General features: G+C 39.6%; 1 protein-coding gene across 1 annotated transcript; it reads left to right on the top strand.

The window, feature by feature from the left end:
• Positions 1-20,465: 20,465 nt before the first annotated feature.
• Positions 20,466-67,013, top strand: LOC135106716 (trypsin-1-like). Its single transcript, XM_064015973.1, has 8 exons — positions 20,466-20,699; positions 38,652-38,790; positions 44,095-44,263; positions 46,172-46,265; positions 51,388-51,568; positions 51,854-51,999; positions 54,360-54,480; positions 66,907-67,013. Exons 1-8 carry the CDS (start codon positions 20,466-20,468, stop codon positions 67,011-67,013), a joined length of 1,191 nt encoding a protein of 396 aa, XP_063872043.1.
• The last annotated feature ends 5,076 nt before the right edge of the window (positions 67,014-72,089 follow it).

Genomic DNA, 72,089 nt, shown 5'->3' with positions numbered 1-72,089 from the left:
CTTCTTTTATGAAGTATTTAACTCGTATGACGAGACAAAAGCTGTTGATATTATCTACCTTGATTTCCAGAAAGCTTTCGACACTGTTTCCCATAAGAGACTCATCAGTAAAGTAAAAGCTCACGGCATTGCCGGAAACACCCTGAAATGGCTGAGAGACTGGCTCTCTGACAGAAAACAGAGTGTTGTGATTAATGGAAAAGAGTCAGAGTGGCATAAGGTAGATAGCGGCGTTCCTCAAGACTCTGTATTAGGACCAGTACTCTTCATAATGTACATAAATGATATTGATGAAGGGATAAACTGCAAAATAAGTAAATTTGCAGACGACACCAAAATAACAAGTAGAGTAACGTCTGTGTCATAATGGCAGGAACTGCAGTGTGACCTCAATAAACTAACAAGCTGGGCAGAAAAATGGCAGATGAGATTCAATATAGAAAAGTGCAAAGTTCTACATATCAGAAGCAACAATGTTCAGGCGAGATATGTAATGAATAACATGCCACTGTCAAGTGCTGATAAAGAAAAAGATCTTGGTGTCGTTGTGTCAAACGACCTAAAGCCGAGTCAACACTGCACAGAAACAGTAAAGACGGCAAATAAATTAGTAGGGTTCATTGGAAGAACCTTTGAATTTAAATCAGAAAAGGTTATTCTTGCCTTATATAACTCATTGTGCGCCCTCATCTAGAATACTGTGTAGAGTTCTGTTCCCCATACTACAAAAAAGACATTGAAAAACTAGAAAAGATACAGCGCAGAGTCACAAAGATGATTCCAAGATTGCGCAATAAGCCGTATGAGGAACGACTGGAAGAACTAAACCTATTTAGTTTAACAAAGCGCAGGATAAGAGGAGACCTAATTGAAGTGTTCAAAATTTTCAAAGGATATAGTAACATTGATGCACATAAATATTTTACCATTGATCATTCTAACCTAACAAGAAATAATGGATTGAAGATTATACCCAAACGTTTTAAATCCCATGAGGCAAAACATTTTTTCTTTAATCGTAGAGTAAATATATGGAATAAACTTCCTGCCGAAATTGTGAACAGCAATACTATTAAATAATTTAAAAATAAAATAGACAAATATTTAAAAGCAAATCCCCAACAAGCTCTCTTCTTGTCCGAATAATTACTAAATACACTAATAAACTCTTATTTTACATCAGTTTTAATATAACTTGTATTAACTTTCAGATAGGCGTATAGAGTTCACCATAGGGTGAATAGTAGAACTTCCTTTCATCCTCTCCTATGAAAATTTCCATGTCAGTTTTTCCATACTGCATGGTACTTTTCCCAACTATTTCCATGCCAGCGCAAGCTGGAGGGAGTGGTGGGTGGGGAGGAGCCTTCTGCTATGCTGTCCTGTCTCTCTTCCCTGTAGCTAGTTAGAAGTAGTTACCAAACAGCCTTGCAAGGACCAAAAGGTCTGTTGCTGTTTGGCTTTCCTTTGTATTCCTTTGTATTCCTCCTCCTCCTCCTCCTCCTCCTCCTCCTCCTCCTCCTCCTCCTCCTCCTCCTCCTGAAGATGAAGATATGAGGGCGAGATTGAGAGTGAGAGAGTGAGAGTTCAGTGGGTAGATGACAGATCTAGATAAAGGAAAATATCGGTAGAAAGAGAAAGAGAGAAGTTAAAATGTATTAAGAAAGGGAGAGATGAAAATGAGAGTGGTAGTGAGAGGGGAGTGAGGAAGTGATGGATTTGCATATATAAAAAAAAAAAAATTGAGACAGAGCCAAAAGGGAAACTGAAAGAGGAGTGAGAGAGAGAGAGAGAGAGAGAGAGAGAGAGAGAGAGAGAGAGAGAGAGAGAGAGAGAGAGAGAGAGAGAGAGAGAGAGAGAGAGAGAGAGAGAGAGAGATGGAAATGTGAGAGTGAAAATAAGAATGAAAGTAGGTTGTGTAGCTGCTGGCTATAGACGGAAAAACAATTAGGAGAGAGAGAGAGAGAGAGAGAGAGAGAGAGAGAGGGGGGGGTTATGGTTGTTGATGATGTTGTTGTTGTTGTTATTGTTTTTAGTATATGTAATGATAACAAATTATGTAATTAATAATAATAATAATAATAATAATAATAATAATAATAATAATAATAATAATAATAATAATAATAATAATAACTGATGATACAGTACCGTTAGTTTCAGTTGTAGTAGTAGTAGTAGTTGTTGGGTCCGAAACATAATGATACGTTGGTGGGTTTATTCGGGGTTCAATTGAGTTACTCAGATGTTCGGGGTTTTGGGGTTTCACACTGTGTATTTTTAATCTGTGTCGAAGCCAATGAAATAAATAGCAGGTGTGGTACACTTTAGTTCTGCTCCAGCTGTCTTAGGACTCACACGTTTTATTCCCTGTCCTACTCGCCTAATACACATTGCTAGCAAGGATGGCTCAGAGTATAACAGGTTATGGGCCCAGGAACAGACTGTATTTTGACGGTGATGAGCGCAAGTACGAGTTATGGGAAGTGAAGTTTTTGGGCTACATGCGGCTACAGAAATAGCATAATGTGATTGATCCTCCTGCATCAAGTACGACTGCTGCAGACGTTACCAAAAATGCCGAGGCATTTGCGGAGTTGATTCAGTTCCTGGATGACCGTAGTCTATCCCTTGTGATGCGTGATGCGAAGGACGATGGACGTGAGGCACTGAGGATTTTACGGGAACACTACTTATCGAAAGGTAAACCCAAGGTCATATCACTGTACACGGAGCTCACAACGTTGCTTAAGGGAGAAAACGAGAGTGTTACAGACTATGTGATTCGAGCCGAGACGGCGGCAACTGCACTTAAAACGTCTGGTGAAACTATTAGTGACAGCTTGTTGGTGGCAATGGTGCTTAAGGGTTTACCTACGGAATTCAAGCCATTTATGACTGTAATTACACAAAGAGAAAAGGCATTGACATTTGCTGAGTTCAAGGTGTCTCTCAGAAGTTTCGAGGAGACAGAAGTCGTGCGGCGACAAAAGTGACAGTGACAGAGTGATGAGGATAGAGTCTCGTAAATTCAGTGGTACGTGTTTCAAGTGCGGTCTTCAGGGTCACAAATCGGTCGACTGCCGTGTCTCTAGACCGAACCAGACTTTAAGAAGATGGTGTGAGAACTGCAGGAATAACTCCCACGATACGAAGTTTTGTTGGAAGAGTTCGGGGGGTAACAGTGGTAAAGACTCTGCCAGGAACGTAAAAGATTATAGTGATGATTATGACAGTCAGAGCCACAGTTTTGTGTTTAAAGTGGGGCTTCGGAGATCAGAGACTGAATCATGTGTTGTGGTTAACAAGTTAATGGTGGACTGTGGTGCAACTACTCATATAATCAATGACGACTCCAAATTTGTGTGTTTTGACAAGCAATTTGATCCTGAGAGACATTTTATTGAACTAGCTGATGGTAGTAGAACCAATAATCTGGTTAAAAAGAAGGGTGATGCCTGTGTTACCCTTGTAGACTCTTGTGGTAATGTTCATACAACAATTCTGGAAAATGCTCTCTATGTACCTTCCTTCAAGCAAGATATTTTCTCGGTTCAAGCTGCCACTGAGAAGGGTGCATCAATCGAGTTTAAACCAAATTCTGCAGAGTTAACATCTACAAACGGTACAAAGTTTGACATAGTTAAGCATGGTAGACTGTATTTCTTAAACAATACTGTGTGTTCAAATAGGGCGTCCTATACATTGAGACAGTGGCATGAAATTCTCGGTCATTGTAATGTGAGTGATATTTTGAAACTTGAAGGTGTAGTGAACGGGATGAAAATTAGTGACAAAAAGGACTTTGATTGTGGCATTTGTGTTAAAGGGAAAATGACTCGGTTTAGAAACAGACAAGCTGATGAGCGTTCAAAAGCTAAACTAGATATGGTACACTGTGACCTAGCTGGTCCCATTGATCCTGTTGCCAAGGACGGTTTTAAGTATGCACTCAGTTTTGTTGATGATTACTCCGGTCTTATCATGATATACTTCCTCAAATATAAGTGTGACACCTTACAGGCAACTAAGCATTTCATAGCAGACATTTCTCCCTATGGCTCAGTGAAATGTCTCAGAAGTGATGAAGGTACGGAATTTACTTCTAATGCATTCGCAGATTTACTCGTGGAAAATAAAATCAAGCATGAAATGTCTTCTCCCTACTCACCTCACCAAAATGGTACCGCTGAAAGAGGCTGGCGTACTCTTTTTGAAATGGCCAGATGTTTACTAATAGTCTGGTCTGCCAAAGTTTCTGTGGACGTATGCCGTTATGGCCTCTGCTTACATTAGAAACAGATGTTATAACCTTAGGATTAAGAAGACTCCATTCGAGGCTTTTGCAGGTAAAAAGCCAAATATTAGTAATATGCACATTTTTGGTTCTGTATGTTATGCCTATGTACAACAGAAGAAAAAACTTGATGCCAGAAGTGAGGATGGAATTTTTGTAGGCTATGATAAGTCTAGTCCAGCATACTGTAATGCCCGGGTATTATTGTTGTTTAGTCTAAGTTGCCTTTATTTCTTTCTGTGGGATTGAGTGTGTGACGTGCGTGTGTGTGTGTCAGCTGTGCCTGGTGTCTGGCAGTGGTGCATGGATGGCGGGAGAGAAGTCGCGTGACTGCAGTGACTGGGCAGTGTGTTGTTGGCCCCGCTCTGGATAACTTGTCTTTGCGTGTCCTCCGTGCCGAGTGCCTGTTGCGTGAGCCTGAAGAGTTTGACTGTCCCTGCCTGTGTCTGTAACTGCCTGTAACTAACGGAACTAGTAAAGGAAGAAAGTGTTGCCCACTGTTTGTCTACCCGCTCTGTCTGGCTGTGCGTGAATCACGTGGGACGTGGTACCCTTAGCATCTCTTGTCTAGCCTGCTGGTGTTCCCGAGTGCTGTCCTGACTGTCGGGGAATTGTGGGCGTCTACGGGAGTGCTGAGGTTTGTGCTTTCGTAACAATGGCGTCAGGAGTGGGATGCTAAGTGTGTGCTCGTACAGACCTACGTGACTCGAGTGGAGAAACCATGGCAGACAAGGTGGTAGACAAAATGGCGGGCGAGAGTGGTGCTGCTGACCAGTGTGAGGGACTGAGTGGGTCTAGTCACGACTCTAGTGATGCTGGTGACGAGAAGCCCACCCAGATGGACCTCCTCATGTCCCAACTGGCGAGTATGGCTCAGAAGCAGGAGGAAAGGCACGAGCAAACCGTGGCAACACAAGCTGCCCAAACTGAACGACTGATGGAAGCCCTGCAAAGCAGCCTAGGTTCTCTGAGGGCTGAAACGCAGGCGTATACTGATCGCTCGTGTGAGGCAGTGAAACAGGAGGTAAAAAGTGAACTCCAAGCCTTGCGGGAAGAGGTGGCAGACCTGCGTGAGGGCGCGAGTGTTTGGCGGCAGGGCGTGTGGCCGCCACGTGGCGTCTTGGCGGGAGGTGTACAGCTGCCCGCAACCCCCGCCTGGCCTCCCGTGACTAGCCCAGGACCTGAAGGGAGTGTGGCCTCAGCCCCACCTGCTGTTGGGGGCCTTGGATGGGGCCCTGTCGGGGAAGCAGGTCCTTGGGAAGCACCCGAGATGGCCGTTGGGGGCTGGCCGCCCACCCGGGACAGGAGGGGAGGGCTTAGCCTGCCCCCTACACCGCCGGGCTCACCTCCCCGTGCCGCCTCCCCGCCCCCGAGCCCTAAGGCAGCCCGCTCGTCACCTCGTCACGTGAGACGCAAGCCAGCGGAGTACGATGGTAAGGTCAGCTGGGAGTCTTACGTCGCCCAGTTCGATATGCTGGCCTTGGCCCAGGGCTGGGGGGAGGCAGAGAAGGCCCTGCAACTAGCGACAGCGCTGCGAGGCCCGGCGTTGGAAGTGCTGGGTCATCTCCCTGCCAGCCAGCGCACCTCATACGCAGCAGTGTCCGAAACTTTGCGGCGACGTTTCGGACACCGTCATCAGGCGGAGGTATACCGCGCCCAGCTTAAGAAGAGGACGCGAGAGAAGGACGAAACCCTTTCCCAGCTGGCGCAGGACGTAGAAGGGCTGGTGAGGAGGGCGTATCCAAGCGCGGCCGAGGACATGGTCGTTGTTCTGGCGCGCGACGCGTTCGTAGACGCCCTCCAGGACCACCAGCTCCAAATCTATGTGAAGCAGGCACACCCAGCTGACGTGCAGGTGGCGTTGGCACGGGCTATGGAGTTTGAGGCCTTCCTACAGACGACGACCAGCCTCTCTTCTCTTGCCCAGCCTCGCGGTGAGGTACGGGGCCGGAAGGCGAAGGTGAAGCACAAGGCGGCGTCACGGGAGGCGAGCCCGTCCGAGTTCGCCGGCCGCTGTTGGGGCTGCAGTGAGAGAGGCCATAGACGCAGCCAATGTCCGAGGGGACGAAGGACGCGCTCCCTCGATCGGCCTAACTCCAAAGCCTTCCAGACGTGCTGCGCCGCATGCGGCAAATCGGGCCACCGCTCCAGCGCCTCCCCCAAGCCCAAGGAGGTTGCTGAGGCGGGAAACAGCAGCGGGCTGGAGGAGGGGGCGACCTCACAGCCTGCCAAGGTGCCAATGCCCCGTGCTGTGTAAAGTGCCACCTCACCGTCAGCGCAGTGCAGGTACGAGGTGCGGTTGATGGAAGGCCTTGCTGCATGACCATTGACAGCGGGGCTGAGCGCACCATCGTGCAGCGGAGGCTGGTAAGTGCTGAGTGGCTCCCGTGCACCGTGGACAGGCTGTGTGGAGTAACGGGGGACTGCATGCCGTTGCAAGGCCCAGTAGACGTTCGAATAAGTGTCGGCAGCGCGGAGGTGAACCTGCCCGTGTATGTTGCCGAGCTGGAGGAAGAGTGTCTGCTGGGTTACGACTACCTGAAGAAGACCAGGGCCTGCGTAGACTTTGGACGGAAGGTGATAAAGGTATGTGGATACGATGTGCCTTTCCTTCCGGAGGTCGGCCGGTCGGAGGTAGTGACGACACGGCGGATGCAGTTGGCCCCGCGCTCTGAGTGTCGAGTACAGTGTCGACTCGCACGGCCGATGCAGAGCACGGAGGGCCTAGTGGAACCAGCCAGCGACTGTCGACTGGCTGACGGAGTGGCAGTCGGAAGGAGCCTCGTGCAAGCGGGGGAGAAGGTAGTCACTGTCTTACTGGCTAACTTCTCCGACGAGGCTCGCAACATACCCGCCGGGACAGCGGTGGGCGAGTGCGTGGAGGTGCAGCGTGCCGAGGCACCGCCGCAGGGTGAGCGGGCGGCCGAGGGAGCCCCGCTGCCGAGCTTCCTGGAGGATCTAGCGACCCGGAGCGCTGTCAATCTGACGGAGGCGCAGACGGAGCTCGTGTGTGACACCCTGGGCCGGTACGCCGATGTGTTCAGCCAGAGCGCCTCGGACTTGGGTCGCACGTCACTGGTGAAACACACGATCAACACTGGCACCCACGCACCGGTCAAGAGCCCACCCCGACGCATCGCACCAGCAAGGCGCGAAGAAATGCAGCGTGCAGTGAACGACCTGGCCACGCAAGGGGTAATCGAGCGATCAGACAGTCCTTGGTCGTCGGCGGTAGTCCTGGTAAAGAAGAAAGATGGAACGCAGAGCTTCTGTGTGGACTACCGGGCCCTGAACGACGTGACGGTGAAGGACTCTTACCCCCTGCCGAGGATAGACGACACGCTGGACGCTCTGGTCGGGGCCTGCTGGTTCAGTACACTTGACCTGAAGTCAGGGTACCACCAGGTGGAGATGGCGGAGGAGGACAAGCCTAAGATGGCCTTCTCTTTCGGGCAGGGCCTGTGGCAGTTTAACGTCATGCCATTTGGCCTCTGCAACGCCCCGGGCTGTTTTGAGCGGCTGATGGAGCGAGTGCTAGACGGCCTGCAGTGGAAAACGGCACTCGTATATCTGGACGACGTGATAGTCTTCGGGAGCACCTTCGAGCAGGAGCTGGGGAGGCTGGAGGAGGTTCTGCAGCGCCTGAGGAAGGCCAATCTCAAGCTTAGCCCCAAGAAGTGCCTCCTCTTCCAGCATGAGGTGCCGTTCCTGGGACATGTCGTCAGCAGTGGTGGCGTGCGCACCGACCCTGGCAAGGTGGCAGCGGTGGCTGACTGGCCCACTCCCTCCAACGTAGCTGAAGTGAGGAGCTACTTGGGCCTCTGCACGTATTACCGCCGTTTCGTGCCCAACTTTGCCACCTTAGCTGCTCCTCTTAACCGTCTCACCAAGAAGGGGGCGAGCTTCCGCTGGGATGAGGCATGTCAGGCGGCCTTTGACAGCTTGAAGGCGGCGCTTGTGGAGGCGCCCGTCTTGCCTTACCCTGACCCGAAGCTGCCCTACCTGCTTGACACCGACGCCAGTGCCGAGGGCGTCGGGGCTGTGCTGTCGCAGGTAAAGGACGGCAAGGAACACGTAGTGGCTTACTACAGCTGCAAGTTTAGTAAACCAGAGCGCAACTACTGTGTAACCAGGAAAGAGTTGTTGGCCGTAGTGAAAGCGTTCGAACACTTCCACCCCTACCTGTACGGCGCCGAGTTTACCGTCCGTACTGACCATGCCGCCCTGAAGTGGTTAAAGACGCTTAAGGGGCCGGAGGGACAGTTGGCGAGGTGGTTGGGGCGCATGGAGCAGTATAACTACCGGATCGTTCACCGCCCAGGACGCGTGCACAACAATGCTGACGCCCTGAGCCGACGCCCGTGTGAGGCTAGTTGCTCACACTGCACCGCCAGGGAGCCCAGCCCGTGTGAGGCCTCCTCACCTGGCGCTCCTGGGGTGTTGGACACAGTGTGCCGCCGTTTACGTGTGCCTGCAAACACCGCCGAGTGCAATGAGCGGTGGCGTGTGGCGCAGCGCAGTGACCCCGATCTAGCCCCCGTCGTGCGTTGGCTAGAAGCCAGCGACGAGCGCCCCAGCTGGCAGGTAGTGGCGGCTGAAAGCCCCGCCGCTAAGTGTTTGGTAAGCCAGTGGGAGACGCTATCAATTGACGAGAGCGGGGTGTTAGTGAAAAGGTGGGAGGCGGTAGGCGGGATGGGCAGAGACGCCTGGCTTGTGGTAGTGCCTCGTACTATGCGGCCGGAACTATTGAAGGAAGTGCACGCGGGTGTGACGAGTGGCCACGTAGGCGAAAAGCGTACCCTTCAACGCCTCCGCCAGCGGTTCTATTGGGGAGGAATGCGCAGTGACGTGACGGAATGGTGCCGGGCCTGTGACGTGTGCAGCGCTAAAAAGGGCCCAGCGCACCGTAACCGGGCGCCACTGCAGTTGTACAATGTAGGGGCACCGATGGAGCGGGTGGCAGTGGACATTGCCGGCCCGTTTCCCCTCACTCCCCGCGGGAACCGGTACATTTGTGTAGCCATGGATTATTTCACTAAGTGGCCAGAGGCGTATGCTATCCCCAATCATGAGGCAGAGACTGTGGCGAGTGTACTAGTCGACCAGTTCTTCTCTAGGTTTGGCGTGCCCGTCGACCTGCACTCCGATCAGGGCCGTGAATTTGAGTCTCGTGTATTCAGCGAGTGCTGTGACTTGATGGGGATTTATAAGACGCGTACCACCCCGCTTAACCCACAGTCTGACGGCATGGTTGAACGTTTCAATAGGACGCTAGTTCAACAGTTGGCCAAGTATTGTGGGGCGGGGCAGGAGGACTGGGACGTCAAGCTGCCGGCGATGCTGATGGCATACCGTTCCGCCGTCCATGAAGCCACCGATCACTCGCCCTCCCAGCTGATGTTTGGCCGGGAGCTCCGCCTTCCTATTGACCTGGCCACGGGGCGCCCTCCTGATGTTGACCTCCCCACAGTCACCTCTGGGTTCGCAGCCGCCCTGCAGGAGCGGTTCGCGGAGGTACACCACCGGGTGAGAGGCAAGTTGAGGGCAGCGAGTCAGGCCATGAAAGGTCTTTACGACCGGCGAGTGAGGGAGGCGAGTTACGCGGTAGGCGAGAAAGTGTGGCTGCATAATCCTCGCCGCCGGCGTGGCCTCTCTCCGAAACTCCAGAGCCCCTGGGAGGGGCCTTACACTGTCATCGCCGTGATCTCGGGGGTGACGTACAAAATCCAGCGTGGACGCCGTCGCCCTTCCATTGTGCGTGTGGACCGTCTGTGGCGCTATCACGGTCCTGGGCACTACACTTGGGGCTTCGGGGGAGGTGGCGGCGATGATGCCGATTCTGCTGCCGAGGAAATCGACGAGTCCCCGGAGACAGCTGTCACCACCCCCAGCGAGCCAGAGGAGGCCGAGGCTGAGGAGTCAGGGGTGGGCGACGGCCGCGACTCAGAGCCAGCAGAGGAACCTCAGCCCACTCGGCCGCGCAGGGACAGACGCCGCCCACGGCGTTATGATGATTTTGTGTTGATTGACTCTGAGGGAGAGATATAAGGAGAGGCAAGGTCGGGTCGACCTTTTTGTAAAGGAGGGGGTGATGTAACGCCCGGGTATTATTGTTGTTTAGTCTAAGTTGCCTTTATTTCTTTCTGTGGGATTGAGTGTGTGACGTGCGTGTGTGTGTGTCAGCTGTGCCTGGTGTCTGGCAGTGGTGCATGGATGGCGGGAGAGAAGTCGCGTGACTGCAGTGACTGGGCAGTGTGTTGTTGGCCCCGCACTGGATAACTTGTCTTTGCGTGTCCTCCGTGCCGAGTGCCTGTTGCGTGAGCCTGAAGAGTTTGACTGTCCCTGCCTGTGTCTGTAACTGCCTGTAACTAACGGAACTAGTAAAGGAAGAAAGTGTTGCCCACTGTTTGTCTACCCGCTCTGTCTGGCTGTGCGTGAATCACGTGGGACGTGGTACCCTTAGCATCTCTTGTCTAGCCTGCTGGTGTTCCCGAGTGCTGTCCTGACTGTCGGGGAATTGTGGGCGTCTACGGGAGTGCTGAGGTTTCTGCTTTCGTAACAATATGAATGTTATTTATACTGACGACCATCGTATTTATAAGGAACTCGATATTACCATTGATGAATATAAAGTTTTATTTATATGTATGAAAAATATCTTGCCTAGCGACGTATAGCAAATTTAGTGTTGCCATGTGCGTGTCTTTTTTACGAACGCTGATTGGCTGGGCATGTGTGACGTCAGAGCTTAGCCGGCATAAGGTATATATACTCCCGCGCATGACCCTATTTCACTTCATCCTTTCACCCTAACTACATCTTCCTTAGCTATACTAGCTAAACTCTTTTTCAGCCAACTGTCTATCCCCACAAAAAAAAAAACTCTTCCCAATCACTTTCTCTTTAGCTAGCTTTCTATTTCTCTTCACCCCCCTTTAAAAAAAAAACACTCGCACCATTCTCGCTTCAGAACTCGCTTTGGCAACACCTCTAGCACTAGGCTTTGTGCTTACACAGAAATGTATAGATACACGCTGTTCCAGCGTGCTCCCCTTCCCTATGGCCCCTCTTCACCTCCAGGGCGATTCACACACGCCACGCGTTCCCCTCACGGAATATCAGATTGGGATAGACCCCGTGACCGAGGGAACCGGTGTTTCTCGCCATAGAAGAGGGTGGTTTGGCCTTCCCTTTGCTTCTCCTGTTTTTCCACTCTCTTTTTCTCTTCCGCCTCTGTGTGAAGGGGCTGGAGATCCTAGAATGTCCCTAGAACGCTGAGGAAGCCCGTGATCGCTCGGGTCCAGCCTCAGTTGTGGGGTCAGGTTTCTAAGGAGGGCCTCTCATAACCTCTAAGGTTTTTAGTTTTTACGCAGGACGGGTCAACTGCGACGGTTTTTAGGAACCGGTTTGTCTACAGCAACCGTGAACTGCAAGGCAGGGTCTTCATCCCGGCATGAGGGAGCTCGCCCCTCCTCTCGGTAGTAAGAGTACGAGAAAAATCCACGTCTTCCACCAGGAAGAAACCGACTACAGAGACCCCTGTGCCATGCTACCCAAGAACAGACACCATGGAAATCGACAATCAGAAACACCAGCATTACGACAGTGAAGACAGCGACCTCCAGCCACCGGCCAAGAAAGAACAGCTTTATCAAGAAAACAAAAACTATGAAGACGAAAAAGGCTTCATCACCGTGACATGCCGACGAAGCAAGAAGGGAAACCAAGATAAAGACACAGAGCAACCAAAAGATCTTCCCAGGGAAACTGCAGCCACAGGGAACTTCCCGAAATTCATAAACCCACCGACAGAAAGTTCTATCTCTCCCCTGGACATAGCAGAGGCCATAAAAGAACAGCTGGGGGCAGGAAAACTCACGCTTAATTTTCTTTACTCGGTACAAGTCCTGATCACTCCTGACACCGGAAACACATGCACAGCTTGCTGCTCTGGAGGAAATCAAGAGGAAAAAATAACACTCCAATCAACCGAAGGAAAGACCACGGAAAAAAATTCTGGTGAGATATCCGCTTCTGATACCCATATCTCCCATTTTAAAAGATCACAAGGTCCTGAAAGCACCACGATGCACCATGGCCAATGGGAACCTACGAGCCAATTTGCCATAACAGTGGAAGGCCCACTGCCAGAGTTTCTGGAGCTAGGAAGCTAGGGCACCTTCTACATCAGACCTTTCAGCAAGGAACTTCTGAGATGCTTCAGATGTCAGAAATTTGGGCATCATCAGGCAAACTGCAATCAACCCATCAGAAACGGAGTATGCGCAGAACCGCACGAAACAGAGAAATGCATCAAGCGGTAAAAAGAGGGACAGGAAACCACTGCGAAATGCCCAAACTGCTCACAATATCACCACGCCTGGAACAAGAAATGCAACACCCCTCAAGAATTAGTTAAAACGCAGAAAGCAGCACAGGTGAACTGTATGATCAAGCACAGAGCTGCACTCATCACAAACCCGTCATTCAGCACAGGACCAGCCCTGGCAGCGACTTCCACCTGGGGAAGCACACAAAACTCACCAGCCCCACTTCCAGCAGCGGCCTTTCCAGCTCTAGGACAAGCAGCAGCCCTGCCTCGTTCAGGCAGCCGCCCAAGGCAGCGCATTGCAGCTCCGGCCGGCATCACCAACACCACAGATATCAAAAAACAGTGTGACACTCTCAATAACAGACCTGAAGGAAATGTTTCAAACCTTTGCCACAGCCATCGTCACCATGATGGGGAAAAACATTCCACAAGACGCATTAGAAAACATGTCGGAGCAAGTAGTGGCCAAACTGACTCCGCAAATACAGAAACAACCATCAACACGGCCGGAGACGTCCCACAGCCCAGCAGGCACCACACAGCAAACACTCCACCGCCAAGGAGAAACACCAGCGAGTGCCCAGATAGAAACGAAGATCACATTTTGATTCCAGATCAGGAAAACACGCTCGAAGTCCTGCAATGGAACATCAACGGCATCCGAGCCAAACAACACCAACTCATGGCAGACGCACGGGAGAACAGGAGAGACGTCATCCTCCTGCAAGAAACAAGACTCCCAGCAGACATCCCATCCACCTTCAGAGGATACACAGCCTATCATTTCCGTTCCATAGAGGGTGGAGCCTAGGGATGCTCCATCTTAGTGCGAGAATATCTTCCTACCACCAAAGTACAAAACCCCATCAACTGCAGTGAGAGTGTAGAAGCAATGGGCGTTACATTACACTTATATCATTGAAACATCACCATTTACAACATATACATTCCGCCTGCCAATCCCAGTCTGGATGCCAGCGAACTCCTTGCTCTATGTGCCACAACACCAACACTAATAGGAGGCTACCTAAACGCCCATCATGAGTCATTCAGCTCCAGGAAAAAAAAATAAAATAGAAACGGACATCACCTCGCAGAAATTATGACGAAGGTGCCAAAGGCAAGACTACTGAATACCGACGAGCCCACCCACATCGAAGGCGGCGTCCTTTTATCTTACGTGGACGTCACACCACTTTGCAAATCTAGCGACTTGGACTCGGTGTGATCATCTTGCTAGTGACCACTTTGCCATGACAATCAGCATCAGGCTACCATCAAGGGAAACAGTTCCCGAGCTGCCACGATGGAACCTAAAGAAGGCTAACTGGGACGAGTTCCATAGAATCTTGAAGCAACTTCTCACTGACATAATAACCCCACCCAGCTTACTTAAAGCTAAGCAACACGAAGTACGTGTAAAGTACGTGCCATCCACACAGCAGCGAACCTTAACATTACATTTAAAAAAAAGAAAACACCCAAAACACTACCACAAAGCCTGGTGGTACTATGATCCACGAGTCAAAAAAATATAATCGCAGAATAAACAGAGCTCGAAAGCTCACCAGAAAACAAAACACGGAAGAAACAAGAGAACTCCTACGAGCAGCCATAAGAACGGCAAGACAAGGCACAGAGCGAGTCAGAAACGAGAAATGGATAGAATGGTGCACATCCATGAATGCCCACACCTCACTCGGTGAATTGTGGAAAAAGATGAAAACAGCTCAGGGCAGGACACAAATGCACACACCCACCCATCCACACCCCGAAATAGAGACAGACAATCTAATCAACACTTATGAACAACGAGCAAGCAGCTATCAACTCCCAGCACCCACAAGGGCGAAGCTCCTCGAGCTACAACCCACCCATGAGGAAAGCACCAGAAGAGCCGAGGAAAGTCGTGCAAACACAGACACCCCCATCAGGGAAACTGAACTTGACAAAGCTTTCGCACCAAGAAGAGACACTGCAACAGGCACTGATCGCATAACATACTCGATGCTCAGAAATGCTGGCTCGGCCACTCACAAGCTCCTACTGCACATAGCCAACCAGTCTTATAACAAAAGCGAACTTCTACCCAACTGGAAAGAGGCCATCATCCACCCTGTCCCGAAGCCAAGAGAACCGAGAAAAAAACATGACCAATTCCTCTCCTCAGCTGCCTAGGAAAGACAACAGAGAAAATGGCTCTAGAAAGAATAAAATAAGCCACAGGTTCCTTCCACGACAACATGTATGCCTACATCCATGGTAAAGGAACCAGAGATTGCCTCCTCCAAAAGCTAGTAATCATTGCAGACAAGAAAGCTGTAGTCACCTTTCTTGATCTAGAGCAAGCCTTTGAACTCACCAACCCTACAACAATCCTCGACTCGTTAGTGGCAAAAGGCTTCAAAGGAAAGCTGCTGAAATGGGTTCAAAACTTCCTCTCAAACAGATCGGCGAAGGTAAAGTTCCAGGGACACTTCTCACAAACAAAACGCTTTCACAATGGCACTCCACAAGGTAGCATTCTAAGTCCGTTTCTATTCAACACCTCAATGGAGAACCTGGTCGTGCTGACTCTGCCATCCGGATCTCAAATCCTTTGCTATTGGATAGCATAACAGTTATCACGCTACGTCACAACTATCTCAGAGCTGCACAGACGACACTGAATGCTGTATCTGAGAAATGTCAGTCTCTGGGGCTCAAAATCAACAACACCAAGACCAAGTCCATCCTTTCCAGAAACAAACCACCAGAGCAACCTCTCCAACTCCTCGGCAGCAAGCTGCAATGGGCTCAATGTCATCAGTACCTAGGAGTATGCGTGGATAAAGACTTAAAACTCAATACACACATAGCCTCAATCACAGACCGCATGGAAAAGCGTCTCAAAACAATGAGGGCCTTATCTAACCTAGAGGCAGGAGCAAATGAAAAATAAAATTCAAATAATTCTATACACAAGCAATAAGGTCGGTGATAGATTATGCATCTCCATTTCTTGCCACAACAAAGTTGTCTCAAATGGAAAGTTACAGAAAATACAGAACAAAAGACAACGAATCATCCTCGGTGCTCCAAAATGGACAAAGATCTCCACGCTCCAAACTTAATCATAACTGCCTTCAATTCAGAGCAGATTAAATGCTCTATACATAACACTTTTTCACAAACATATATCAAGACCCAACAATACAACAGTCATCCCACGACTCCTCCAAGCAGTACGACAAAACCCAGCACTCTTCTTTGACAACAAGCGGATAAAAAGAGTGGCGAGATGCATCAAATCATTCCTGCACCACAACCCAGACGCCCACACCGTGACTACACATCAGTTCCACCTTGGATGGGAAAGCCGTAGACAATCACCACCACCAAACTGAATGCTAAAAAGAATGAGCTCAGCTCTGAACAGCTCACCACCGAAACACACCGAGCACTGTTAGCTATCCAGGCAAATGAGTCGCAGGAAATGTACTTCACCGACGGGTCGGTGGATACAACAACAAGGAAGAGCTGCCTCTGCCTTTTATATAACCACAAGGACAAATCGGCCCTCTTCCTACTGCCAGACAACACATCTCTGCGGGTCGAGTTGGTGGCCATAAAGCAAGCACTAACACACGCGGAAACGAGAAGGGGAGACGCTGTTATCTACACCGAGTCTTTAAGCTCCCTCCACTTTCTAAAACACCACACAAGACAAGACAACATATACTTCAACACATATATACATGCCACAGCTACACGAATACAACGACAAAACAGACGCATACACTTCAACTGGGTACCAAGTCACGCAAGGGTCAAAGGAAATGACGACGTAGACACAGTAACAAAAAATTCACAAAAAATAACACAGGTCACTACCCAGATACCTCTGAGCAGATCATTCATTGAAACTGACCTAAAAGCAACATTATTTAAGAATAGCACAACCGACCTACATAAAAACGTCAATGATGGGTCACTCAGCGCATATTGGTATACATTTGTCTCAGCACACAATCACACCCAGAACTCACACTTCCCAGATACATAAAAACATGACTACACAGACTCAGACTCGGATAGAAGTGCTTCTCGGAGCTAGAAGACGTAGAACAATTAATCTGCGCACACTGCAACATAGCAACAACAACACCACTAATATACTACATAGGAAACTGCCCAAGCACAGAAACATTTTTAAACGGAACACACAAAAACATAACACAAACAATAACAACACAGCCACAGAACAACTAATACACCTTGTAACCCAATATCCGCCCCAACGATAATGAATGTTACCACCATTCTCCGAAATCATAAAGAGGTACCGAACCAAACTACCTCAGACTGTACACAGGTGAGCGAGACTGTGGAGCGCGGGATCGGTGCCTCTATCAACAATCTTAAGAAAACTCTGACGCGCAGCTGTGGGCCGTCACCTTTGCAAGGTGACAATCTCAAACAACAACAACAACCCACTCGCGCCAATAACTGCAGAGACATCATTGAGGGGGGTGGGACCCGTGATAGTTGTCGTAGTAGTTACCTCCTCATGAAAATTCGATGAATACTCTAAAATAAATACATCTGTGATATACCTCGTTTCCTTGTCTACAAGACTGCGAATAAATATTCCATTTAAAATCTAACAGTCTTTCATGAAAACTTAAGAAAGTGTACCTTGTGTCATTTCAAGCAATAAAATTGTCAGGATTATTGAATACAAATTCACTGTTCTTATTTGCACAACAGCAGCCAAGCGGACCAAATGTGCACCAACATGGAGCTACATGCAACAAACAGACAAGGATGTGGTCCTCTGTTTGACTTGCAAAGATAAATTAAATTGCTGTGGAAGTACGACTTCCAATCTCATCAAGTACCTCCGCACGAGATATCCCCTTGAATATGCCGAGCTGAAGGAGGAAAATGATGCAGGACAGGATTTACCAAAATAGCCTAAAATGAGTTTACGACCAGCATTGATTAATACCATTACCAAAGCAACACCATACGGAAGAGACTCGAATAAGAAGAGATAAATAGATAATCTAGTTGTTAGAATGATTGGGGAAGATTTGTAGCCACTGTCAGTCGTAAAAGGCAAAGATTTTAGATGCCTTATCCATGGCCTTAACCCTCGATACGAACTTCCGAGTCGTAGGGAGATAAGTAGAACACTCTTGCCTGACCTATATGACCAAGAAAGAGAGAGACTACGAAAAGAGCTGGAGCAAGCCAAACATATCTCTCTGACCATTGACATCTGGACATCAAGGCAGACGAAAGGCTTCACTGTGACGGCCCATTTCATATCCCAAGAGTGGATTCTTCAATCTGCTGTCTTAGAAAGTGTGTGCATGACGAAAACCCCTCACGTCTCAGAGCTTTGCAGAAGAGTTAAAACTCAACTGCAGAAAAATGGAATATAATGGAAAAAATATGTTTCACTGCAACAGACAATGTTGCCAACATGAATGCAGTAATCAATGAACTGAATGAGCGTCAAGTACCATGCTTTGCTCATACACTTAATCTTGTCGTGCAGGACGCAATGGAGAACACTCGACGTACAGAGAGTAAAAGAAAAAAAAAAAAAGAGAAAAGTAACATTCTTCCACCACAACGTTAAAGCTTTGGATGAACTTATTCACCTGCAGGAACAACAAAGTCTCTCAGTCAAAAAAAATGATACAGGATGTTGATATCAGTTGGAATTCAATACATTACATGATGAAAAGATATCCTGAACACAGTGAACTCGACACCACCACTCTATGCTTGCTTGCCAAGAGCGACATGTGTCTGAATGAAGACGAGAATATGCTCCTTCAGAGCGCTGTCAGTGCACTGGAGCCCTCTGAAGAGGCTACCAAAGTAATGTCGACGGAAAAGGTCACTTCCCCTTCTAAAACATACCAATTATGAGAGGAATTCAAGACTATATAAATTCATAGAACGACATGGAAACCCCAACTAACTCTATTTCTCTCAGCAGGGAATTACAGTTGCAAATGGAAAGGAGATTCTCCAGGGTAGAAAAAAGTTCTTTTTGGCAGCATCCACCTTTTCATATCCTAGATTTATAAAGGTACCATTTGCCAACACATCAAATATAAAAAGAGTGGAAGAGAGATTGACAGGTCTGATGCGAAAGGAGGACCCTAACATCAGCCGAGGTATCCGAAACTGTCAAGAACACAACATAACCACATAAAAAGTCCCAGTGGAGTAGGTTTGACAGCAAAATTAAAAAGATGTCACATGTCATGACTCACCCATCCACAGGTCCGTACATTGAACTTATATGGTGGAAGGAACATCCCAGCCTCTTCCCTAAACTGCAGGAATTGGCAAAGAAATTTATGTGCACACCTGCATTATCTGTTCCATCATAGCGATTGTTCTCCAAGGCAGGTGAATTGATTTCACACAGGCCTAGCAGCCTTAAGGACAAGCAAAAACATTGATGTTCTTTTCCTTAAGCATCCTTAAGGAAAAGAACATCAATATGATTCTTTTCCTTAATAAGAATTTGTAAATACTGCACTGAGTTTCTTCCCTTACAACTGGCCTTATTTGTCTTTCAACATTTTCTGCTCCCAATGCAATGAAGGATTTCCTGTCTGTGATATTGTTTGTGATACTGCACTTTATTTTTCACCTTATTTCTAGATATATGATATGGAAATTGTATATTAACGAATTAATATTTGTGATAGTAGCTGTAATATGGAAACAATTCCATTATATTTAGTTTATTATCATTAAACCTGTTATATGGAAATAAATATATTATATGTAGTTTATTTCTAAACCTGTGATACGGATAATATTTTTTTTTTTTCATTAAAGAACACTCATTACAAAATCATATTAGATATTTATTTCTATGTTTGAGAATGGATATGATATCTATGTACATAAACAATACTGAATTAAAATTTACACTAAGGTAAATTTACTTCTTACCTATATCTATCTATCTATCTATCTATCTATCTATCTGTATATATATATATATATATATATATATATATATATATATATATATATATATATATATATATATATATATATATATATATATATATATATATATATATATATATATATATATATATATATATATATATATATATATATATATATATATATATATATATATATATATATATATATATATATATATATATATATATATATATATATATATATATATATATATATATATATATATATATATATATATATATATATATATATATATATATATATATATATATATATATATATATATATATATATATATATATATATATATATATATATATATATATATATATATATATATATATATATATATATATATATATATATATATATATATATATATATATATATATATATATATATATATATATATATATATATATATATATATATATATATATATATATATATATATATATATATATATATATATCTTAAATAGACCTAATATAATTTCCTTCCAGTGTGTAACCCAGTGTGTATTTTTTTCTCATGTGTTTGTCAGTGAAAAAATGAAATGAATAAAAGACATCGTTCTTAGAAAAAAATATATGTTTCAATTATAATTCCTGATAGCCACACTTGTACTAATAGACATATTTCGTCATATACCAACATGAATAATGTGTATTGCATACTCTAAACCAAGTATACCAAGAATATCACTAACTATAGAACTAACAAATTAATATTCATTATACAATACATAACAAAAAATAATTCTGTGAAATATAATAATAAAACATTAGAAGATAAAATATGAGGGTGAGATAAATCTGAGGAATGATGCAATCAGCCGCCGTGGACCCAAGCACTGACAGGAGAGCTTGGCCCCGAATACAGGCAAGGATCCGTGAGCTGGCTGGGACCCGAGTACTAGCAGAGATCCGCGATCGGCCCGTGACCCGATTACTATCCGGGATTCGATTACCGCCGGGATCCGAGCACCGGGAGGGATCCGCTAGCGGCCTAGGATTCGATTACCAGCCGGGACCTGAGTACCGCCGGGACACGAGTACCGTGAGGATCTCTCTCCCTCACTAGTCTCCTCGCGAGCTGCAGGTACCCGAATCCCAGGGATCCAGCAATCTCAAGTATGATCCACGAATCCTAAAATGCCGGATCCTGCTCAGCAGTAACGTTCACATGCACATGACCATCGCTTTACTGAGAAGGTCTTCAAAATATTACATAAAGCTGATGCACATAGTCATTAAATATTAGAAGTTATTCACATTAAACACTTAAAACCAAAATAAAATAAGCACTTATCATCATCCCAACCATACCATTTATAAACTCTGCTTCGAGCTTTCGTATCCAAGTTAGCAACCAATTTAACTCCCACACCGCCACTCCCTGTCGGTCTCCATCAGCAAGAACACACCATGCCTGTTCACTACACTACACCTTTATTTGTTCTAACTGTTTTTTGCCTAACATCGGCGTTTCCCAATATGTCTAACATCACTGTCTGTACATTTTTTTTTATATGTCTGTTTTTACTCACGTTCCTTTGCCCCTATTCGTTAGTATTTTTGTCTTTTATTTTTTCTAAATGTATTCTTTATTGGTATTCTAAATTGTATTTATGTCTCATATACTGAAGATGCCTTCTGTGAAGGTAGAGTGTTGCAAGTAATAAGTTAAGAGAGAAGCTCTGGATGTATCTCTGTTCACCTCATCTGTAGCTCGAAATTTATGTTATATATATATATATATATATATATATATATATATATATATATATATATATATATATATATATATATATATATATATATATATATATATATATATATATATATATATATATATATATATATATATATATATATATACGAGTATATATTATTATATTATTATATTATTATTATATATATATATATATATATATATATATATATATATATATATATATATATATATATATATATATATATATATATATATATATATATATATATATTATTTTTTTATAATATAAATAAAAATATAAATATAAATAAAAAAATGCCCACTGAAATGCCAGTCCCATAAAAGGGTCAAAGCAGTAGTCAAAAATTGATGAATAAGTGTCTTGAAACCTCCGTCTTGAAGGAATTCAAGTCATAGGCAGGTGGAAATACAGAAGCAGGCAGGGAGTTACAGAGTTTACCAGAGAAAGGGAAGAATGATTCAGAATACTGGTTAACTCTTGCGTTAGATAGATGGACAGAATAGGGGTGAGAGAAGAAGGTCTTGTGCAGCGAGGCCGCGAGAGGAGAGGAGGCATGCAGTTAGCGAGATCAGAAGAGCAGTTAGCATGAAAATAGCGGTAGAAGACAGCTAGAGATGCAACATTGCGGCGGTGAGAGAGAGGCTGAAGACAGTTAGACGAGAGGAGTTGATGATACGAAAAGCTTTTCATTCCACCCTGTCTAGAAGAGCAGTATGAGTGGAACTTCCCCAGACATGTGAAGCATACTCCATACATGGACGGATAAGGCTTTTGTACGGAGTTAACAGCTGGGGGGGGTGAGAAAAACTCGCGGAGACGTTTCAGAACGCCTAACTTCATTGAAAGTGTTTTAGCTAGAGATGAAATGTGAAGTTTCCAGTTCAAATTATAAGTAAAGGACAGACCGAGGATGTTCAGTGTAGAAGAGGGGGACAGTTGAGTGTCATTGAAGAAGAGGGGATAGTTGTCTGGAAAGTTGTGTCGAGTTGATGGATGGAGGAATTGAGTTTTTGAGGCATTGAACAATACCAAGTTTGCTCTGCCCCAATCAGAAATTTTAGATAGATCAGAAGTCAAGCGTTCTGTGGCTTCCCTGCGTGAAATGTTTACCTCCTGAAGGGTTGTACGTCTATGAAAAGACGTGGAAAAGTGCAGGGTGGTATCATCAGCATAGGAGTGGACAGGACAAGAAGTTTGGTTTAGAAGATCATTAATGAATAATAAGAAGAGAGTGGGTGACAGGACAGAATCCTGAGGAACACCACTGTTAATAGATTTAGGAGAAGAACAGTGACCGTCTACCACAGCAGTAATAGAACGGTCAGAAAGGAAACTTGAGATGAAGTTACAGAGAGAAGGATAGAAGCCGTAGGAGGGTAGTTTGGAAATCAAAGCTTTGTGCTAGACTCTATCAAAAGCTTTTGATATGTCCAAGGCAACAGCAAAAGTTTCACCAAAATCTCTAAAAGAGGATGACCAAGACTCAGTAAGGAAAGCCAGAAGATCACCAGTAGAGCTGCCTTGACGGAACCCGTAATGGCGATCAGATAGAAGGTTGTGAAGTGATAGATGTTTAAGAATCTTCCTGTTGAGGATAGATTCAAAACTTTAGATAAGCAGGAAATTAAAGCAATAGGACGGTAGTTTGAGGGATTAGAACGGTCACCCTTTTTAGGAACAGGTTGAATGTAGGCAAACTTCCAGCAAGAAGGAAAGGTAGATGTTGACAGACAGAGGTGAAAGAGTTCGACTTGGCAAGGTGCAAGCACGGAGGCACAGTTTCGGAGAACAATAGGAGGGTCCCCATCAGGTCCATAAGCCTTCCAAGGGTTTAGGCCAGCGAGGGGATGGAAAACATCATAACGATGAATTTTAATAGGTGGCATGAAATAGTCAGAGGGTGGAGGAGAGGGAGGAACAAGCCCAGAATCGTCCAGGGTAGAGTTTTTAGCAAAGGTCTGAGCGAAGAGTTCAGCTTTAGAAATAGATGTGATAGCAGTGGTGCCATCTGGTTGAAATAGAGGAGGGAAAGAAGAAAAAGCAAAGTTATTGGAGATATTTTTGGCTAGATGCCAGAAGTCACGAGGGGAGTTAGATCTTGAAAGGTTTTGACACTTTCTGTTAATGAAGGAGTTTTTGGCTAATTGGATATATATATATATATATATATATATATATATATATATATATATATATATATATATATATATATATATATATATATATATATATATATATATATATATATATATATATATATATATATATATATATATATATATATATATATATATATATATATATATATATATATATATATATATATATATATATATATAGATAGATATAGATAGAGATCTATCTCTCTCTCTCTCTCTCTCTTCCTGTTTCTCTTCATCTTTCTAATTTCTATCTCGCTGCAGGCATCAATATATATATATATATATATATATATATATATATATATATATATATATATATATATATATATATATATATATATATATATATATATATATATATATATATATATATATATATATATATATATATATATATATATATATATATATATATATATATATATATATATATATATATATATATATATATATATATATATATATATATATATATATATATATATATATATATATATATATCGTGTTACACAATAAATGTGTGTGTGTGTGTGCGTGTGTGTGTGTGTGTGTGTGTGTGTGTGTGTGTGTGTGTGTGTGTGTGTGTGTGTATGTATATATATATATATATATATATATATATATATATATATATATATATATATATATATATATATATATATATATATATATATATATATATATATATATATATATATATATATATATATATATATAGTCACAGGCTAGAGAGGTGGACATAAGAGGGGTGAGAGAAATAAGAAAGTCTTCTGCAGTGAGGCTGTGGGTGGAGGGGAGGCATTCAGATAACAATATCAAAAAAACAGTTAACGTGAAAATAACGGTAAAAGATAGGTAGAAATGCAATATTGCAGCGATAAAAGAGAGGCTGAAGACAGTCAGTTAGAGGAGAGGATTTGAAGAGAGGAAAGGCTTTTGATTCCACCCTGTCTATAAGAGCGGTATGAGTGAAACCCCCCCCATGATATGTGAAGCATACTCCATACATGGATAAGGCCTTGTGCAGAGTTAGGAGTTGTGGGTTGTAAAAAAAACTGACGGTGACGTCTCAGAACGTCTAACTTCATAAAAGCTCTTTTAGCTTTTAGCTTTTTAGTTCAAATTATCAGTAAAGAAAACGTTGAGGATATTCAGTGTAGAAGAAGGGGACAGTTAAGTCTCATTGAAGAAAAGGGAATAGTTCTCTGGAAGGTTGTCTCGAGTTGATAGTTGGAGAAATTGTGTTTTTGAGGCATTGAACAATACCAACTTTGTTCTACCCCAATCAGATATTTTTGGAAAATCAGAAGTCAGGCGTTCTGTGGTTTCCCTGCGTGAAATACTTGCTTCCTGAAGGGATGGACGTCTATGAAATGACGCGAAAAAATGCATTGTGATAGCATTAGCTTAGGAGTGGATAGGACAAGAAGTTTGGTTTAAAAGTTCATTGATGAATGATAAGAAGAGAGTGGGTGACAGGACATAATCCTGAGGAACACCACTATTAATAGATTTAGGAGAAAAACAGTGACCATCTACCATAAGAGCAATAGAACGGACAGAAATAAAGCTTGAGATGAAGTTACAGAGAGAAAGATGGAAGCCATAAGAGGGTAGTTTGAAAATCAAAGATTTGTGCCACACTCTATCGAAAGCTTTTAATATGCCTTAGACAACAGCAAAAGTTTCACCAAAATCTCTAAAAGACGATGACCAAGACGCAGGAAGGAAAGCCAGATCACTAGTAGAGCCGCCGTAACGGAATCCATACTGGTGATCAGACAGAGAAGGTTATGAAATAATAGATGTTAAAGAATCTTCCTGTTGAGGATAGATTCATAATTTGTAGATAGGCAGAAAATTAAAGGAATAGGATAGCAATTTCAAAGGTTAGAACGGTCTCCCTTTTCATGAATAGACTGAATGTAGGTAAACTTCCAACAAGAAAGAAAAGTAGATTTTGACAGAGTTGAAAGAGGTTAACTAAGTAAGGTGCGAGCACAGATGCACAGTTTTTTTTTAAGAGCAATAGTAGGGACCCCATCAGCTCAGTTTAAGGCCAGTGAGGGCATAGAAAACATCAATGCGAAGAATTTTAATAGGTAGCCTTGAATGGTACAAGGTAGAATTTTTAGCAAACGTTTGACCGAAGAGATCGGCTTTAGAGAGAGATGTGATAGCAGTGGTGCCATCTGTTTTTAAATAAAGGAGGGAAAGAAGAAAAGCAAACTTATTGGAGGTATTTTTGGCTAGATGCCAGAAATCACGAGGTAATTTAGATCTTGAATAATTTTGACACTTTCTATTAATGAAGTAGTTTTGGTCTAGTTAGAGAACAGCCTTGGTATTGTTCCGGGCAGAAATATAAAGTTCATGAGATTCTTGAGATAACGCATAAGTATCTTTTGTGGGCCACCTATGTACCATATATATCATGAGAACAGACTGTGTAAAATAAGGTTTAGGAAGAGAAAAAGAGTGAGGAATGTATACATTCATCCCAGACGGTCAGGTGTGTGTGGTAGGAAATTTTAATTTTAGAATATTGACTGGAGCCTGATAGGAGTTAACAATGAAGCAGAGGAAGTTCTTAAGGTAATTCAGGATAATTTTTTTTAAACAGGTAATCATAGAACCCACAAGGGGGAACAATATTCTAGAGTTAATTCATATTAACAGGGAGGAAGCAGTCAAGCAGGTAGAGGTTGGAGGACAGCTAGGTAACAGTGACAATTTGGAAATTAAGTACAAATTAAAATGGGGAGAAACTTTTAGAAACAAAAACTCTAGTAAAATTCCTGACTTTAGGAAAGCAAATTTTGAGGAATTAAAAAGGTACCTCCAAGGAGTTGACTGGCAACGGATGCAGGGTGAGGTCACGTCCGGGAAGGAGTTGAGAGAAATAAGGCAGGATGAGAGAGGTGAGGTGAGGTTTGAGGATGTAGGAAAAGAGGAGGGAAGATGAGTCCGGAGAGAGAGAGAGAGAGAGAGAGAGAGAGAGAGAGAGAGAGAGAGAGAGAGAGAGAGAGAGAGAGAGAGAGAGAGAGAGAGAGAGAGAGAGAGAGAGAGAGAGAGAGAGAGAGAGAGAGAGAGAGAGAGAGAGAGAGAGAGAGAGAGAGAGAGAGAGAGAGAGAGAGAGAGAGAGAGAGAGAGAGAGAGAGAGAGAGAGAGAGAGAGAGAGAGAGAGAGAGAGAGAGAGAGAGAGAGAGAGAGAGAGAGGTGAGTATGTTGGAGAGTCAGGTCATGCTGAAATGGGAGAGGTGAGGTCGAGGCGAATAGTTGAGGGAGTGGAGAGGATGGAAGGGACCGAGATGAGGGGATTAGGTGAAGTAAATGTAGATGAGATGTATAAATATTTCGTAGATAAATTGCATACAGGTCAGTTAGCAAACATCCCATATAGACCAATAAGACCACAGGAAAATGACCGTAAATGGATGACTGCTAGGTTAACACATTACATACACCGGAAGAGAAGTATATATAAGAAATTAAATTAAGGGCAGGTGAAGAAGTTTAACACCAAAATCAAATGAATTAGTTAGAACAGGCAGGAAAGCTAAGGGTAATTATGAATTAAAGATAGCTAGCCAGGCAAAGACGGACCCCACGAGATTTTATCAGGTATACAGGACGAAGAATAAGATACTATATGTCCATTAAATGCAGCGGATGGGGAGCTGGTTAGTTCTGGGGAAGAGATTAGTAAAATTCTGAATAAGTATTTTTTAACTTTCTTCACCCAAGATAACATGCAGGATATGCCAAACAGTGAACAGATGTTTAGAGCAGATGAGAATGAGAAGCTGACAGATATTTCCATAACTAAGGAGATAGTGGAACAAGAGATAGATAGGCTAAAAAAGTTCAAGGCACCTGGACCAGATGAAATATATCCCAGAGTACTTAAGGAATACAAAGAGGTTATTAGTGAGCAGTTAGTTTCTGTCTTTAGGAAATCACTTTAGTCAGGTGAAGTACCAGTAATGTGGAAGCAGGCTAATGTAGTACCCATCTTTAAGAAAGATGATAAAACTTAAGCGTCTAATTATAAGACCTTTCATCTTAGCTTTAATTATGGGTAAATTATTGCAGTCAATAATAGCGAGGAACATTAGGAAGCATTTAGACAAACATAAATCGATAAATCAGTCACAGCATATATGGCTTCACAAAGGGGAAGTCTTCCACTGACGAACATGTTAAGTTTTTACAGTAAAGTGTACGAGGCAGTATATAAAGGTGATAGTTATGATACCTTATATTTGTACTTTATTAAACATTTGACAAGGTAACACAGCAAAGGCTCCTGAGAGAGGTTAGGGCGCACGGGATAGATGAGATGTTAACCTAGATAAGGTCATAGCTAAGCGACAGGCGACAAAGAGTTGTAATAAACAGCTCAAAATCTGAGTGGGGTCTTGTAATTAGTGCGTGCCACAGGGATTAGTATTAGGGGTATTGTTGTATTTAATATATATTAATGACTTGGGTCGTGGAATTAGTAGCGATAGTAAATTTGCGGATAACACAAATATACGTAGATTAATTAGGTCAGAATCGAATGCCATCGCCTTGTAGGTAGATCTTTTTCTTTTTACTGGAGAGACACTGGCAAAGGGCAACAAAAAAAAAAAAAATCCCACTGAGATGCCAGTTCAGAAAACGGTCCAAAGCGGTAGTCACAAATTAACGGATAAGTGTCTTGAAACTTCCGTCTTGAAGGAATTCAAGTCATAGGAAGGTGGAAATACAGAAGCAGGCAGGGAGTTACAGAGTTTACCAGAAAAAGGGGTGAATGATTCAGAATACTGTTAACTCTTGTATTAGATAGGTGGACAACATAGGGGTGAGAGAAAGAAGAAAGTCTTGTGCATCGAGGATGCGGGAGTAGGCGAGGCATGCAGATCAGAAGAACAGTTAGTATGAAAATAACGGTAGAAGACAGCTAGAGATGCACCACTGCGGCAATGAGAGGGAGGCTGAAGACAGTGAGTTAGAGGAGAGGAGTTGATGAGAAGAAAAGCTTTTGATTCCACCCTGTCTAGAAAAACGGTATGAGTGGAAGCCCTGCAGATATGTGAAGCTTATTCCATACATGGACGGATAAGTCCCTTTTACATAGTTAATAGCCGGGGGGTTGAGGAAAAACTGGCGGAGACGTCTCAGAGCGCCTAAATTTCATATAAACTGTTTTAGCTAAAGATGCGACGAGAAGTTTCCAGTTCAGATTATAAGTAAACGACAGACCGTGGATGATCTTTGTAAAAAAAGGGGACAGTCGAGTGTCATTGAAGAAAAGAGGATAGTTGTCTGAAAGGTTGTGTCGAGTTGATAGATGGAGGATTTGAGTTTACTCTGTCCCAATCATAAATTTTACAAAAATCAGAAGTCATGCGTTCTGTACCTTCCCTGCGTGAAATGATTACTTCCTGAAGGGTTGGACGTCTATGAAATGACGTCGAAAAGTGCAGGGTGGTATCATCACCGTAGGAGTGGATAGAACAAGAAGTTTCGTTTAGAAGGTCATTGATGAATGACAAGAAGAGAGTGAGTGACAGGACAGAACCCTGAAGAACACCACTGTTAATAGATTTAGGAGAAGAACAGTGACCGTCTATCACAGCAGCAATAGAACGGACAGAAAGGAAACTTGAGATGAAGTTACAGAGAGAAGGAGAGAAGCCACAGGAGGATAATTTGAAAATTAAAGCTTTGTGCCAGACTCTATCAAAAGTTTTTTATTATGTCCAAGGCAACAGCAAAAGTTTCACCAAAATCTCTAAAAGAGGATAACCAAGACTCAGTAAGGAAAACCAGAAGATCACCAGTAAAGTGGTCCATATTGGCGATCAGATAGAAGGGTGTGAAGTGATAGATGTTTAAGAATCTTCCCGTTGAGGATAGATTCAAAAACTTTAGATAGGCAGGAAATTAAAGCAATAAGACTGTAGTTTGAGGGATTAGAACAGTCACCCTTTTTAGGACCAGGTTAAATGTTAGTAAACTTTCAGCAAGAAGGAAAGGTAGATGTTGACAGACAGAGCTGAAAGAATTTGACTAGGCAAGGCAACAGCACGGAGGCACAGTTTCGGAGAACAAAAGGAGGGCCGCCTTTAGGTCATTAAGCCTTCCAAGTGTTTAGGCCAGCGAAGACATGAAAGACATCATTGCGAAGAATTTTAATAGGTAGCATGAAGTAGTCAGATGGTGCAGAAGAAGGAGGAACAAGCCCAGAATCGCCCAAGGTAGAGTTTTTAGCAAAGGTTTGAGCGAAGAGTTCAGCTTTAGAAATAGATGTGATAGCAGTGGTGCCATCTCGTTGAAATAAAGGGGGTAAAGAAGAAGAAAGAGTAAAGTTATTGGAGATATTTTTGGATGCCAGAAGTCACGAGTTAGATCTTGAAAGATTTTGGTACTTTCTGTTAATGAAGGAGTTTTTGGCTAGTTGGAGAACAGACTTGGCATGGCTCCGGACAAAAATATAAAGTGCATGAGATTCTGGTGATAGAAGGCTTAAGTACGTTTTGTGGGCCACCTCTCTGCCATGTATAGCACGAAAACGAGCTGCGTTAAACCAAGGTTTGGAACGTTTAGATCGAGAAAAAAGAGTGAGGAATGTACGCCTCCATGCCAAACACTATTACCTCTGTTTCTGTTATGGGCTCGGCACACAAAGATGGGTCTCTGACAAGAAAGCAGTAGTCATTCTAATGATCCTGAGGACGGATTGGAGCGATAGGATAAGATACAGATATTATATTGTGATCAAAGGAGCCCAATGGAGAAGAGAGGGTGACAGCATAAGCAGGATTAGAAGTCAGGAAAAGGTCAAGATTGTTGGGCGTATCTCCAAGACGGCTAGGAATACGAGTAGGGTGTTGCACCAATTGCTCTAGATCGTGGAGGATAGCAATGTTGAAGGCTAGTTCACTACGATGGTCAATGAAGGGAGAGGAAAGTCAAAGCTGGTGGTACTCACATTGAAGTCTCCAAGAGTGCAAATCTCTGCAAAATGAAAGAGTCACAATGCGCTCCACTTTGGAAGTTAAGTGGTCAAAGAATTTCTTATCGTCAGAGTTAGGTGAGAAGTATACAGCACAGAAAAATTTAGTTTGAGAGTGACTCTGTAGTCGTAGCCAGATGGTGGAAAACGCGGAAGATTCAAGAGCGTGGACACGAGAGCAGGTTAAGTCAATGAGCACATAAACGCAACATCCAGCTTTGGACTGAGAATAAGGATAGAGAAAGTAGGAGGGAACAGAAAAGGTGCTACTGTCAGTTACCTCAGACACTTGAGGAAAAGAAGATGAAGTTTAGAAGAGGAGAAGCGGTGTTGTACAGATTTAAAATTAGATCTTAGACCGCGAATGTTGCAGAAGTCAATGAAGAAAAGTTAAGGGTGGTGTCAAGACACTGATGGTCATTGTCAGAAGGGCAGTCAGACCTTGGGTTAATTTGTGGTACCCTCCCCAGATAGGGGTTCCGAGGCTGGTGTATGAGTCGCTGTGATAATTTTGAAATTTTGAGTGAAGGGTGTGTTTTTTTTTTTTTTTTTTATGTAGGAAGGATACTGGCCAAGGGCAACAAAAATCTAATAAAAAAAAAATGCCCACTGAAATGCCAGTCCCATAAAAGAGTCAAAGCAGTGGTCAAAAATTGGTGGATAAGTGTCTTGAAACCTCCCTCTTGAAGGAATTCAAGTCGTAGGAAGGTGGAAATACAGAAGCAGGCAGGGAGTTCCAGAGTTTACCAGAGAAAGGGATGAATGATTGAGAATACTGGTTAACTCTTGCGTTAGAGAGGTGGACAGAATATGGGTGAGAGAAAGAAGAAAGTCTTGTGCAGCGAGGCCGCGGAAGGAGGGGAGGCATGCAGTTAGCAAGATCAGAAGAGCAGTTAGCATGAAAATAGCGGTAGAAGACAGCTAGATATGCAACATTGCGGCGGTGAGAGAGAGGCTGAAGACAGTCAGTTAGAGGAGAGGAGTTAATGAGACGAAAAGCTTTTGATTCCACCCTGTCTAGAAGAGCAGTATGAGTGGAACCCCCCCAGACATGTGAAGCATACTCCATACATGGACGGATAAGGCCCTTGTACAGAGTTAGCAGCTGGAGGAGTGAGAAAAACTGGCGGAGACGTCTCAGAACACCTAACTTCATAGAAGCTGTTTTAGCTAGAGATGAGATGTGAAGTTTCCAGTTCAGATTAAAAGTAAAGGACAGACCGAGGATGTTCAGTGTAGAAGAGGGGGACAGTTGAGTGTCATTGAAGAAGAGGGGATAGTTGTATGGAAGGTTCTGTCGAGTTGATAGATGGAGGAATTGAGTTTTTGAGGCATTGAACAATACCAAGTTTGCTCTGCCCCAATCAGAAATTTTAGAAAGATCAGAAGTCAGGCGTTCTGTGGCTTCCCTGCGTGATATGTTTACCTCCTGAAGGGTTGGACGTCTATGAAAAGACGTGGAAAAGTGCAGGGTGGTATCATCAGCGTAGGAGTGGATAGGAAAAGAAGTCTGGTTTAGAAGATCATTAATGAATAATAAGAAGAGAGTGGGTGACAGGACAGAACCCTGAGGAACACCACTGTTAATAGATTTAGGAGAAGAACAGTGACCGTCTACCACAGCAGCAATAGAACGGTCAGAAAGGAAACTTGAGATGAAGTTACAGAGAGAAGGATAGAAACGGTAGGAGGGTAGTTTGGAAATCAAAGCTTTGTGCCAGACTCTATCAAAGGCTTTGATATGTCCAAGGCAACAGCAAAAGTTTCACCAAAATCTCTAAAAGAGGATGACCAAGACTCAGTAAGGAAAGCCAGATCACCAGTAGAGCGGCCTTGACGGAACCCATACTGGTGATCAGATGGAAGGTTGTGAAGTGATAGATGTTTAAGAATCTTCCTGTTGAGGATAGATTCAAAAACTTTAGATAAGCAGGAAATTAAAGCAATAGGACGGTAGTTTGAGGGATTAGAGCGGTCACCCTTTTTAGGAACAGGTTGAATGTAGGCAAACTTCCAGCAAGAAGGAAAGGTAGATCTTGACAGACAGAGCTGAAAGAGTTTGACTAGGCAAGGTGCAAGCACGGAGGCACAGTTTCAGAGAACTATAGAAGGAACCCCATCAGGTCCATAAGCCTTCCGAGGGCTTAGGCCAGCGAGGGCATGGAAAACATCATTGCGAAGAATTTTAATAGGTGAGTAGTCAGTCATGAAGTAGTTAGAGGGTGGAGGAGAGGGAGGAACAAGCCCAGAATCGTCCAAGGTAGAGTTTTTAGCAAAGGTTTGAGCAAAGAGTTCAGCTTTAGAAATAGATGTGATAGCAGTGGTGCCATCTGGTTGAAGTAGAGGAGGGAAAGAAGAAGAAGCAAAGTTATTGGAGATATTTTTGGCTAGATGCCAGAAATCACGAGGGGAGTTAGATCTTGAAAGGTTTTGACATTTTCTGTTAATGAAGGAGTTTTTGGCTAGTTGGAGAACAGACTTGGCATGGTTCCGGGCAAAAATATAAAGTGCATGAGATTCTGGTGATGGAAGGCTTAAGTACCTTTTGTGGGCAACCTCTCTATCATGTATAGCACGAGAACAAGCTGTGTTAAACCAAGGTTTAGAAGGTTTAGGACGAGAAAAAGAGTGAGGAATGTACGCCTCCATGCCAGACACTATCACCTCTGTTATGCGCTCAGCACACAAAGACGGGTCTCTGACACGGAAGCAGTAGTCATTCCAAGGAAAATCAGCAAAATACCTCCTCAGGTCCCCCCAACTAGCAGAGGCAAAACGCCAGAGGCACCTTCGCTTAGGGGGATCCTGAGCAGGGATTGGAGTGATAGGACAAGATAAAGATATGAGATTGTGATCGGAGGAGACCAATGGAGAAGAAAGGGTGACAGCATAAGCAGAAGGATTAGAGGTCAGGAAAAGGTCAAGAATGTTGGGCGTATCTCCAAGACGGTCAGGAATACGAGTAGGGTGTTGCACCAATTGCTCTAGGTCATGGAGGATAGCAAAGTTGTAGGCTAGTTCACCAGGATGGTCAGTGAAGGGAGAGGAAAGCCAAAGCTGGTGGTGAACATTGAAGTCTCCAAGAATGGAGATCTCTGCAAAAGGGAAGAGGGTCAGAATGTGCTCCACTTTGGAAGTTAAGTAGTCAAAGAATTTTTTATAGTCAGAGGAGTTAGGAGAGATGTATACAGCACAGATAAATTTAGTATGAGAGTGACTCTGTAGTCGTAGCCAGATGGTGGAAAACTCGGAAGATTCAAGAGCGTGGGCACGAGAGCAGGTTAAGTCATTGCGCACATAAACGTAGCATCCAGCTTTGGATCGAAAATGAGGATAAAGAAAGTAGGAGGGAACAGAAAAGGGGCTACTGTCAGTTTCCTCAGACACCTGAGTTTCAGTGAGGAAAAGAAGATGAGGTTTAGAAGAGGAGAGGTGGTGTTCTACAGATTGAAAATTAGATCTTAGACCGCGAATGTTGCAGAAGTTAATGATGAAAAAGTTGAGGGGGGTGTCAAGACACTTAGGGTCGTCGATAGAAAGGCAGTCCGACCTGGGGACATTTATGGTCCCCTCCCCAGATGGGGACTCCGAGGCTGGTGTAGGAGTCGCCATGATGATTTTAAAATTTTTGGGTGAAGGGTGTGTGTGTTATTAGGTGCTTGTAGTTTTGTGAGGAGGAAGAGAGTTGTCTTTAGAGGGCAGGCTGTGACTGTCCCCTTGTAAGATTTAGATAGGATGAATGACGATAGATAGAATAGATAGACAGAATGGACGATAGATGGCAAATGTAATTTAATATCTACAAATACAAAGTACTTAATGTAGGTAGAGGAAACCCACACAGTAGATACACAATAAGCAACGAAACTCTGGTAGGTACAGGGTAGGAGAAAGGTTTAAGAATTATAGTTACCTCTGAACTCTGTCTAGGAAAACAATGCATAGAGGCCAGAAACAGGGCAAAAAGGGTATTAGGATTCTTTTTTAGGAGTGTTAAAAGTAGAAAGCTCGAAGTAATATTATAGTTATATTTGGCGCTGGTCAGACCTCATCTAGACTACGCTGTACAGTTCTGGTCCCCACATTACAGGAAAGGTATATGGCTATTAGAATCAGTACAGAGGAGAATGACTAAAAGGATATACGGGATGAGAAGCATTCCTTACGACGCAAGACTGAAGCTGTTAAATTTACATTCTTTAGAGAGACGTAGGTTAAGAGGGGATAGAAGTCTTTAAGTGGTTTATAACAAGGGGGATGTAAGCAAAATTCTTAGGATTAGCAACCACGATAGAACAAGAAATAACGGGTTCAAGCTTGAGAAAATTTAGGTTTAAAAAAGAAATATGAAGAAATTGGTTCTCAAATAGAGTGGTAGATGAGTGGAACGGACTCAGTAATCATGTTGTTAGTGCTAAGACATTAGGGAACTTGAAGAGAAGATGAGACAGGTTTATGGATGGGGATGATAGCTGGAAATAAGTAGGTATATTTTGATACAGGGAATGCCACATATAAGCCTGGTCGTTTCTTGCTACTTCTCTTATTTCTTATTGTCTTCTGTTCTAACACAGAGATGAACCTCTGGCACGGAAGCAGTAGTCAGTAAAATACCTAATCAGGTCCTGTTAACTAGCACAGGCAAAATGCCAGAAGCACCTCCACTTAGGGGGATTTTGAGGAGGGATTGGAACGATAAGACAAGATACATATATGAGATTGTTATCGGAAGAAACCAAAGGAGAACAGGGGGTGACATTATAAGCAGAAGGATTAGAGGCTAGGAAAAGGTCAAGAATGTTGAGCGTATCTCCTAGAATGATCAGTAGGTTGTTGTACCAATTGCTTTAGGTCATGGAGGATAGTAAATTTGAAGGGTGGGTGACCAAGATGGTGAGTGAAAGGAGAGGATATATATATATATATATATATATATATATATATATATATATATATATATATATATATATATATATATATATATATATATATATATATATATATATATATATATATATATATATATATATATATATATATATATATATATAATTGAAATACATTTATATTGTCTAAACCAAAACAAAATTCTTTTCACAAATCTGAATTTTTAATGTACAAACCTAACTCATTGATATATGAAAAGGACATCCATTTTATACATTAAAAAATGGGTATATAGCATAAAGGGAGTTATTTAAATATCAAAAGTATATTCACTTCACACTTGAATAGGAAGGTAAATTGAAAGACCAACTCATGGATATTTAAGTCCAGGGCAGCTGTCGTTCACTACCTTTCTTTGCCAACAGTGTCGTGGCAGCAGGTTTCACCTCCATAGACATACTTGTGGTACCGGCGCCATGCGCTTTACATTGCTGATTTTGGCGGTCTTCATGATGGTGAGTCACTTGCTATTTTTTTCGCTGAGTAATTATAGCGAAGACATCAGTCGAAAATATTACATAACGTATACTTAGATCTTTTCTGCCACACTATTAGTGTTATGCTTTTAAATTGCGATTTTAAAACATTGCAATTCTTCAGCTGTCTAATAACAGGAAATGTAATAATAGCAAACAGTGTCATTATGAATAACGCAAAATACTTGGCCATTGCTTCGTGACCCAACGTAAAATGAAAAGAACTGTATGATTAATCATCGGTATTACACATTTCTTACTTTAAAAAACATAGAACATAAGAAATATAGGAAGCTGCAAGAAGCCATCAGGGCTCCACGTGCTTATATCTTTATGAAAAGAATTTCTTCCATTAACGGCACCCTACATTGTAAATTTGAAGAACATCACAAAAATTTGTGTATCCACTTTATCTATCCACTTTATGGTTTCTGTAGTTCCATGAAAGCTGCATACAATTTTTCATCCTTTCCTAGACACTTGTTTATTGTAATTTTAATTACAAAATATGATCCACACAAACCTTTCCTTTTCCGCAACCTCCTTGTATCTCACTGAGCTTCACCTCACTCACTCTCATTAGTCTCAGTCAAAAGTCCCAGAGACTTTTTCTGGTACATTAAAGAAACTTATTCCTTTCTAACTAATAAACTCGCTTTTCAAACCTTTTATATATATATATATATATATATATATATATATATATATATATATATATATATATATATATATATATATATATATATATATATATATATATATATATATATATATATATATATATATATATATATATATATATATATATATATATATATATATATATATATATATATATATACATACATACATACATACATACATACATACATAGACAGAGAGATAAATAGAATAACTGCCTTCCTCCAGTCTAAATATTTAACGATTCTTCTCTCTATCCCAGTTCATACATTAAAAGCATCCAAAGCACTACAACATTCTCGCTATACTTTTTTTTTTGTTTCATTTCTACAGTTATTGTATGTATGCCCCTAGCTTTGCCACACTTTAACCCAGCTATCACTTTCTGAACCTCATCTTTACTAATTATTCGCTGCATATATGTTCCATCTCCACCTGCTTCTGTACCTACAGTGTGAATATTACTGCCTCCCTTACTGGTACGTCTTTTCCACACATCTTCCATGGTTCCATTATCTCCTTGCTACAAGATCTCCATCCTCTCTCTTTATTCTCGTACTTTCATTCTCCTCTACTCACTTCCTTCCAAAACAACTTATTCTCATAAAATCTTGCCATTTTATTAATGGTTATATTCCAAAACCAGTGCTATTTTTATCTTATTTTTTTCTGAACGTTTTGGTTTCCTATGCCACTTTTTTCTGCAACATTTTCTCGAAAGACGTGTTTCCCTCCCCCCTTTTAACAGCATTCGTAATCTTTTATTTCACCCATGAGTTTTTTTTTTTTTTCTACCCCATCACTTATGTTGCTGCTGTAGCTACTATATCCTTGAATACTTTAAAGGCCTCTACATTTAATTCCCTACCACCCTACCTTCTCTGAGTCTTTCATATGCCTTTTTTTTTTCTTATACCAATCTCTATAATCCTTCTTGGCTAACATTTCACTAGCCAATATCGTACTTACTTTTCTCTCTTTATCAATATTGCTATTATATTTCCATCTACCTTCCATTTTAACTTTAACTAATGAAAAATCACTCTCACAGAAATAACGTCAATCACATGTCTGTTTAATCTCTCATCATTTGTTACATAAATAATCAGACTCTTATGTAGAGCACGCTCATCTCTTCCATGAGTATATGTTAATCATTTTATTTTGGAAAAAAATGTCTTCACCAGAAACAACTGTCTTTCTGCACACACATACTTTCTGCAACCAGTTTAATTCTCCCTATCTATTTATCATGTTCCTACTACATCTGATACTTCACTGCTGCCAATGTTTTCATTCATATTTCTTACTAAAACTATTTCCTCTCCCTATTCTAAAATTTTCTCATTTCCTTTCTTCCTTTCTCACTTCTACTGTTAGAAGTGTACACACACAAATCCATACATTCTCATGTATCCCTGTTTTTCCGCTGCCCACTCTATCACAAATCGTAGCTGTGCATGTGTCTCTATACCTTTCCATACTGTTGGGGACTTACTTGGTGCACATCCTGCTTTTAATTTTCAATTATTTCTCTCATCAACAGTACACCACACAACTTTTCCTTTAACGCCCTCACCTCACCTCACTCTCATTTCCTTTAATGCAGCCAATCATTCCCGAACATTCCAAGCGTGTCTCGTCATCGTTAGTGTTCACACATCATTCAGTTTGCCAAAAGAGGCAGGCAAACCCGTACGAACAACATTGACATTTTTTTTTATCATTCAGATGTGTGTGCTAATATGTAATTATAAGTTATAACTAGTTAGCAAGACGTCATGCATATCTCCTTTCCCTTTGCAGTGCGGATGGGGTAACATCAACGGCCTCAACATCCCTTTCGAAGAGTAAGTAATTTTTTTCCTCAACATCCATGTCAGTTTGTATGAAAAAAGAAAAAAATAATAAGCTAGCGAAAGATGAATGTCGACACGTTCATTTATAATCAATACAAAATATAACTTTTCTGTGCTGCAGCTTAGTATTTATTTCATTTTATACACAAATAATCCATTCACCTTCGTATGTTCTAGTGACTCTCTTAGTTTCAGGGAGCTGTCGCCCTCCGAGACCAACCTCTCCGGTAGCGAAGGAGACTATATCGAACCAAAGGAAGGTGAGTCATAATTACACGTTCAGCATCTCTTGTAGCAATAGTAGTCACTTCCACTCAAAGGATTATGTTTTGTGCTCATTGATTTTGATATATTGGTCTCCTTTTTCAAGACTCATTAAAACTCAAAACAAATCAGAACTGTAAGACTTATGGATTAACACATATTATGAGACTTTGTGTGTGCAAGATAGGAGGTAGTAGACACCTGCCAAAACGATAATTACTTCATGGGGTCTGAAGCACTGGATCAGCTGGTGCTTAAAACTTACCATAACCCAACTGTGACCTCGCTGAACATTTCCTTTTTTCTCTCACAACACACAGGGGCAGTCACTGCCTACCTTCTAAACAGAACTCTCTTCCTTCATACAAAACTACATGGACTTAATTACATACACGCTTCACTCAAAATTATAAAGTAATATGGCGACTCCTTCACCGGACTAAGAGTCTCCATCTGGGGAGGGTTTCACAAATGTCTCCAGGTCGGATTGCTCTTCTGATATTAACGCTATGTGACTTGACACCCCTACCAACATTTTGTTGTTTAGCTTCTGCAAGATTCGCGGCTTTAGACTTAATTTTTAGTGTGTTGAACACCACCTCTGCTCTACTAAACCTCATTTTCTTTTTTTCTCACTAAAACACAGGTATTTCAGGCAACTAACAGTAAGCCCTTTTCTGTTCCCTCCTACTTATCTATTCTCATTTTCAATCCAAAGCTGCATGTTTCATCTATGTGACCAACGACTTAACTTGCTCTTCTGCCAGTGCTCTTGAATCTTTCGAGTATTCTTTAGAGTTTAGAGTATTTCTTTAGAGTCTTTTTTTTCCTAAAGTGGAGCACATTCTGACTACCTTCCCTTTTGCAAAGAAATCCATTCTTGGAGACTAGAATGTTCACCACCAACTTTGTCTCTCCTCTCCCTTCATTGATCATCCTGGTGAATTAACTATGTAATCCTCGACGACCTAGGGCAACTGGTGCAACATCCTACTCTTATTCCTGTCTTGGAGATACGCCCAACATTCTTGACCATTTATTAACGTCTAATCCTGCTACTTATTCTGTCACCCTGTCTTCTCCGTTGGGCTCGTCTGATCATTATCTCATATCTGTATCTTGTCCTGTTGCTACAATCCTTTCTCTGGATCCTACAAAGCGGAGATGCCTCTGGCGTTTTGCCTCTGCTAAATGGAAGAACCTGATAAGGTATTATGCTGATTTTCCTAGGAATGACAATTGTTCTTTTTCAGAGACCTGTCACTGTGTGCTAAACGCATAACAGAGGTAGTAATCCCTGGCATGGAGTTATACTTTCATTATTCTTTACCTCGAACTACACCTTCCAAATCTTAGTTTGACAGAAACTATTGCTGTGCTATACATGGTACAGAGATGGCCCACAAAAGGTTGGCCTTTCAATCACCTGAATCTCATGCGCTTTATATTTCGACCAGGAATCATGTCAAGTCTGTTCTCCAACTACCCAAAAATTTCGTTAATAATAGAATGTGTTAAAATCTTTCTATCTCCCCTCGTGACTTCTGGTACCTAGCCAAAAACATTTCAATTAACTTTGCTTCTCCATCTTTCCTTTCTTTATTTCATCCTGATGGCACCACTGCCATCTTATCTATTTCTAAAGCTAAAATATTCGCAGAAACCTTTACTAAAAATTATTCCTTGTTCCACCCTCTCTTCCACCTTCTAACTAATTTATGCTATGCATTAAAATCTTTCACAGTGATGTGGCCTAAGCTCTCGGAGGAATGAATTATGGACCTGAAGGGGTCTCTCATATCAAACCTTATCTTCTTTTCCTCACTGGTGTCTGAGGCTACTGATAGTACTCCCTTTTCTTTTCGATCCTGCTTTTTCTATCCTCATTCTAAATCCAAAGCTTGATGTTGCGTTTATGTGCGCAGTGACTTAACCTGCTCTGGTGCCCACGCACATGAGTCTTCTGAGTTTTCCACCATCTGGCTACGACTACAGAGTAACTCTCAAACTAGATTTATCTGTGCTGTATACCTCTCAAGTATTTCCTCTGACTATAAGAAATTCTTTGACTAATTAAGTTTCAAAGTGGAGCACATTCTGACTCTCTTCCCTTTTGCGGAGCTCTCCATTCTTGGAGACTTCAATGTTCACTACTAGCTATGGCTTTCTTCTCCCTTCATTGACCATCGTGGTGAACTTGCCTTCAGCTTTGCTATCCTCCACGACCTAGAGCAATTGGTACAACACCCTACTCGTCTAACTGAATATCTCGCGAGATATGCGCGACATTCTTGACCTTTTCCTAATCTATATTCTTCTGCTTACGATTACCTTCTCTTTTTCGTTGGTCTCCTCCTATCACAGTCTCATATCTTGTCCTATTGCTCTAAGCACGCCTTGGAATTCCCCTAAGCGGAGGTGCCTCTAACGTTTTGCTTGTGGTATTTGGGGGGGGGCCGGTCTGAGGAGGTATTTTGCTGATATTCCTCGGAATGACTATTCCTTCCGTGTCTAAGACTCATCTCTGTGGCCCGAGAGCATGATAGAGGTGACAGTGTCTGACATGGATACGTGCATTCCTCACTCTTTTTTCTCGACCTAAACCTCCCAAAACCTCAGTTTAACACAGCCTATTCTCACGCTATACATGACATATAGGTAGCCGATAAACGGTACTTGAGCCTTCTATCACCAAAATCTCATGCGCTTTACATCTCTGCACAGAACTATTCCAAGTCTGTTCTCCAGCTAACCGAAAAATCCTTCATTAATAGAAAGTGTCAAAATCTTTCAAGATCTCACTCCCCTCGTGACTTCTGGTATCTAGCCAAGAAATAAAAATAAATAATAAATAAAAATAAATAAATAAGAATAAATAAATAAATTAATAAATTAATTAATCAATTAATTAATTAATTAATTAAAGAAAAATATAATGAATCTCAAATAACTTTAATTTTTCTTCTTTTCCTAATTTATTTAAACTAGACTGCTATCACATCTATTGGTAAAACCGAACTCTTCGTTCAACTCTTATCTAAAAACCCTACCTTGGATGATTCAGGGCTTGTTCCAACCCCTCTTTCACCCTCTGACTACTTCATGCTACCTATTAAAATTCTTCACAATGGTGTTTTCCGTGTTGTCGCTGGCATAAACCCCCGGAAGGCTTGGGTCCCTTCTAATTTTTCTCCGGAACTGCGCCTCAGTGCTTGCACCTTGCCTAATCAGACTCTTTCAACTCTGTCAAAATCTACCTTTCCTTCTTGGTGGAAGTTTGCCTACATTCAGTGTATTCATAAAAAAGGTGCCCGTTCTAATTATTCAAACTACTGTCCTATTGCTTTAATGTCCTGCCTATCTAAAGATTTTTAATTTAACCTCAACAGGAAGATTCTTAAACATCTATCACTTTACAACGTTTTATCTGATCGCCAGTACTAGTTCGTCTCAGCTGCTCTACTGATGATCTGGCCTTTTTTAGAGATTTTGGTGAAACTTTTGCTATTGCCTTAGACATATCAAAAGATTCTGAAAGAGTCTGGCACAAAGCTTTGATTTCCAAATTACCCACCTACGGCTTCAATCCTTCTCTCTGTAAATTCATCTCAAGTTTCCATTCTGACCGTTCTATTTCTGTCGTGATAGACGGTCACTGTTCTTCTCCTAAATCTATTAACAGTGATGTTCCTCAGCGCTCAGTCCTGTCATCCTATCTTTTCCTATTGTTCACCAATGATCTTCTAAATGAAACTTCTTGTCCTATTCACTCCTAGACTTATGATACCACTCTGCACTTTTCCACATTTTTTTAGTATATGTGCAACTCTTGAACTATATATATATATATATATATATATATATATATATATATATATATATATATATATATATATATATATATATATATATATATATATATATATATATATATATATATATATACCGAATGACTAAAGCTTGTGCATTCCCGTTTCTCTATTATTGATGGAATGCACGTTTTTCGGGTTGCTTGGCAACGTTTAAGTTCAGGCTTTCCACACTCAAGCAATGACTTTCAACAATAGATTTTACAAAATATTTATTTTAAATATTTGCATTGTATTTATGACAGTAATTAACGTGTTTGCCGTAAACTTATGAACCAAAAGGCGTTGGTTGGTTTCGACAAGGCAGCACATGGCTTTCAGTATGAATTAAATTGCATTGTTGTGGTTTGATTGTTTTCTTCAGACCGTTCTTTAGGAAAATTACGTTGTAAATTATGTTGTAGAGGCTACCCCTGCAGTTCATGTTTTTTTTTTTTTTTTTTTTTTTTTTTTTTTTTTTTTTTTTTTTTTTACCTTTCTTTGTTTTCTATTTCAGCAGCAATCTCGAGACGATTCATGAAGAACGACGAGGGCACTCTATCGCAGAAGGCCAATTGTGGTAAGCTCAATGAATAACTCACATTAGAATGATCATTCTTCCAGTCTTTGCACAATTTAATATAATTGTAAAAAGAAGTAGTAGATGTACCAAATGATGCCAAGCATTTAGGCTATAACTACATTTCACTACTTTTATTATTAAAAAGAAAATCGCATAGCTGTGTTCGTGTGAAAATATCGGTAAAAAATATCAAGTGGTAAGAGAGAGGATAAGAGTCATTTAGAGAAGAGGAGCCGATAAGATGAAAATCTTTTGATTCCAGTGTATATATATATATATATATATATATATATATATATATATATATATATATATATATATATATATATATATATATATATATATATATATATATATATATATATATATATCAAAAGATTTTCATCTTATCGGCTCCTGTTCTCTAAATGACTCTTATCCTCTCTCTTATCACTTGATATATATATATATATATATATATATATATATATATATATATATATATATATATATATATATATATATATATATATATATATATATATATATATATATATATATATATATATATATCTTGAGGTTTTACCAAAGAGTACTACATCACATAAAGTAGCAAAGCTCTTGTCCCTGGAATAAAGACTAGCAATTTTCAAAAATGTTGTGGAGGAGTGAAATTGTGATGGTTATTTAATGAAACTCATAAGGAGCAACACACCTTGTGCATACTAGTAACTTTCAGTGCCAAAAACTTGCGGACATATTTCACGCTGGGGACATTTACTCCAAGAAGTACACTGTGTCAGGAGATTGAGAGGTGCAGATGAACTCATAAATAACTCACCTCTAATAAAGCAGCGCTAACATTGATATCACTGTTTAATCATCTGCAGTGTGTGGCCGTCGCAATACAGTCACCAGAATTGTGGGAGGCCAGCAAACCACCGTACACGAGTATCCTTGGCAGGTTGCACTCGTCTCCAAGTATTCAAATAGACCTTTCTGCGGTGGTTCCATCATCTCCGATGTGTGGATTCTTTCTGCAGGACACTGTGTAAATAGGTAAGAAAGTAAAGATTAAGTAGCACAGAAAAACGTAGAGAATTTCAGGTTTGAAAAAAAAAAAAACTATGAAGATATTAATTAGATTTTTGTAATAATGAGATGATCATAGTAGGAGTAAGTTAAAAGTCCAGTGCTGCGAAGCTAGGCGAAGAAATGGGAAAACATAGTTTTTAAGTTTACTTTGAGGCAGACGATGTTAAAAGCTAAGTAAGGTACATCGTCCATTATTTATTTTGTGGGTGTTTACTATTTTTCGTATAGTTTTCTGGAGGTATTCAGGAAGTTTCCTGAGTATTTGTCCATATGGCGACGTTTCGGATCTTCCTAGATCCATCTTCAGGCTAGGCCTGATCGGCCTCAGTTTAACGGTTTAAAAGTTTATTCAGAAAGGGGGATAACACTATAGGGGTAAGGGGAGGAAGAGGTACAATAGTGGAAGATAGGGGATAAATGTTGGTGAAAAACAAAAAGACAGTAAAAGAGGTCGGCGTCTGGTAAGCGGGCTGTTTATATACTGTGTTGGGCCTCTTGGCGAATCACAGCGACGGGAGAGGGCAGAGCCAAGCGTGGTGACTGGCCCGTCTGTGTCAACTCATGACTAGCTGTGCTCCTTTGTGTCTTGCTGTGGGAAGTACTTGGAAGTTATCTGCTAGCCTGTTGATTGTAGGTATCTTTGTTGTTATGTATATTGCTTCTAGGAAGATGAGAGTCGATAGTCACTTTCTCTGTCAAGTACTATTGTTTTACTTTCCAAATCTTGACGAGTGAGGCTTGAGTTGTGCTTGGCAGCGTAGTAGTCTTTATTAGCGCCGTTGGATAGGTGGCAGGTGAGAAGCCAAGATAGGGAGGTCCTCGTCATTCCAATGTAAGAATTTATTTATTTATTTATTTTTTATGTAGGAAGGAAACTGGCCAAGGGCAACAAAATGGGGCCCACACTCCTCACTGTTGCAAGTGTGTTGGTAAATGACGTGGTGTTCCTTTAAGGGCGTCTTGGTTGTGCTGGGTGGGTTTCGGAGTAGTAGATGGGATGACTTTCTTGTTTAATAGTAGATGATAAGTTTGATCTGTTGCTCTGCGTTGGTAGGGTGCACGTTCTTTTTTATTATGATTATTATTTCTTCGTCTATCTTGTGGTCAGTTGACATGAAGTTTCTGTAGAATAACTTAATGGTTTTGTGCTTCTCCTGTGCTTCGGTATTTTGCTGCTCATTTCATTTATCCATATACGTCTTGATGACTCTTGATACGTCGGAGTTACGGTACCCGTTTTTAACGAGTACTTATCAAGTTTACTAGAGTAGCTGTAATCATAGGAAAAAAAACAGTACAATCGCAAGATATGCAAACAGCGGTAGTGAGCGAGCTATTCACGACAGGCTGTGAGACTGATAGTCTGTATGAGTGCCCCTGCCCATGGGAGCTGTAGTCGATATATAGACGAATAAGATCTTTCTATGGAGAGAGATATTGGAGGGAGGAAAAGAATTGGAGAGGGCGACACAAGACACATATAATCAATATAGCTGTTTTAAATGAGGAGTGAAATGTGGAATTTCCTCTTAGGTTTTTACAAAAGGGCAGACAAAGTTTGTTCAATGTAGAGGAGGATAGTTAAGAATCGTTGAAGAAAAATGTAAGACGATCAGAAATTAGTAACAGAAAATTACTGCTGGGCCTGATACTTCATCACTACCACCAGTGCTTTGTATACAATACAGGTGTCATATTCAATAGACAACATGACTCATTATAATGACTAAAGACATAAAAGGCATTATTTTTTTCCCTACGTAGGCTTCTTCTGATCTAACAAATGTTATAGCATACTACGAATGATGGAAAATGTATGTTTGCAGAATTTCACATCCATAATAGTATAACAGTGACATGATATTTCCCCAGTAACACTAAGAAAAATGTCAGAGTCGTTATTGGGGAACACAAATGGGACTCAAGTTCTGAAACCTCCATCACCAGCAGGCGTGCATTAAGCCAGGTAACTTCTGTGAATTACTTATAAGTTAATACTCTCAAGCAATCTCTGGGAAAAGAAATACGTAGTTTTCCATAATCAATGTTTTAAATAATCAATGAATTAACTAATTTAATAAAAAAAAAAGTCAATTAGGAAAATAAAAATGAACACATAAGTAAAACATTAATAATGACGATAATATTAATGATAATATTAATGATAATAATAATAATAATAATAATAATAATAATAATAATAATAATAATAATAATAATAATAATAATAACAATAATAATAATAATAATAATAATAATAATAATAATAATAATAATAATAAAAATAATAATAATAATAATAATAATATTATTATTATTATTATTATTATTATTATTAATATTACCACTACTACTTCTACCACTACTACTTCTACTACTACTACTACTACCACTACTAGTAATAATAATAACAACAACAACAACAACAACAGTAACAACAACAACAACAACAACAACAACAACAACAACAACAACAACAACAACAACAACAATAATAATAATAGTAATAATAATAATAATAATAATAATAATAATAATAATAATAACAAAAGAGTATAACTGTCATGACATCCCCATCGTCAACTTTTTTTTCATAAATATCTGCAACATTTGCGGTGTTAGATCTAATTTTCAATCTGTAGAACACCAGCTCTTTGCTACTAAACCTCATTTTTTTTCTTTTCTTTTTTTTTTTTTTTTTTACTGAAACACAGGAGTCTGAGGCAACTGACATTAGCCCCTTTTCTTCTCCTTCCTACTTTCTCTATCGTCACTTTCAATTAAATGCTGGATTTTGCATCGATGTGCTCACCGATTTAACCGACTTTCGGGCCAAAGTTCTTGAATTTTCGGAGTATTCCACTATATGGCTACGACTTCAAATTTACTCTCAAACTAAATGTATTTGTGCTGTATACCTCTCATCTAGCTCCTCTGACTATAAGAAATTCTTTGACTACTTACCTTTTAAACTGGCACATATTCTGACTTTTCGAATTTGCAGATATCTTCATTTTTGGACACTTCAATGTTCACCACCAGTTTTAGATTTCCTCTCCCCTCACTGACCATCGTGGTGAACTAGCCTTTATTTTTTTCTATCCTCCACGACCTTGACCAATTGGTACAACATCTTACTCGGATTAGAGGGTAGGAAAAAATCAAGAATGTTAGGCATATCTCCAAGACGGTCAGAAGACCGTCTTGGAGATATGCCTAACATTCTTGATTTTTTCCTACCCTCTAATCCTTCTGTTTCGGTGATTCCTCTGGTCCCTCTGGTCACAATCTGATATCTGTATCTTATCCTATCGCTTCATTCCCTCCCGAGGATTGTCCTAAGGGTAGGTGCCTTTAATGTTTTGCTTCTGCTAGTTGGGAGGACCTGAGCAGATATTTTCTAATTTTCCTTGGAATATCTACTGCTTCTATGTCAGAGACCCCTCTCTGTATGCCAAACGCACAGCAGAGGTTATAGTGTGTGGCATGGAGACGTACGTTCCTCACTCTTTTTCTCGACCTATAGCTTCCAAACACACTGTGTTTTCGTGCTATACATGATAGAGAGATAGCCCAGAATAGGTACTTGAGTTTTCCATCAACAGAATCTCGTGCACTTTATATTTTTGCACTTTATATTTTTGTCTCCTTTTCAACTAGCCAAAAATTCCTTCATTAAAAGAAAATCTCAAAATTTTTCATTATCTAACTCCCCTCGTAATTTCTGTCTATTCTTTCCCTCCTTTATTCTAACCCTTTATTCTAAGATATCAGCACTGTTATCGCATCTGTATCTAAAGATAATCTCTTCGATCAAAATTTTGCTAAAAAGTATACCTTTAATGATTCAGGGCTTAATCCTCCCTCTCCTCCACCCCCTGACTACTTCATACTATCTGTTAAAACTCTTTGCAATGATGTTTTCCATGTTCTCGCTGGCCTAAATTCTCAGACTTGATGAGTCACCTTCCAATGCTCTCCGAAACTGCGCTTCCTTGCTTGCACTTTAACGAGTCAAACTCTTTCAACTCTGTCTGTCAACATCTACCTTTCTTTCTTGCTGCAAGATAGCCTACATTCAGTCTGTTCCTAAGGTTGACCGTTCTAATCCCTCAAACTATCGTCCCATTGCTTTAATTTCCTGCCTATCATTTTTTTCTTTAATCTCTCCTCAAAAGGAAGATATTTAAATATCTATCACTTCTCAACCTTCGCCATTATGTGTTCTACTGTTCATCCGGCTTTCCTTATTCAGTCTTTATCATCCTCTTTTAGAGATTTTGTAAAACTTTTGCTATCGCCTTAGATATATCAAAACTTTTTAATAGAGTTTGGCACAAAGCTTTGATTTTCAAACTACCCTCTTACGGCTTCTATCATCCACTCTGTAACTTCACCTCAAGTTTCCTTTCTGACCGTTCTATAGCTGCTGTGGTAGACGGTCACTATTCTTCTAAATCTATTAACAGTGGTGTTCCTCAGGGTTCTGTCCTGTCACCCACACTTTTCCTACTATTCATCAAAGATCCCCTAACCAACGTTCTTCTCCTATCCACTTCTATGCTGATGATACCACCCTGCACTTTTCCAAGTCTTTTTGTAGAAATCTATCCCTTCAGGAAAGAAATAGCTCACGCAGGGAAGCCACAGAACGCCTGACTTCTGATGTCTCTAAAAATTTCTGATTGAGGCAGAACAAATTTAGCATTGTTAAATGCCTGAAAAACTCTATTCTTCCATTTATTAACTCGACACAGTCTTCCAGACAAGCATTCCCTCTTTTTCAGTGACACTCATTTGTCCTCCTCTTCTACTCAGAACATCCTTTACTGTCTGTCTGTCCTTTACTTATAATTTAAACTGAAAACTTCACAGATTCTATGAAGTTAGGCGTTCTGAGACGTTTTCTCCAGTTTAACTCACCCATCCAGATGCAAGCTTTGTACACGGGCCTTATCCGTCCATTTATGGAGTATGCTTCACCTGCCTGAGGATGTTCCACTCATACCGCTCTTCTAGACAGGGTGGAGTCAAAATCTTTTCGTCTCATCAACTCCTCTCCTGTAGCTGACTGCCATTGGCCTCTTTCTCATCGCCGCAATGTTGCATCTCTTGCTATCTTTTTACAATTTTTTTTTTTTTTAGGCTAATTGGTCTTCTAATTTTGCTAATTGAATGCTTCCTATCCTCACATGGCTTCGCTGCACAAGACTTCCTTCTTTCTCTCACCCCAGTTCTATCCACTACTCTAATGCAAGAGTTAACCCGTATTCTCAATTATTCATCCATTTCTATGGTAAATTCTGGAAGTCCCTGCCTGCTTCTGTACTCGTATTTCCCCATTTCTATTATTTGAATTCCTTCAAGAGGGAGGTTTTAAGAGACTTGTCCTTCAATTTTTGACTACATGTACTGTTTTGGACCCTATTAGCGTACCGGCATATCAGTGTGTCTTATTATTATTTTTGTTGTTGCCTTTGGCTGGTGTCCCTATTACATAATAATAATAATAATAATAATAATAGTAATAATAATAATAATAATAATGATAAATAACTATTAAATAACTATTCTTCTATTCAAGTTTTCTTTCTGGTCGTTCTGTTAAAATAACCGTGACGTTCCTCTGGGTTGTGTCACCCACTCTCTTCCTACTATTCATTAATAATCTTTTAAACCAAACTTTTAAACAAACTCCTATCCACTCCTACACTGATGATACCACCCTGCACTTTTCCACGTCTTTTCTTAGGTTTCCAAATCTACCGGGATTAAACAGCTGAAGCAGTGAAACCACATAACGTCTGAATTCTGATCTCTCTAAAATTTCTGAGTGGGGCACAACAAAATTAATATTGTTCAATGTCTCAATAACTCAGTTCCTCAATATATCAACTCAACACAACCTTCCAGATAACTATCCTCTCTTCTTCAGTGCCACTCTTCTACATTGAATATTCTGGGTTTGTTCTTCACTAGCAATCTAAACTTGATTTTTCGCATCTTATCTCTAGCTAAAAAAGTTTCTTTGAAGTTAAGCATTCTGAGGCGTCTCCAGCAGTTTTTTTTTTTTTTTTTTTTTAAATGGCCGACTCCCTAAAGAGGTTTTAAATATTCATGATTTTCATACGTTTGAAACGTATGGGTGGGACAGGGGTTAAACTGTATGCTGGTCTTCTAGTCAGAGAAGGATCGAAGGCATTTTGTCTTATCAACCCTTTTCTTGAATTTGTTTGTTTTCAGTTTCTCTCTCATCGCCGCAGTGAACCATCTTTTTCTATCTTCTCTCGCTATTTTCACTGTAACGGCTCTTCTGATCCTGCTCATTGATTGTCTCTCCTCCTCACTTTTTCTCATCCCTATTTTCTCTATCTTTGTAATGCAAATTAGCGTTAACAAATATTCTCAATCATTCATTCCTTTCTAGTAAAATCTGGAACTCCTTTTCTACTTCTGCATTTTCTGCTTCTGTATTTCCTATTTCCTATTAATTTAACTTTTCCAATAGGAAGGTTTCGAGACACTTATCCTCCAGTTTTGGATCACCCATTTGATTTGGGAATGCCACCTCAGTAGGTCACACACACACACACACACACACACACACACACACACACACACACACACACACACACACACACACACACACACACACACACACAAAAGAAAAAAATCTCTCTCTCTCTCTCTCTCTCTCTCTCTCTCTCTCTCTCTCTCTCTCTCTCTCTCTCTCTCTCTCTCTCTCTCTCTCTCTCTCTCTCTCTCTCTCTCTCTCTCTCTCTCTCTCTCTCTCTCTGTGTTGCCCTTGGCTTTTGTCCTTCTTACATGAAAGTAAAGAAAAATATTATTGTTTTTGTATTTCCATTATTACTATTATTATTATTATTATTATTATTATTATTATTATTATTATTATTATTATTATTATTATTATTATTATTATTATTATTATATACTAGCAAGTTTCACGAAATATATGTGAATCATGAACCTAAAATAAGTCGAATAAAAATTGAAATTGAAGTAAAGTTCTTCGCCCTATATAATCAGTACTACTATAACTGAATCTAACTTTTATTCCATGACAGGTTCTTAGGCATAAATATTACAGTTCCTCCACACTGAACCACGATATTAGTTTGCTGCGGCTTGCTGATCCCATCGTGTTCCCCAGTAATAATAAGATTGCTCCAGTGTGCATCCCGTCTGCAGATAATCTTTACGAATCCGTGAATGCCATCGTCACCGGCTGGGGAACACTCTATTCAGGTAAGCCTGTGATAAAATAACATTGGGATAAGATGAAATTTTTAGTTGATACATGCTGAATCTGAAATGCCAACAGGCAGAAAGAAAATTGTATATATTCAGCAATAAGTGTGTGAAAATGTATGGTTTAACTACTTAAAAAATTAATTGAACATCACAGCATGAATGCAATATTTTTCGGTTCAAAACGTAATTATTACGATCTCGAGATGATCAATAATTAGTAATACAAAATAATGAGGTTAAAATATAAGTGAATTAATGCCTTTGTGTGTTATTCTGAAGGAGGATATCAACCCACTACGCTTCAGGAAGTGACTGTACCCACCATGAGCAACAGACAGTGCAAAGCAACATCCTATTCCAGCAGTAGCATTACTGATAACATGATCTGCGCTGGTTTATCACAGGGTGGCAAGGACTCCTGCCAGGTGTGTTCTAAGTGCCTCGATTCGTGTCCCGTGGAATAATAGACACTAGCGCCCGCTTCCGAACTATGTTTCGTGTAGTGTCTCAAAAACTCAATTTATTCACCTATGTCCTCGACAATTTTCTACATAATTATCCTTTATTCTCTAGTGACACTCACCTTTTCCAAAGCATTGCACATTCTTGGTATAACCTTCAGTACAGTTGCTTACTTTATATATGGTCGTTAATGTACAACTTTTCTCACTTGTTAAATTTTATTGCCAGTTTCATGGTGTCTTCTCTTCAGAACTTGCTAACTGCATATCTCCCCTATCCTCCGGACTCGCTTCACAATACTTTTTACTTATTCTCACTCGTACTTTGTCCATCACTCTAATGCAAGAGTTAAGCAGTGCTTTCACTCTTTATTCCGCTTTATTGTATTTTTTTTTCTTTTCTTCTTTTTTTATTTTTTGTAATCTGTGTAAATCGGCATTTTGTCTCTCCTACGATATGTCCTAATTGAATAGAGAGTTTTAAAGTATCTTCCATTCCTGCAGCGTTTTTTTTTTCTTTTCTTTTCATTCTTTTCTTTTTTTTTGTTTGTCTTTATAAAAAAAAAAAGAAATGAAGGAACATTCAGGAAACTTCAAGAAGCCGTTAAACTTACACGTAATAGTCTTTGCTTGGAACATACCTACCTATTTCCACCTACAATTCTTATACATGAATTTATCTAATCTTTTTAAAAAGCTCTTTAATAATAATAATAACAATGATATATATATATATATATATATATATATATATATATATATATATATATATATATATATATATATATATATATATATATATATATATATATATATATATATATATATATATATAACGATAACAGTGTACGAGTATATGTATCTAGTGACAAAAAAGTACCAGCCCCTCAAACAGCTGCCACTACACTAAGACCAACTTAAACTAGACTACACATAGCCTAGTAGCAGGCATAAAACAACGAGAGCAGGTTACTCACAAGGTTGAAGCTTGCCTCTCCTTCCTCGCACACAGAGGAAACATACAACGCCAGTACTTATTCCAGACGCTGGAAAGGACTCGCACAAACACGTACTAAGGAGAAACAAAAAAGACTTACGCCACAATTATGAGGCTGTAATATCCTAAGAGCAAACCTCCCTCAAAACAGCATCCACCCATTGCTCAGCAGGATATTACTGCTGTTTGATTTTCATTGTAAATCTCCCTGACAAGTGTTCTACCTTTTTACAAACTAACAAGTCAGAGAAGACAAGGGACTACCAAAACACGAGCTACTACGTGACCAAAGCAAGTCTGGCTATTAAATCACACACACGGCCGACACCATAACAACCAGTAGCAATTAACTAAAACACACTACATAAAAGAGACAGCTTGACTCTAATGAACGAAAAACACGATCAAGCAGACCTACTTGGCGCCCGATTTCAACAATGGAATCCAACGATACGTGCACAATAACGAGAATGCAAAAGACTTCTACTATCATACAGACCCCTAACCACGGGCCAATTCAGTATACTAAACCGTGAAGTGTGTGTGTGTGTGTGTGTGTGTGTGTGTATATATATATATATATATATATATATATATATATATATATATATATATATATATATATATATATATATATATATATATATATATATATATATATATATATATATATATATATATATATATATATATATATATATATATATATATATATATATATATATATATATATATATATATATATATATATATATATATATATATATATATATATATATATATATATATATATATATATATATATATATATATATATATATATATATATATATATATATATATATATATATATTGCTATTAGCAAATAACTCAGGTTCAGCTGTTTTAACAGGACAGCTTTCCCTAGAGTATCTCCTTCTACCCTAGTTCGGTCATAAACACGACAATTACAGCACTTTTTTGTGGTCAAAAACCGTCAAAACTGAGGTCGCCACTGGGCCTATAACTTCCTAGAAAGCAAAGATATTTTATTTCAGCGAAGATATAATCCAAATTACAAAAGAAAAACGGATAATCATGAGATTTAAAGAAAATATTTTAAAGTTAATAAATGCTAAATTAGCCATCACATTTAATAAGATACTTATACGAGAAATATCTCTTATGTAGTATAGATAGATAGTAGAAAGATAGGTAATTAGGTAAATAAACACGCATTATATCACATTTTTATCTACATTTGTTGTAACTGAATCCAACATTACGTATTTCCTTCCATATATACTATTTTCTGTGGTTCTGTGTAGAAACGTGCTTTGCTTTCCAGGGCGATTCTGGTGGTCCTATGGTGACTTACAGAAATGGAGCATATGAACAGATTGGTATCGTATCTTGGGGATATGGGTGTGCTTCTGCCAATTACCCAGGAGTTTACACTCGAGTTAGCGGTAAGTAATCTTTTCCTTATATTCACTATCTGAACTGAGTATCATAATAAGAGCTATTTTTATTTGTATTTATTTATTTATTTATTTATTTATTTATTTATTGGTATTCAATGATGCGTAGATATTTTTGGCCCACCACACGGTTTTGGAAGTAGATATTTATTAATTATTTTTTTTTTTTTTCTGTACAGTTTACGTCGGTATTCTTAAACAGTTAATGACAGGGACCAATTCCTGCGGCCAATGAATGATCTTCTGTACCTCAGCTTCTGGCGCTGGCTTATGGCAAGAGTAATCTACTCAACAAAGAAGTGTAATACAACATTAAATGTAATAAATATGTGTAATGAAGATGGAAATCCATGCATAATCCCCAATAACTTAAGGCTCCATATTTCCTTTTAAATTATCCTGTAGTTGCAGTTTTCAAAAGAAAACAGAAATAGGGAAGCCAGGAAAAAAAAAAAAAGTTAATTTATTGTTTGAAACTTATTGATATGCTTCTTTTTAAACATTACAAGTCGTTAGCATTAGAAAATACTGAAACACAAAGCTGATCCAGAGTTTCAAAGTGAAAGCAATGAAAGAGTGGAGATACTCTTGGGAGAGGACATATGATGGAATAAGAGTGTGAGTCTTATATAGCAAAACCGCTGGAGGATGGAATGATGTAATTAGGAAGTTCAGAAGAACAGTAACTATAACAGTAATATTAGAAAAATGCAAGAGATGCAACAATGTCACGTTCAGTGAAAAGAAAAATCACTGTTGAAAAAGAGGAATTGATGAAAAGAACTTCTGAATCAACAGTTTTTTTATGAAAGAATTTATGACTAAATCCTACCTAATATGAGAGTACTAGTATGAGAGTATGAGTATGAGAGTAATATGAGAGTACTAGTATGAGTACTAGTATGAGAGTTCAAAGGTAGATGAATAAGGCTCCTGTATTACAATCAATAACAGGGAATGGGAAAGGATTTGGCGGAGACGACACAAAACATAACTTCATGGAAACTGTGAAGATATGTGAAATTAAAAAAAAAAAAAAAAAAAAAAACAAAGGAAAGACAATGTATGCTGAGAGCAGAAGTGAGAGGCAGTGATGTCTCATAAAAGAAAATGGATTTGGAAAGTTATCTTGAGTTGATATATCACAGATGGAAGTCTTTGAAGCACTGAACAAAACAACGTTTTTTGTGTCCATATTCTTTCATATGTCCTAAATGCTTAGTGGGATAAAAGGTTTTACGTCTCGGAACCTTAGATTGAGACATAAATTATAGAGAGGTGGGCCACAAAAGGTACTTAAGCTTTACATTACCAGAATTTCATGCGCTTTATATTTCTGCCCGAAACCATGCTAAATAAGAACATAAGAACATAAGAACATAAGAAATAAGGGAAGCTGCAAGAAGCGACCAGGCTTACACGTGGCAGTCCCTGTATGAAACACTCCTACCTATTTCCATCTGTTATCCCCATCCATAAACTTGTCTAATCTTCTCTTATAGCTCTCTAGTGTCCTAGCACTAACTACATGATTACTGAGTCCGTTCCACTCATCTACCACTCTATTTGAGAACCAATTTTTTCCTATCTCCTTCCTAAACCTAAATTTTTCAAGCTTGAACCCGTTATTTCTTGTTCTACCCTGGTTGCTGATAATAAGAATTTTGCTTACATATCCCTTGTTATAACCCTTATACCACTTAAAGACTTCTATCAGGTCCCCTCTTAACCTACGTCTCTCTAGAGAATGTAAATTTAACCGCTTCAACCTCGCTTCGTAAGGAATACTCCTCATCCCCTGTATCCTTTTAGTCATTCTCCTCTGTACTGATTCTAATAGACCTATATCTTTCCTGTAATGTGGGGACCAGAACTGCACAGCGTAGTCTAGATGAGGTCTGACCAGCGCCAAGTATAACTTTAATATTACTTCCGGCCTTCTACTTTTAACACTCCTAAAAATGAATCCTAGTACCCTATTTGCCTTGTTTCTGGGTTCTATGCATTGTTTCCCTAGACAGAGTTCAGAGCTAACTATAACTCCTAAATTAAAATCTGTCCTCCAACTATCCAAAAACTCCTTCATTAATAGAAAGTGTCAAAATCTTTCAAGATCTAACTCGCGTCGTGACTTTCGGCATGTAGCCTAAAACGTCTACAAAAAACTTTGTTTCTTCTACTCTCCCTTCTTTATTTCAGCCAGATGGCACAACTGCTATTACATCTATCTCTAAAGCTGAACTCTTCGCGCAAACCTTTGTTAAAAAAAATCTATCATCGGCGATACAGGGCTTTTTCCCCCCCTCCCCTCCAACCTTTGACTACTTCATGCTACCTATTGAAATTCATCACAATGATGCTTCCCATAATCTCACTGGCCTAAACCCTCGGAAGGCTTATGTACCTTATGGAGTCCCTCCTATTCTGTGGTTCCATCTGTTCTCTGAATATGTGCCTCTGTGCTTTCATCATCCTTAGTCAAAGTCTTCCAACTCTGTCAACATCAACCTTTCCTTCTTGTTGGAAGTTTCCATACATACAGCCTGTTTCTTAAAAAAAAAATAAATAAAAAAATAAAAAATAAATAAATAAATAAATAAATAAATAAATAATATATATATATATATATATATATATATATATATATATATATATATATATATATATATATATATATATATATATATATATATATATATATATATATATATATATATATATATATATATATATATATATATATATATATATATATATATATATATATATATATATATATATAATTTATTTATTTATTTATTTTTTAAGGATCTTAAATTACGGAAACATTATCAGGAAATATAACTATTAAAGACATGTAGCATCTACTGCGGATCTATGAATACCTCTACATAATCAAACAGAATACAATCTTCAAGTTATATATATATATATATATATATATATATATATATATATATATATATATATATATATATATATATATATATATATATATATATATATATATATATATATATATATATATATATATATATATATATATATATATATATATATATATATATATATATATATATATATATATATATATATATATATATATATATATATATATATATATATATATATATATGAAAGTAATAATGAGCATTATGATAAGCCTACATTCAACCTGTTCCTAAAAAGGGTGACCGTTCTAATCCCTCAAACTATCGTCCTATTGCTTTAATTTCCTGCCTATCTAAAGTTTTTTAATCTATCCTCAACAGGAAGATTCTTAAACATCTCTCACTTCACAACCTTCTATCTGATCGCCAGTATGGGTTCCGTCAAGGCCGCTCTACTGGTGATCTTCTGGCTTTCCTTACTGAATCTTGGTCATCCTCTTTTAGAGATTTTGGTGAAACTTTTGCTGTTGCCTTGGGCATATCAAAAGCTTTTGATAGAGTCTGGCAAAAAGCTTTGATTTCCAAACTACCCTACTACAGTTTCTATCCTTCTCTCTGTAACTTCATCTCAAGTTTCCTTTCTGACCGGTCAATTGCTGCTGTGGTAGACAGTCACTGTTCTTCTCCTAAATCTATTGGCAGTGGTGTTCCCCAGGGTTCTGTCCTGTCACCCACTCTCTTCTTATTATTCATTAATGATCTTCTAACCCAAACTTTTTGTCCTATCCACTCCTACGCTGATGATACCACCCTGCACTTTTCCATCTCTTTTCATAGACGTCCAACCTTTCAGGAGGTAAATATATCAGGCAGGGAAGCCACAGAACGCTTGACTTCTGATCTTTCTAAAATTTATGATTGGGGCAGAGCAAACTTGGTATTGTTCAATGCCTCAAAAACTCAATTCCTTCATCTATCAACCTTCCAGACAACTATCCTCTCTTCTTCAATGACACTCAACTGTCCCCCTCTTCTACACTGAACATCCTCGGTCTGTCCTTTACTTATAATCTGAACTGGAAACTTCACATCTCATCTCTAGCTAAAACAGCTTCTATGAAGTTAGGTGTTCTGAGACGTCTCCGTCAGTTTTTCTCACCCCCCCACCCAGCTGCTAACTCTGTACAAGGGCCTTATCCGTCCATGTATGGAGTATACTTCACATGTCTGGGGGGGTTCCACTCATACTGCTCTTCTAGACAGGGTGAAATCAAAAGTTTTTCGTTTCATCAACTCCTCTCCTCTAACTGACTGTCTTCAGCCTCTCTCTCACCGCCGCAATGTTGCATATCTAACTGCTCTTCTGATCTTGCTAACTGCATGCCTCCCCTCCTCCCGTGGCTTCGCTGCACAAGACTTTCTTCTTTCTCTCACCCCTATTCTGTCCACCTCTCTAACGCAAGAGTTAACCAGTATTCTCAATCATTCATCCCTTTCTCTGGTAAACTCTGGAACTCCCTGCCTGATTCTGTATTTCCACCTTCAATTCCTTCAAGAGGGAGGTTTCAAGACACTTATTCATCAATTTTTGACCACTGCTTTGACCCTTTTATGGGACTGGCATTTCAGTGGGCATTTTTTTTTTATTAAATTTTTGTTGCCCTTGGCCAGTGTCCTTCCTACATAAAAAAAAAAAAAAGTGATGATAATAATAGTAATAATATCAGCATAGTAACAATAATAGTAATAATATCTTTAATATGGATAATAATAGTAATAATATCAGCAACATTGGGAGCATAATAATAATAATGATAATAATGATAATAATAGTAATAACAATGATAATAATAGATAACAACAGGAATAATGACGACAGCTGAAGAGTAACATACGTAAAAGTATCGATACTAATAACAAGAATAATATAAATGATAATAATATCAACAACAACTATAGTAAAATAATAATAATAACAATAATAATAATAATAATAATAATAATAATAATAATAATAATAATAATGATAATAAAAATAATGATGATAATAGTAATTATCATTATCACTATAGTTGTAATAATAATAATAATAATAATAATAATAATAATAATAATAATAATAATAATAATAATATCAGTACTAATAATATTAGTAATAATTATAAAAAAAGATACTAGTAGCTGAAGAATAAGTCGTTATAGTATTGCCGTTAATAAATATATTAATATCAGTAAAAAAAAAAAAATGGAAGAATATTGATAGTAACTAAAGCAACGTCAAGTACTACAATAATAATATTAATGATAATAACAATAGTAATAATAATAATAATAATAATAATAATAATAATAATAATAATAATAATAATAATAATAATAATAATAATAATAATAATAATAATAACAATAATAATGATGATGATATTAATGATAAAGAAGAACACTGCATAACAATGATAACAGTATCAAAATAACAATAACTGTAAGAGTAATTATTTGGGAAGTGAGAAAAAAAAATAGTGGGGACGACTCAAAACATCTAAGTTCATAGAAACTGTTTTAGCTAGAGATGATATCTGAGTTTTCCAGTTTAGATTAGTTTAGATCAGTTTAGTTTAGTGTACAAGAGAGGGATAGTTGGGTGCCATTGAAGAAGAGCGGATAATTGTCTGAAAGCTTGTGTTGACCTGACAGATAGAAGAATTGACTTTTTGAGTCATTGAACAATAGTAAGTTTGCTCTGCCCTAACTCCAAATTTTGGAGAGATCAGAAATCAAGAGTTCTGCAACTACCTTGCACAAATTGTTTACTTTCTGAAAGTTTGGACGTCTAGGAAAATACGTGGAAATATTGTAAGGTGGTACCATGAGTGTAGGAGTGAATAGGACAACAAGTTTAGTTTACAAGGTAATTGGTGAATAATAAGAAGAGTTAGTGACAAGCCAGAACCATTAGGAACACCACTATTAATAGATTTAGGAGAAGGACAGTGTTGCAGCAGCAACAGAACTATCACAAAGGAAAGTTGAGTTTAAGTTACAGAGAGAAGGATAGAAACCGCAGCAGGGTAGTTTGGAAAACAAAGCTTTGTGCCACACTCTCTCAAAACCTTTTGATTTGTCTAAGACATCAAAATTTTTACTAAAATATGAGGATGACCAAGGCTCATTAAGGAAAGCCACGTAGACTGAAACCTTATCTGCGATTAGATAGAACGCTGCGAAGAGATAGATATATAAGAATCTTCCTGTTGAGGATAGATTAAAAAACTTAATATGCAGGAAATTAAGGGAATAAGAAGATAGTTCGATGGATTAGAACCGGCACCCTTTTTAGGAACAAGATGAATGTAGGAGAACTTTCAGAAAGGTAGATGTGGATAGACAGAGTTGAAAGAGTTTGACTTGGAAAAGTCCAAGCACGGAGGCACAGTTTCGGAGAACAATAGAAGGGACTCCATGAGGTCCACATGCCTTCCGAGGGTTTAGGCAAGCGAGGGATGAAAAACATCACTGTGAAAGATTTTAATGGGTAGCATGAAGTAGATAGAGGGTTGACGAGAAGTAGGAACAAGCCATGAATTATCTAAGTTTGAGTTTTTATCAAAGGTTTGAGCGAAGATTTAAGCTTTAGAAACAGATCAGATGGCAGTGGTGTTATCAGGTTGAAATAAAGGAGGAAAGGATGAAGAAGCAGTTAAAAAAAAAAGCTCACTAAGATGCCAATCCCAGAAAAGGGTCCAAATAGATAATAAAAAATTGAAGGATAAGTGTCTTGAAGCCTCCCTCTTTAAAGGATTCAAGTCGTAGGAAGGTGGAAATACAGAAGCAGGCAGGGAGTTCCAGAGATTACCAGAATATCTCTCTTGCATTAAAGAGGTGGACAGAATAGGGGTGAGAGAAAGAAGAAAGTCTTGTGCAGCGAGGCCACGCGAGGATTGGAGGCATGCAGTTAGCAAGATCAGGGAAGCAGTTAGCATGAAAATAGCCATAGAAGACAGCTAGAGATGCAACATTGCGGCGGTGAGAGAGGGGCTGAAGACAGTCAGTTAGAGGAGAGGGGTTGATCAGACGAAAAGCTTTTGATTCCACCCTGTCTAGAAGAGCAGTATGAGTGGAACCACCCCCACACACATGTGAAGCATACTCCATACATGGACGGATAAGGTCCCTGTACAGAGTTAACAGCTGGGGGGTGAGAAAAATATTATCTAACACCTAACTTCATTGAAGCTGTTTTAGCTAGAGATGTGATGTGAAGTTTCTAGTTCAGATTATAAGTAAAGGATAGACCGAGGAGGTTCAGTGTAGAAGAGGGGGGGTAGTTGAGTGTCACTGAAGAAGAGGGGATAGTAGTCTGGAAGGGTGTGTCGAGTTGATAGATTGAGGAATTGAGTTTTTGAGGCATTGAACAATACCAAGTTTCCTCTGCCCCAATCAGAAATTTTAGAAAGATCAGAAGTCGGGCGTTCTGTGGCTTCCCATCGTGAAATGTTTACTTCCTGGATGTGAATGAAAAGACATGGAAAAGTGCAGGGTGGTTTCATCAACGTAGGAGTAGATAGGACAAGAAATTTGGTTTAAAAGGTCATTCATAAATAATAAGAGAGTGGGTGAAAGTACAGATACCTGCGGAACACCACTCTTAATAGATTTAGGAGAATAGTGACCGTCTACCACAGCAACAATAGAATAGTCAGAAAGGAAACTTCAGATGAAGTTGGAGAGAGAAGAATAGAAGCCGTAGGAAGGTAGTTTGGAAATCAATGCTTTGTGCCAGAATCTATCAAAAGCATTTCATGTATCCAAGACAACAGCAAAAGTTTCACCAAAATATAAAAAAAAAAAGATGATAAGATTCATTAATGAAAACCATAAGATCACCAATAGAGCGGCCTTGATGGAACCCATACTGACGATCAGATAGAAGGTTGTTAAGTGATAGAGGATAGATTAAAAAACTTTAGATAGACAGGAAATTAGAGCAATAGGACTGTAGTTTAAGGGATTAGAACGGTCACCCCTTTTAGGAACAATCTAAATGTAGGCAAACTTCCAGCAAGAAAGAAAGGTAGATGTTGATAGACATAAGCTATAGAGATTGGCTAGGCAAGGTGCAAGCACGGAGACACAGCTTCGGAGGACAATAGGAGGGATCCCATCAGGTCCATAAGCCTTCTGAGGGTTTAGGAGAGCGAGGGCATGGAAAACATCATTGCGAATAATTTTAATAGGTAGCATGATGTAGTCAGAGGACGGAGGAGATAGGGAGGAACAAACCTTGAATCGTCCAGGGTAAAGTTTTTAGCAAAGGTTTGAGCGAAGAGTTCAGCTTTAGAGATAGATGTGTGATAGCAGTGGTGTCATCTGGTTAACGTAAAGGAGGGGAAAGAAGAAGAAACAATGTTATTGGAGATATTTTTGGCTAGATGCCACAGGTCACGAAGGGAGTTAGATCTTGAAAGATTTTGACACCTTTTGTTAATGAAGGAGTTTTTGGATAGTTTGAGAACAGATTCTGGCATGTTCCGGGTAGAAATATAGCGTTCATGAGATTCTGGTGACGGAAGGCTTAAGTACCTTTTGTGGGCCTCCTATTTATTATATACAACACGACAACAAGCTGCATTAAATTAAGGTTTGGAAGGTTTAGTTTGAGAACAAGAGTGAGTAATATACGCCTCCACGCCAGACACAATTACCTTTGTTATGCGCTCGGCACACAAGGACGTGTCTCTGACACAGAAGCGGTAGACATTCCAAGGAAAATCTGAAAAAATACCTCCTCAGGTCCTCCCAACTAGCAGAGGCAAAACGCCAGAAGCACCTTCGCTCAGGTGGATCCTGAGGAAGGACTGGAGAGAAAGGAAAAGATACAGATATGAGATTGTGATCGGAGGGGCCCAACGGAGAAGAGAGGGAGAAAGCGTAAGCAGAAGGATTAGATGTCAGGAAAAGGTATGTTGGGCGTATCTCCAAGACGGTCAGGAATACGATTAGGGTGCTGCACGAATTGCTCTAGGTCATGGAGCATAGCAAAGTTGAAGGCTAGTTTACCATGATGGAGAGGAAAACCAAAGATGTTGAAGTCTCCAAAAATGGAGATCTCTGGAAAAGGGAAGAAAGTTAGAATGTGTTCCACTTTCAATGTTAAGTAGTCAAATAATTTCTTATAGTCAGAGGAGTTATGTAAGGAGTATAGAGAACAGATAAATTTAGTTTGAGAGTGACTCTATAGATTCAAGTGCTTGGGCACGAAAGCAAGTTAAGTCGTTGCGCACATAATCGCAACATCCAGTTTTAGATTGAAAATGAGGATAGAGAAAGTAGGATGGAATAGAAAATTGGCAACAGTCAGTTGCCTCAAACACGTGTGTCAGTGAGGAAAAGAAGGCTTAGAAGAGGAGAGGTGGTGTTCTTTAGAATGAAAATTAGATCTTAGACCGCGAATGTTGCAAAAGTTAATGAATAAAAGTTAAGGGAGATGTCAAGACACTTAAGGTCGTTGTCAGAAGGGCACTCCGACCTAAAGACATTTGTGGTCCCTTCCTCAGATGTGGACTCTGATGTTGGTGTAGGCGTCGCTGTGACAATTTTGAAATTTTGAGAGAAGGGTGTGTGTGTATGTTATTAGATGCTTGTAGTTTTGTGTGGAGTAGGTGAACTCTCTAGATGCCAGAAGTCATGATGGGGGTTAGATCTTAAAAGAAATTTTACACTTTTTACTAATGAAATAGTTTTTGGCTAGCTGAAGAACAAATGTCATGATTCAAGGCAAAAATACAAAAGTGCATGAGATTCAGGTGATGGAGGGATCAAGTACCCTTTGTGGGCCACCTTTCTATCATGTATAAGACGAGAAGAGGATGTGTTAACATCCTTTGGAAGGTTCAGGTCCAGAGAAGGAGTGAGAAATGTACGTCTCCACGTCAGACACTATCACCTCTTTTATGCGCTCAGTACACAGAGACTGTTGTCTGACACGGAGGCAGTAGTCATTCCAAGGAAAATCAGCATAATACCTCCTCAAGTCCTCCCAATTAGCAGAAACGAAATGGCAGAGGCACCTCCACTTTCGGGAATCCTGAGTAGGGATTGCAGCAACACGACAAGATACAGATATGAGATTGCGATCGAAAGAACCCAATGGAGATAATTGGGTGACAGCATAAGCAGAAGGATTAGAGGTTAGGAAAATGTAAAGAATGTTGGGCATATCTTCAAGACGGTCAGGAATACTAGTTTGGTGTTGCACCAGTTGTTCTACGTCGTGTAGTATAGCACAGTTAAAGGCTGGTACACCAGGATGGAAACCTCCAAGAATGGAGATTTCGGCAAATGGGGAGAGTTAGATTGTGCTCAGCTTTGGAAGTTAATATATATATATATATATATATATATATATATATATATATATATATATATATATATATATATATATATATATATATATATATATATATATATATATATATATATATATATATATATATATATATATATATATATATATATATATATATATATATATATATATATATATATATATATATATATATATATATATATATATATATATATATATATATATATATATATATATATATATATATATATATATATATATATATATATATATATATATATATATATATATATATATATATATATATATATATATATATATATATATATATTTTTTTTTTTTTTTTTTTTTTTTTTTTTTTTCTTATATAGTCGGAGAAGCGAGGTGAGAGGTATACAACACAAATTAACTTAGTTTAAGAGCGAATTTGTACTCGTAGCCAAATGGTAAAAAACTAAAGATTCAAGAGCGTGGGCACGAAAGTAGGTTAAGTCATTGCGCACATAAATGTAATATCCGGTTTGAATTGAAAATAAGGATAGAAAAAGTAGGAGGGAACAGAAAAGGAGCTACTGTCATTTGCCTCAGACACCTGTGTTTCAGTGAGGAAAAGAAGACGAGGTTTATTAGAAAAGAGGTTGTGTCCTATAGATTGAAAAAAAAATGATGTTGGACCGTGAATGTTGCAGAATTTAATGAAAAAGAAGTTGAGGAGGGTGTCATGACACTTAAGGTCGATACCAGATAAGCATTCCGAGCTGGGGATATTTGTTGTCCCCTACCTAGATGGGACTCCAACGTTTGTGTAGAAGTCGCCATGATAATTACGAATTCTGAGTGAAGGGTGTGTTAGTAATTAGGTGCATGTAGTTTTGTATGAAGGAAGAGAGTTGTCCTTAGAGGGCAGAATGTGACTGCACCCTTGAGTTTTTAAGACAAAGGGAAACGTCCAGTGAGGTCACTACTGGGTTTATTGAAAAGTTCACAGCACCCACTGATCCCGTGCTTAAGACCGCTAGGAGAAATTATCCTTTTGCCAGGTGTCTACTGCCTCTTCCTGAGGTAGTAGTTATTGTTGCTCTTGCTATTTAAGACATTAATAATTACTTGTGTAAAGGTAAAGAGAGTATTGAGAGTATTGAGAGTAATTAAATTAATGATTGTCATAGAAAAGGATTTATATGAGTAAAGGAAATTAAGCAAATGAAACATAAGTATCTTTGATATGCGGGTACTTATCAAAAAATGTTTTTAAGCTCCACAATGAGATGTTTCTTTGGCTTGACAATTATCTTCCCATTTTTTTGTGCAACGCTGTTGTAGCTTCTTGTTATTTCTACTGATGTTAAGTATATAATTAAAAGAAATTTTCGTCTTTTAGTGGTCAAACTCTCGTTCATGTAGATTTGAACCTTTAGCGTCATTAAGACAACAATCAGGTCATATTTCAGTCCTCGTTGAGCGGGTTTTACTAAAGTTGATCGTTTCTCTCTGCACTTGTGTTGAACCAAATCTATGCGGTCCGTTGACGTCACTTTAATTCATGCTGATTTTTAAATAATCTTTTATAATACTGAGAATGAAGTTAGGCAGTACTTTCGCGGCTAATTTCATCTGACACATTAGGACCATTGATTTATTAATATATCGTTGATGCCAGTTCACTGAATCAATGTCAATTTCCGGCTCGCATACCATATCTTTCCTTTCATTTATTCCTTCATGCATATCAGCTATTTTCTTGGCTTTTGAAGAAAGTGGTTCTTTTAATGTTTTTATTTCGGTTTAAGCAGCTTGTTGATGACTGCGGTGATGATCTTAACCATTGCCTTCGATTCCTCAGATCAAGAGATCAAGAAGGTGGTTATGAGTTGGTCATTATGGTCATCGTTGGTAGCACTTTCATTTGGGATTGGTTTTTGATGTTTCTTTGGCATTTCCATAGGTCTTTGATGGACTTTGTCTGCGTCAGTATTTTGCCTTGTATATGGCATAATTACAGCCTACGAAGTCATTGAATTGTAGATTAGGATCTCTCAGTGACACCAGTAGGAACATCACACAGTTGTCAGAGCTTGTAACAGGAAGTACACTCAACAGCTAGCTAGTCACGATATATCCATTAATAGTACACAACAATCTTTGTATACTTTGTAGGTTTAGATAACAGAAGACAATCACAACAATACGTTGTATTCCCGGTGCAGTCTACAGTTGTAGCAGGCAGCAGTCAAAAGGAAGTGTGTGGTTCATTCGGTGTCTAGTGTCATACTCTAGTAGTAGTAGAAGTAGTAGTAGTAGTAGTAGTAGTAGTAATAGTAGTAGTAGTAGTAGAAGTTGTAGTAATAGCACTAGTAGTAGCAGTAGTAATAGTTGTAGTAATGGTAGTAGTAGTTGTAGTAGTAGTAGTAGTAGTAGTAGTAGTAGTAGTAGTAGTAGTAGTAGTAGTAGTAGTAGTAGTAGTAGTTGAAGTAGTAATAATACTTATTATATTGGTGCATAATGGTTGGCCACAATAACCGACAGCTGTCCCTAACCGATATAAAATTATATAATGCAAAAAAGCTAAGATAACTAAGATAAATAAGGAATGTGTACCTAACATTGTAGTACGGAAATAAAAAAAATGTCAATGGAACAAGCGAAAAGAACATACAATAGGAAATATAAATGAAGCAAAAACATATACATATACACACATAATGAAAAATAAAAGTTAAAACGTGCAAAAAGGATCAGACGATGCAGCGTTCTTCAGGGGCATAAAGTAAGATTGGCGATCATGAGGAAAACGGAATTAAGGTCAAACTCAGGGACTATCTCAAGCAAGAATTACCTTTTCAAGCAGAGACGGGTGAGTAGACAGGATTTAAAACGAGAAAGGTTGTAAATCAAAGATGGCAGCTTGTATTTTTAACTGGCATTACATATACTGTCGTAGAACAGCGTTTCTCATTTCCCGACGATGACACCATATGTACCGGAAATGGTACGTCGTACCCCCATCATGCCTTGTAAAGGATGGGGACGTTGTGAAGGAGTTACATCTTGCAGTGCTGGACGTTTACTTCATGTACAGATGAGATGACACAGTGTGTTCTCTTCAGAGTCTGGTACTGAACTGCCTTCTCAATATTACCATAGGCCTATGTGATTATCCAAAGAAGGAAAGAAAAGGAGTGCGTTTTCCCTCTGGACAGAAGCACGTGGGGAAGTGAGGTGAGATGTGACCCGTGTGATATTTTCCTAAGATGCACTAAGTAGTAGTAATAGTAGTAGTAGTAGTAGTAGTAGTTGTAGTAATATATATATATATATATATATATATATATATATATATATATATATATATATATATATATATATATATATATATATATATATATATATATATATATATATATATATACTTGTTATGATCACATTCCCCAGCCCCTTGAAAAAGCTGCTGCACAGGGTCTAGCTTCTCTGAATCACTTCCTGCGTGGACTCAGTGCAGTGATCAAAGACGGGTGTACAGGGAGACTCCTGCAGCGTTTTTACAACGATCGTAACATCAGACAAGGGAAATACTCTAACAACACGTAATACCCACAGGTGTGAGAAAATCAAGAACCTCGTCTAGGAAAAACAGTTATAACATGCAATAACACATATATGATCGAGGTATAATGCCTCACAGGACATCCGACCTGCATAACAAATCCAACCACTGTCTAACGGCGTATTATAGTTTTAAGCCCAGTAGTGTCATTTACTGTTTCCTTGACGAAGGCCTTATCAGGAACTGAGGAGGGACTAAATCTCACTACACAGATAATTACTTAAATCCTCTGCAGCTGAACTGCATCAACCAACATTAGTATTTCCGTTTTCTGTAGGTCGGTAAAACAGACTGGCGACCTCAGTTAGCGTGATCTGGTATTATGATCGTTGTAAAATGGCTGCAGGACTCTCCCTGTACACCCATCTTTGAGCAATGCACTGAGTCCACGCAGGAAGTGATTCAGAGAAGCTGGGGAATGTGGTCATAACAATATATATATATATATATATATATATATATATATATATATATATATATATATATATATATATATATATATATATATATATATATATATATATATATATATATATATATATATATATATATATATATACGCATTACTACTACTACTACTACTACTACTACTACTACTACTTCTACTACTGCATCTTAGGAAAATGTCACACGGGTCACATCTCACCTCACTTCACCACGTGCTTCTGCCCGGTGGGAAAACGCACTCCTCTTTCCTCCCTTGGATAATCACATACGCCTATGGTAATTGAGAAGGCAGTTCAGTATCAGACTCTGAAACGAAGAATACTCTATATCATCTCATCTGTACAAGAAATACACGTCCGACACTGCAAGATGTAACTCCTTCACAACGCCCCCATCCTGTAGAAGGCACGATGGGGGTAGGACGTACCATTCCCGGTACATATGGTGTCATCGTCGGGAAATGAGCAACGCTGTACCACGACAGTACATGTAATGCCAACTAAAATTACAAGTTGCCATCCTGGATTTACAACCATTCTCGTTTTAAATCCTGCCTACTCACTCGTCTCTGCCTGCAAAGCTAAATCTTACTTGAGATAGTCCCTGTGTTTGACCTTGACTCCATTTTCCTCGTGATGGCCACTCTTACTTTATGCCTCTGAAGAACGTTGCATCCTCTGATCCTTTTTGCACGTTTTATCTTATATTTCTCATTATGTGTGTATATGTATATGTTTTTTTACTTCATTTATATTTCGTATTGTATATTCTTTTCGGTCGTTCCATTGACTTTTTTTTTTTATTTTCATACTACAATGTTAGGAACACATTCCTTACTTATCTTAGTTTTCATCTCTTTCGCTTTATATAATTTTAGACTGGTTAGGGACAGCTGTCGGTTATTGTGGTCAACCAATATGCACCAATATAATAAGTATTATTACTACTACTACTACTACTACTACTACTACTACTACTACTAGTACTACTACTACTACTAATAATAATGCAACTACTACTACTACTACTACTACTACTACTACTACTAGTACTACAAACTACTACTTCTTCTACTACTACTACTACTACTACTACTACTACTACTACTACTACTACTACTACTACTACTAGTACAACTACTAGAGTATGACACTGGACACCGAATGAACGACACACTTCCTCTTGACTGCTGCCTGCTTCAGCTGTAGTCCGCACCGGGTATACAGCGTATTGTTGTGATCGTCTTCTGTTATCTAAACCTACAAAGTATACAGAGATTGTTGTGTACTATTAGTGGATATATCGTGACTAGCTAGCTGTTGAGTGTAGTTCCTGTGACAACCTCTGGCAACTGTGTGATGCTTGCCGGTGTCACTGAGTGATCCTAATCTATAATTCAGTGACTTCGCAGGTTGTAATTATGACATATACAAAGGATAATACTGATGCAAAGTCCATCAACGATCTATGGAAATGTCAAAGAGACATAAAAAACCCATCCCAATGGAAAGTGCAACCAACGATGGCCATAATCACCAACTCATAAACATCTTGAACTCTTCATTTGAGGAATGGAAGGCAATGGTTAAGATCATCACCGTAGCCATCTAGTTATAAATATTTCGGTTTAAGCTACTTAAAACGAAATAGAAGCTAAAAGAACCACTTTCTTCCAAATCCAAGAAAATAGCTGATATGCCTGAAGAAATAAATTAACTGAAAGATATGGTATGCGCGCCGAAAACTGACATTGATTCAGTGAACTAGCATCAACGATATATTAACAAAACAATGGTCCAGATATGTCAGATGAAATTAGCCGTGAAGGTACTGCCTAATTTCATTCTCGGTATCATAAAAGATGATCTAAAAATCAACATGAATTAAAGTGACGTCAACGGACCGCATAGATTTGGTTCAACACAAGGGCAGAAAGAAATGACGAATTATAGCAAAACCCGCTCAACGAGAACTGAAATATGATTTGATTGGTGCCCTTATGACGCTAAAGCCTCAAATCTACATCAACGAGAGTTTGACCACTAAAAGACGAAAATTTATTTTAATTATGTACTTAACATCAGTAGAAATCACAAGAAGATGTTCAACAGCTTTGCACCAAAAATGGGAAGATAATAGTCAAGCCAAAGAAACATCTCATTGTGGAGCTTAAAAACATTATTTGATAAGTCCCCGCATTTTAAAGATACTTATCTTTCATTTGCTTAATTTCCTCTACTCATATAAATTCTTTTCTATGACAATCATTACTTTAATTACTCTTTAATATTACACAAATAATTTTTAATGTCTTAAATAATAAGAACAACAATAACTACTACCTCAGGAAGAGGCAGTAGACACCTGGCGAAACGATAATTACTCCCAGCGAGGTCCTAAGCACCGGATCAGTGGATGCTGTGAACTTTTCTTTAAACACAGCAGTGACCTCACTGGAAATTTCCCTTTGTCTTACAACTCAAGGGTGCAGTCAGAGCCTGCGCTCTAAAGACAACTGTTTTTCTTCATACAAAACTACATTCACCTAATTACAAACACACCCTTCACTCAGAATTCGTAATTATCATGGCGACTTCTACACAAGCATCGGAGTCCCATCTGGGGAGGGGAAAACAAATATCTCCAGCTCGGAATGCTTATCTGGTATCGGCCTTAAGTGTCATGACACCCTCCTCAACTTCTTTTTCATTAAATTCTGCAACATTCACGGTCCAACATCAATTTTTCAATATGTAGGACACAACCTCTTTTCTAATAAACCTCGTCTTCTTTTCCTCACTGAAACACAAGTGTCTGAGGCAAATGACAGTAGCCCCTTTCCGGTTCCTTCCTACTTTCTCTATCCTTATTTTCAATTCAAACCGGGTATTACATTTATATGCGCAATGACTTAACCTGCTTTCTGACCATGCACTTTTCCCACTATAAAAAATATTAACTTCCAAAGTGGAGCATAATCTCACTCTCTCCCTGTTTGTAGAAATCTCCCTTCTTGGAGATTTCCATCCTGGTGAACTAGCCTTTAACTATGTTATACTCCACGACCTGGAACACCTGGTGCAACACCAGACTAGTATTCCCGACCGTCTTGAAAATACGCCCAACATTTTTGACATTTTCCTAACCTCTAATCCTTCTGCTTATGCTGTCACCCTATTTTCTCCCTTGGGTTCTTCCGATCGCTATCCCATATCTGTATCTTGTCCTATTGCTGCAATCCCTCCTCAGGATTCCCGAAAGTGGAGTGGCCTCTGGCATTTTGTTTCTG

This window comes from Scylla paramamosain, chromosome 14 (assembly GCF_035594125.1).
Source record: "Scylla paramamosain isolate STU-SP2022 chromosome 14, ASM3559412v1, whole genome shotgun sequence".
NCBI lineage: Eukaryota > Metazoa > Arthropoda > Malacostraca > Decapoda > Portunidae > Scylla > Scylla paramamosain.
Note: the sequence above shows the minus strand (reverse complement) of the source record. Positions and strands in the feature narration are given on the sequence as shown.

Excerpts from the sequence above, each read along its gene's own strand:
- LOC135106716 (XM_064015973.1), top strand. The coding sequence starts at position 20,466 with ATGCAATCAGCCGCCGTGGACCCAAGCACTGACAGGAGAGCTTGGCCC. Across the intron at positions 44,264-46,171 it reads GCAGGACACTGTGTAAATAG|TAACACTAAGAAAAATGTCA; the intron begins GTAAGAAAGTAA and ends ATATTTCCCCAG. Across the intron at positions 51,569-51,853 it reads CTGGGGAACACTCTATTCAG|GAGGATATCAACCCACTACG; the intron begins GTAAGCCTGTGA and ends GTTATTCTGAAG.